A 72045-nucleotide genomic window follows, 5' to 3' on the forward strand; every position below is an offset into this window, starting at 1 on the left:
CAGATGCAGTTGGTTTTGGTTTGGTTTTCAGTTTGCCAGTAACACCCCCTACTGGCAGTTTTATAGCAGTTGCTGCTAAATGCTAAATGGTTGAAACGTCCAGTTTCTGCCACTCCAAGTAAAATCAACAATTGCACATCATTGCATCTTGTATTAAAAAAAAGTATTTTGATAATTTCCCCTTTTACATAATTAACATTGTTATTTAACATCCAGTTTAACATCCATTCAAAAGAATACATTTGGAGCACGACCGCTGGTGTAAGCTCAACTGATAGGGTTTGTGGGCACCCATCAGATAACAAAGGTGGGAAACCACTGGGTAAAGCAGTGGTTTTGTGCAAATCTTAAAGGATATGGCTGGTGATTTTCTATATTTTTCTTACTGTCAACAAATCTCATGTGCAGAGCCAAACCAGAAATGAACTGATCCTACGTACAAGTATCGTGTGTGTAGCCAAATCCTTTACAATGTAGTACAAAGTCAAAAGGTTTTCATGTAGCACAATAAGCTAATAAAGCAATGTAAACAGAACCCTGTTCCCACACAATGTGCCATGGCATCTGCCTTACACGGAACTATTCTCTGGAGACTGAAAACCTGATTGCTGTTATTAATCTTCAAAGTCTTTTCTAATCAAACTAATGTGACCCTACTCTTTGTTGGCGAAGGAACATACCGTTATTTTTGGGGGTATTTTTGCCTTTATTGGACAGTCAATACTGAAGTAACAAGCAGGAAATAAGGAGAGAGAGATGAGTATGACATGCAATAAAGGAACCAGGGACATTGCGGTTACATGTGCGCAGTAACCATTGGCTACCAGTTGCTCCCACTGATGTGCTTTTAATAGCTTTTGACAACAACGGCGGTGTACTGCACAGAGGAATGAGACATATCAGGCTTTGGATACACACAATACTTGTAAGATAGGAGCAATTCATTGTTGGTTTGACATGATATTTGTCGACAAGAAAAATATAGAAAATTGCCAGCCATGTCCTTTCAGGTGAAAATTAACTGCAGCCATATAAAGAAAAGGGGTTCTGTGACTTTTAAAATGAAAACTATATCATTTCTTAGTTTATCAGTCAGAATTTGAATATATGCCTTGCCTACTGGTGCCTCATAAACTAAAGACATAGGACTTATAAGGGAAGATTAACCTTTTGGTGTTTACACATGATGAGAATTAGCTAATAAAGTGCAATAACCATTTAGCATTGTGTTGTGTTCTTAACCCTGGTATAGTATAGTCCTTGTGCCATGTGTTTAATTTTGAAGCTATGCAAGATAATTTGTTCTCTTACCAACACACACACACACTTCAACAAATAATGAGCGATCTCTCCCACCTGTGAGGAGATGACCAGAACCTCTCTCCTATTTACACCATTAATCAGTTAACCACTGTTAATCAGCACAAACTAATAAGTCAGATTGATATCATTGTCTTGTTGTATGACCGTCTAGGAAAGCAAAGTGAGATAAACGATGCATGTAACAGATGGTAGAAATGCAACCAGATAGATCAATGTCACCGTGGACGGACCTACATACTCTGCTCATTCATTTCACTTCGGGGATCATGTAGATGATGCTGTATTGTTTGTAGGAAGCTGTTAGAGACAAAGGAATAACCACAGGTTTAATCCTCAGAGCAACCAAAGCGGAAACTGTCTCCTCAGCTCTGAAAAAACAAAAACAAAAAAAACTTTTTCTCTGCAGATATTTTACGTGATCACATGTCTTTTATTTTAATATCACATGAAACAATATATTTGCTTGCACATCATTCAAAAATGACAAGGTTGTCTTCTTATACAATACTATACTCCACATCCTCGTATATGTATGTATGTATGTATAATCATTGTTCATCACTCTCAGTTGTAAAACAAGTAATATGACATTATGACATATCAATATGAATCGTATTGCTAGTCTATGATGTCATCAATAACATCATTTCCATACAGTGTTAAACATTGTTGAGTTTTTGGTCCATTGCATAATGCCAGCATGCTGCTCCTGGTCTTAAATCTGAGCAAACAGGATGAATCTTTAGTACAGTGTGTTAATTGAGCAGTCTCATAACTCCACATTTACTTATATACTAATTTTTACAGAAACATCCTGCTTGGTGCAGCATCAGTTAAATACACAAAAATCTGTCTCGGAGGCTGTTATGCACAAAGGTTTGCTACAGTTTTTTTATAACTGGAAAACAACTTTTTTATGGTTATTCCAGTTGCAGTTTTCATATAAAACATTACAGAATTTTAAAATCTTCTTTGAGCTGTGGGGTCAGCAGTCTGTCTGTCTTTTTTGGTCTCTCTCTTCTCTCTGGTCCGGTGGGAATCTAAAACATTAAAAACACCACACACATGTTGAAATGACAATACATGCAGGATGCCAAAGAGAATTCATTTCTATGTCAACTTAAGAACAAAAACAATTCTGTGTCTCTGCAAGGAATGGGCCCATTATTCTACATGCAGCTTTGTAAAATAAAATCTTCCTCCTCTTTCCTCTTCTTCCTCTTTACTTTGGCATATTGAAATGCCAGCGGGATGCATTCAGTTCTGCAATTATTATGGTGATTTCTGAAAAGAAAATTAGCTGTATTTTTTTCTTTGGACTCTGTGTTTTTCAGTTGCTTATGTATCTCCTGCGGAGAAAAGGCTCAGATCATCGTCTGTCAAATTATTGCCGTATTTTCTAGCTCACTACATTACGTGTCTGTCCTCCTACTGGCAGATTGGAAATCTGCCCTGAAGCCTTGGAACTAATTACCAAATGCTGTGATAGGAACTTTTATTTCACATATCATATGTGACGTTAATGAAATCATTTTACAGGAACCCGCCTTTATCCTCAGTGTAATATAATAGAGCCGGCTCCATCTGCTTCTTGTTCTCTCTGTCAGTGTCATTATGTGACTGTTTTCTCTGCTACTGTTTTTGACCTTTCTTGTTCTCCGGCTCACTTTTAATCTCTTTCTCCCACTGTAGGGGAACTTTTCTATTGTGACACATTTTAAGATGAATTTTAAGAGAACATGTAGTGTTAGCTTCAGTAATATTAGAGCTGCAACAATTAATCTATTATTTGCCAACTATTTTGATTCATTTTTTAAAAAAGAAAGTTGTGAATATTTTCTTGAGGCCTCTATGATAATAAACGAAATATCTTTCGGTTGTGGATAAAACAAGACATTTGAGGACGTCATCTTGGGCTTTGGTAAACAGTTATCGACATTTTCCCCCATTTTCTGACATTTCATAGACCAAAAAACTAATCAATTAATGGAAAAAATAATCGAGTGATTAATTGATAATGTGTTTTACAGGAGTTATTTTGTTACAAAGAATTAAAATTTAATTTTTTCGTGAAACGAGTTTTTCTTATCCTGCTTTTTGAGAATGAACTTCTTTTCTAAATTATTTTTAGTATTTTTTTTTCACTACTGACGAAAATTGGATATTACTTATTAGTATGTATTAAGCTGAGAAAAAAAAACTTTCTCCTCACTGTGGATGTCTCATGGTGAGGCTGTTGAAAGACAAAGTGAGGGATTAAGACCAAAATTTTCAGCATTTTCAGCATAAAACTCAGATAGTTGAATATTTTAAGTCCATCCAGACCTTGTTGGGAAAATTTTCATCACAATTGGGTCGAGAGGAGCGAAACGCAGTAGTGATGGCAGCTTTATTTTTGTAGCATTTAAGTGATTAAATTATTCCATAAAAAATGTGCCCCCCAGTTTCCATTTTTAGCATATTTTATGTACTAAAAGAAGAAGCCGTTGCCATCAGTGATCAGCCAATTCTTGCTGCATAGTATGTGATAAATATTCCCCCAAAGTTGTGTGGGATGTGTTCAGACTTATGATCTGGGAAAACCAAATGAATAACAGCATCACCGTGACCTCTCCTTCCCTCTCTCCCTTATTCATTTCATTTTTCAGTTGTTCCTTTATTCTCTCCTTTTCTTTGATTCTCTTCCTCCTCTTCCTCTGTGTTTACCTCAGACTTACTATTTACAGCAGTGAGCAGCCCTTCTTCTTGACCTTGGTGGGCTGAGGGCAGAGCACGGCCCGGATGGCCTCGTCAAACACAGTTTTCAGGCCACGCTGGGTCAAAGCTGAGCATTCCAGGTACTTCACTGAGTCTATGCACACACACACACACACACACACACATAATGGTCAACAAACACCAATAAAAATACACATACTTTAGAATCATAGAAACTATAAGTACAGTATGGAAAGGAGGTCGGAGTAAAAAAATCTCCCAATACTGCAATGGTATTTCATTTTATTACTTATAAATTACATATAAATTACTTTTATACAAATTATGACAAGACATGTATCTGCAGGACATAGAACCTGCCATTGAATAGCTGCTGACGCAACAGTTATATGTAAACAAGGAGGTCTAAAAACTTTCATATATTAACCAAGTTTAGCCAAGTGTTAATATACAACAGTAATTATCAGCTGCTCCAACATAAGTGGCTGGTTAGTTAGTTAGTTAGCAAGTTGAAGTTTGAAAAAAAAAGAAATAAGAGAAATGTAATGCAAAATCCTCAAACTTCTGCATCACAAAATCTTAATTTGATGGACGTCATCTACATGAAATCTTTCATGCTACATCTGAAACATATTCTTGGCATAGGTTTTCTGGCTGCATTATTAATACATTATTCATTCCATCTGATTACAGTGGAAGAAATCATGGATTGTAACTGTTTTTTGATGATCTTAAAGTGATATTTATTTATTTTTTGGGCAGTAGAACTAGCTGTAAACAAAAGACTGACATATAAACACATTACGAAGATAGCAAACATTGCCTATTTACACATCCAGAAGACACAATGCAACATTAATTTAAGTCGTCTTTCTGTCCACCTGACCAATATAATCCCCAATAATCTATCTTCTTTTAGCTCCACCAACACCTGAGAAAAATATCTGGCTCTTTAGCTGCTATATCTTCACTTTGTTCACCAGCTATTGTAAACTTTGTTTTGGTCTTGGGCTGGTAGCACTCAGTGTATTTAATAGAGCTTTTTGAAGGACTGTTTTTCTGGAAATAGCGACAGCTGGAAACAAAGTTGATGAGAGTTACATTTTTATTATTTTGGAGTTAACCAAAACAGTAAAAACCAAAACAATGAACATGAAAGATGATAAAAATGCTCCATGGAGCTGAATGGAACCGCAGAGTTGATATAAAAGTATTGATTAGTGCAGTATTAAAGTCTGAAAACTAATTACAAACCGGGGACGAATTAACAACTACACGTTCAAATTCATATTTTGGAAGTTGGTCGCAAGGGTTAATGCTTTCTTTTCTCTCAAAGTTGATGTCATCAAAAATTTATCAGGAATGTTTTTCGACTGAATAACAAACCATAAACTACCTTCATCTGTCAGAAACAATGATTGTTTCTCTCAGTGAACTCAATATACTAACACAGTAAATGCAGTAAAACACAAACCAGCTGTGTTTTAAGCCCTCAAACTTCCATACAACATCTGAGAGGACCCCATGAGTGTGACTGACCTATTTCTTTGGCCAGTGCTAGGCCTTGAGGATAGGTGATTGGTGCCAGTTTCTTCTCCTTCAGCTTCTCGATGGTGTCCTTCTCGTCCCTCAGATCCAGCTTGGTGCCCACCAGGATGATTGGGGTTGAGGGGCAGTGGTGACGAACCTCTGGGTACCACTGACAGAAGACAGAGTAAAGACAAACAAAATGAGCAGAAAGACACAAAGACAGGAAAATGAATGCGCGTGAGAGAGATGAAGAAAAAGACAGGGGGTGAAGGGAGGTGAGAGGAGAAAGTTTGAAGCTAGAAGGTAAGAAACGGTGAGAGGAGCAGAGGAACCAGGCAGTCTGGTTTGTTTAAATTTCATGATAGAAGTCTTAGAACGCAAACTACATACTATAGGTACAGTATGGGAAATGAGAATATATGGTAAGGTGTAGGCTCTGTATTTGCTCAAGCAATCCAGGTTTCATCCCCAACTTGAAGACAGTTTCATAACCTGATTGAAGTTTTCATTTTCAGAGCTGTCCTCCACTCTCTGGCTCCTTCTTCTTTTACAATTTCTCTTAAAACTCTCTCTCTCTCACACTCAGGCACGTACGCTCTCCTCTCCCTCTGATCTCTCATTTGCTCGTGCCTTCTCACCTCATATCTTCTTGAACCTCTTCAAACATCCCCCTCTTGCTCTATCGCTCAAACTCATTTCACTCTTTGCCTCTTTTATCCTCTTTCTATCCATTTTCCTTAGCGAGGAAATGAGAGATGCTATCTGCTATAAGAATTAAGTACATTCTGTTAGAAAGCCTGCAGGCCAGTGATAGTTCTTGTTTTTGACTGGCAAATCCAACCTGCTTAGTGAAGAGTTCTGATTAAAAGCCTGCCATTTGACATTTTGGGATTATGGGTGTTACCTGATGAATCATGCTACCGCTTCTTTGGGTGAATTCTTTTTTGAATCTCTTACCATGTATGGCTAAAAAAAGCCACTGTGTAATACAAATGAATGGATTCCTTTAGTCTCCTTCTCCCTCTCCAAACTTTATCTGTGCCTCTGAAGTTTTATTAAAATTAATTTCATTTTGACATGCTATCTTGGTCACAGCCAAGAGGGAGGTTCTCTGGTGGAAGTTTCTAAACTTGACCTATCAAGTGAATATTTCCTGAATTTGGTATGTTCTTTTCAGCAGCTTCACTACAGAGCTGTAGACCTGAGAGTTAAGTCATTTTCACAAAAATGAGGCCTTGAGTCATGACTTCCTGAAGATTTCATTTAACCTGAGACCAATAAGATCAAGTTTTGATCTTCTCAGAACAATAAAAAATGACATACAGTCTCAGGCAAGCCTTGAATAGCATCACAATTTGAATAATTAATTACAGTATTAGCCTTTGCATTTAAAGCACTCAGTCTTCACTATGTAATAACACTGTTGACACAGATGTTTTGTCATTTTAATGACCAGCTGTCAGGGTTTTTAAAGACCTACATTTTGACTTCCAATTGCTTACAAAGTATTTGAAATTTGACTCAGACTTGATCTTCATTGACTTGAGACATGACTCGGACATGTCTTCAGTGACTTGAGAGTTGCACAGAAAGACGTCAGATTTGCCTTGGATTTGTCTTAAGTTACTTAAGACTTGAATTTATTTTCATTACTTTAAATTGGATTTTCTGGATTGACTTGAGACTTGACATGAGACCTTCTCTGAAACACTTCAGATTTGACTTTGACGTGAGACTTGAGCTAAACCTGACTTCAAATAATCTTGAATGACTTCAGATATGACTTGGACTAGATAATCACATTAAACTTGTGTGCAATAATCCACTGTTAGTAGTCAGTGCTGATCACATGGTAGGCCGGTGTTGTAGCCAATGATAAAAGCCAGGCAGAGTCCTTTGTGTAATTCTTTGACGTCTTTAGTGTTTATCGTGTTTTTTATGTCATCCAACAGTGTCACAATCACAAAACCAAAGATCTCATTTCCTTTTAATTGCATGAAACAATTGTTAACCCCACACTAATCTTTCAGCATTGATTGTGAGTCTTGTAATGGTGCACAGAGTGAACACTATGTGATCGGTGATGGACGGACACTGTGTGAACAGGATGCTGGTAAATCAATACTCCACTCTGTCATTATGGTTTGATTTGCTTGACATTTAGCTGCTCTAGTGCCTTGTCAATGGTTGTTAACCTGTAGACACAAAAATTGAGCTTTCTGAGACTGATGATGGGTGGAGTGAGAGAAACAGGTTTCTTGGGTGCCAGCTGTGTAAAGAGTCTTAAAACAGAGGTCTAGAATCGTGAAGAAGTTTGCTATGGCAAAAATTAAAATTACCATCCATACAAATTTTAAGAATTCTCTAAAAATATACTCTGCTTTGAATGATGGTTTGTGTCTGACATGGTATTTCCTAAAAAAATGTTCAGTTAGCTAATCGAAAATTCTTAAAAAATACGTCTCCTCCTTCTCTCTCATTGAAAAATACAGAATCTATGAATATGAAAATTCAATTCAATTCAATTTTTAGTTTTATTTGTATAGCACCAAATCATAACAAAAGTTATCTCAGGACACTTTTCACATAAAGCAGGTCTAGACTGTATGCTTCAAATACTGTTCATTTCAAAAGTTTAACTGCTGGAAACAAGATATCTCGTCCCTCCCTGAAAGGTCCATTCTCAGTGCATGTTTCCACATCACACTTGTGCAAGCTGTATACTCGGCTACAAAAGGCTCCAAACTAGTTGTGACGTCACAAAACACGCTTGTAGGTGCCTGTCTTTACACTGAGATTTAAAGGGGCGATGTGGAGTTTTGTTATAAATAAAGTTTTTTTTTTAATTCAGTGTTACTCACCAAAATGCAGTGAGCTCAAACAAATGTGTTGAATGCATTTCCTTCCTCATAAAACATTTGCAAAGCAGATCTTTTAATATTTTTAAATCCTGCTTTGTTTGCAGACTGTAAGTTTACTAGCTAACAGTCTTAGCTTACAGTTGTCTTCTTCTCTGCCTTTGTTGGTGCATTGCTGCATTCCTTGTTGCATTATAGCCACCTGTAGATCACTGGAATAGTGTCAAACCTTTCGTGTCACCCACAAGACATTAGTGGAAAATCACTGTCCAGTGAAATTTGGTGATTTTGAGTTTTTCTTTACAGGGTGAGAAAGTTATCCTACTTCTAATGCTAAAAAACATTTAAACTCCTGTTGGATTATCTGAAAAATGTATCGCCCAAAAACCAAAAAGACACGTTTTTAGCACATGAGTGTTGCCGAGATGGTTTTCACAGGACAGCTAGTGTGGTTATTATTTGTATTTTATTTGTGATGTTTAACCAAATACAGCTTTGTTTTCTTGGTATGAAATTATCACTTTTACTGTACTTTCTTCTATTGAAATTTCATTTCATAGAATTTATATTTTCACCTCGTCATCACCTGATTGTCCTTTTTAATTTCCCTCCATACCAACTAATCACCACGTTTATTGTACTGCTCCATTCCCTTATAACTATGATGACTTACATGGCATTCAAACAAGAACAAAGCAGAGGTCAATCATACTAAAATTAATCTAATCAATATTCTTGAGGTTACTTCATTTGTTATATGGGCGTTCTTACAGGTACTGGATATTTTTAAGGTTGAAGAGCAGTGAGTGCTTTTGAGAGAGGTCACACTCTAAAAGCTCTTTCAGAGGTTCTGCTTATGTTTCGGTACTCCTCCTTGCGTCATTTTAGCACAGGAGATGGAGAAAAAATGAAACTAATATAACATAGAGAGCACTTCAGTTTTATCTCTCAATAGTCTTCATACGATCTGGTGTTCTTTTGATTGAAAGACGGAATGATTTAACCCCCAAGACCCTGAATAAAAGTAATGGATAGTAGGAAAATCAAAATAAATCTGACATTCATGGAATTAAAATGCATTTCATATGCTGCACTTACTTACTGGATATTTGCATTTTGGTATTTGTCTCCACTTTGGAATGTATTACAAGTCTGTGCAGAGCCCTACTGATTGCAGAGACATAATGTACTATATTAGTTCTCTACTTATTGTGCATCCATGGATTTAGACCATACTTTGGTCCTTGGGTTAGGGCAATGGTCCCTACCTTTTTGGCTTGTGAGCCCTTTAAAATAAAGCAAAGTCTGCTTGCAACTCATTGCCACTGGTTGTCAATGTGCTGTGAGCAGTTTTCTTAGTTTTACTCAGATCATTTTTGGAGGCATGACCAGGTTAAATTAGACTATAGAAAACTCCAAATAATAATAAGTACAAACTTTTAAGCTCAAACTTTAAAATAAATTTGGTGTAGCAGAAAACGGTTTATTGAAAGATTTATCTTTGTGGAGGTCCCGACCCCCCGGTTGGGAACTACTGTGTAAGGATAAGTGTGGTTAGGCTGCACCTGTAGTTATTAAGTATCAATCATATTTCAATAAACCAGCAAACATAACATTCTTATCCACCACAAGATATAAAAGGCAAACCTTTCCTTAAACTGACAACTGCGATTTTGTATGTGACTTCAAATTCTCCAAGTCTAATCAAATTATGCATTTGAATACAGCAACTCAACTATAAGTTATTATTTGGAGGTGGATTGTTAAATTGTCTTGGGAGTTTGTGTAAAGTAAACCAGATTCAGCAGTTGAAGCAGTAGCAGTCAAATGCACCAAATGGAAAAGCCTTTTTAAAACAGTCATAGCTCTCAACAGCACTGTTGTGCAACAGTAACAAGACTGTCAACTTTTCATTTCTCACTTTGAATGATCTATCACAGCTCTCTTCAAATTGATGAGGCTCTGTGGACAGTGACATGGGGGAAATGTAAAAAGTGATCATTTGACATTTCAATTGAGACACAGACAATTAGATTCTGGGCTCTAAAAGATAATTGAAATCATCTTTTATAACAGGGCAACTCTATCAAAAATCGTTGGTGAAGACTTTTATGTGCCATTAGAAATCCATCAAAAGTTTCAGTTTGCATTAAAAGCATCTATAATATATACATATAGCCCACAAGAACTAAAATAGAATATATGAAATTGTACATCTCTAAATGGACAGTTTGCTCAATCTAAAGTGAATCACAGTGTGGTGATGGTGACACATTGTTTCCTCCCCCTCGTTCTTCACCACTCAGACTAAAGATAGACAGTGATGAGGAAGATCACAGAAGACACATAATCGATCTCAAGCATGTGGTCCATTTTACACAGGAACAATTCTCCTGTCTCTGACTATTTCTTGCTCTTTCTCCTCTCTTTTTTTTCTTACATACAGATGCAAACCTTCCCCTCATCTGTTTGATTCAGCCAAGTGTAGCAGAGGAGGCAGCAATTAAATCATTTGATTTTTTTCTATTGATAAGATAAGATACGTTTTAGTGTTATGTCTACTTGATTTAATATGAGAAAATATATATAAGTGGAAGGCTATTTATTCAGGTAACCTAAAGGATATAAAGGTCCAGATAATAAGATACCATTTATGAGACTCACCTTAGCTCTGACGTTCTCGTACGATGCCGGACTCACCAGGGAGAAACAGATCAGAAAAACATCCTGGATGGACAAAGATAGACAAAGAAAAGATGTGTGAGAAAGTTAAGACTACCAGAAATACAGGAGTAGAGAGATTAGATGGCACATTAGACCACACAAAGCCATGTTTTACAAGTGTATGTATTTTAATATACAGTATGCATGTTATATTATACTTGCAATGGGATGATCATGCATACACCTAACTTCTTGACTTATTTTATCACTAAAGGCATTATAACCTTTGCCTATTGTGGAGAAACATGGTTTTCTTAACCCTTACATACTGTTCAGGTCAAATTTGACCCATTGTTACATTTGAGAGCAATAAAAAACACAACCCAAACACCATTATTTTAGCCTGAAGTTATCCAGAATAAACAAAAATGGAAATGTTTGTTGCTTGTTTTTTATTTTAGTGTAGCTGATGCACATTTTTGTACATAGAGGGTGATCCAGGTTAAATTTTACCTGTAAATCACTATTCAAAAATTTTGCATTCTTATATCTCACATAGCCTTAATACAGTGCGATTGTGGTTGTTTTCTTCATAAACAAACAGCGTAATACCTAAAGAATTGACTCTCTCTGCTCTCTGAAAACTTAATGAAAGATTAATCACATATTTATTAAGGACTGATAAGGTATATGAATGAAAAAGATTTGTGCTTCAGAAGTTTGGTGTAGAGACTAACTATGAGAGGATACTGTGAAAGTTCAGCATAGGAACAGCATAATGCAGTAGCTTTTTTTGGCCACTTGGGGGCAGCAGGAACAAGCAAAACTATAGATGAAACGTTGGCAAACAGTTGCTTACAGTGTTTACACATCCAGCTGACATGGAACAATGTTAGCATTCATATGAAGTCATGTTGAGGTCCACCTGGCAAATGTAAGTCAAAAAGTCACTCTGCTTTTAGCTCTGTTTTGGTCTCAACTCCTGAGGGAAATATGTGTCTCTTTAGCCACTAAATGCTCCACTAGCTAGTTGCTAACTTTATCTGAATGCAGTTTGGTGCTGAGCAGGTAGTATACAGTTTTTTACAGCTGAAAACAGCTGCCTGCTGTGGCTGAAAACCAGGTTTGTCACCTCGAGCGATCCCTTTCACATCACACATAGCAATTTAGTTCATTTTTTATATAAAAATATGTATTATAGCTGCTGGAGACAGTGTATTAAGCCTATATTATTGAGGCAGGTAGTAATTATTCATTTCACAAGGCATCAACATGTTAAGCCCTGTATTTATCTGTTTGTATTTCTCAATTACATCATAGCTTAAACACATTCCACGTGTGTTTTGAACCAACCAAACATTATGTTGTATTACATTCATTTGTTTTACTACATTAGCTTTTTGCTTTAATTCTGTTTTCGGGATTAAGAGAGAAACAGAGAAACTTCTCCTGACAATATTGAATAATACAATAATTATATGCAAATAACTGAATAGTAGACTGGAGATGTTTTGCTCTTTTGTCTGACTGATATTTGTGCTTAACAACAAAAGTGTAATATGAAGCTTTCATCTAGACATTATGATAATTTTTCCTGTCTGATGTTTGTCAGGTGTTGCTGGTTCCAGATTGTTTGTAAAAGTGAAGGAAAGTGTAACAAAGTCTGGTAGTCTTCACACATTTGACAGCTTCCTTAATAACCAGTCCATGTCTTTCTCTTTTATTTTCCTGTTTTTTAATTTAATGGGATAGCTCATTCAGACAGCAGTGATGTATATGGATCTAGCAGTTGCAATCTCAACTCTCCCGGGTTTCACAGCAGGAGATAAAGTGGATTTTTATCTTTTTTAATGAACTGTGTGAGTGTGTGTGTGATTGTATACCGTCTGTGGGTACGACAGTGGGCGGAGCCTGTCGTAGTCTTCCTGTCCAGCTGTATCCCAGAGGCCCAGGTTGACTGGCTTGCTGTCCACCATCACATTAGCTGAGTAGTTGTCAAATCTGCGAGGAGCGCAGAAGGTCAGCGATCAATCAGTCAGTCACTGAGTCAGTCTTTAATTTAACTGATTATTTAAGCAATCAATCATTTGATTTGTAAATGCCATAGAAATGCCGTCACACCAAGGTAGGGTTGTGAAACATGAGTCATCTACTGGCGTGTGATGTGAAGACAGTGTTTAATATACATATATCTGAAGGGAGGCTCTTTTTTTAGAGAAGCCATGGAAAATAAGCTTATTAGAGAATTATAAATTATGATAATGATAAAATGTATTTACTTATATACATTTATTTATATACTATTTTTCAAAACAGATACATGGTGCTTTGCAGTCAGACAAATATAATGTTTAATATAGTAAGTAGCTCTATTTTTTGCCCATTTAATGAGACAATTACACTGTACAGACACTTTTTCTTTGTTGTGTTTGTTTGCCAAAAAATGTACAGAATTTTTGGCCTCTGTTGGTAAAACACATCTGTGTTTGAGGAAATAGGTGTTAAATAAGTCTGAACAGTAGAGATCATTATATTGATATATTGATTGAAGCAGCACTGCCCCCCTGTGGTCTGTCTGAAACACTATAGTCTCATTTAGCAGCTTTTTGTGTTACTTTCCTAAACTTTTCTCTGGATCTACATTTTGTACATTTTGCCTCTACACATAAGACAACAATTGACAGATAACTTCAGCTAAAGAGCACACAGTGCATTTCATTCAGTTCAATTCAAAATACTTGAATTGTTCTTCAAGAGAAAATATATAAATACATTTTTAAAATAATCTCATATATAAAAACCTAAATACAATATTTACAAAATATAAAAATACAAAATCTAAAACCTTGAGTGTATGTAAAGTCAGAGGTGCGGATTGTACCAACTTTTGTCATCTTGTAGAAGATTTCAGTTTTCTCTTATGTAACGTTGATGAAGACACTCTGTTTAAGCAACATCCTGCTTCACTGTCATGCTATTCGAGGCTTTTAACAAATTCACATAGATGTTATCATATCCGTGTTCTGGCCTTTAGAGTTGATTTTTAGCTTTTACTGTTTACATTTAAAGCATTTTCTGGGTTAATGACTAGTTACATTTCTGGCTCCCCACAGGCCAGAGTGCAGAGTGGTTTATTTGTCTATTTAATTCTCATTTGTCTTATCATATAGTATTATTTTTAATTTTATTAAAAACTATATTTTATGTATTTATTTTTGCACTTTTATTGCCTGATTCCATTGTTACCACTTGTAGTCCTGAAATGTTTTAATCATTCATGTGTAAAGCATCTTGTAACTTTCTAAGTTTATTATTTTCATTGTTAATATCTAACATAAGATTAGTGCCTTGCTCATGGGTGCTGTAACATTAAGAGTTAGGGGAAAGAAGTGTGTTTATCATTTACCTTCTTCTCTATTTACGTGCAAGGTTTTAATCAGGTGAGCTTTTAGGAAGAAGGATTTTCCTAACCTGTAGGTTGCTGCCAGCCCAAACGTGTTGGTGTTAACACCATCAGATATCTGCAGACATACTGCTGTGTGTTTGTCATCGTTACTGTGTGCAGCTGAGTGTCTAACATGTGTCCATGCATGTGCACAGTTGTATATTGCAATCAATGCAATATGCAATATATGCAGCAACATGTTTCTTTACCTCTTCCATGCAATTTATGTTTTTCATGTACCTTTAGAAAGAGAGAGAGAGCGAGAGAGCATGTGTGTCTGTGTGCGTCATACTCACACAGTAGGAATGTACTCCCCGGGGAAGGCATTGGTTGTGTAGCTGATGAGAAGACATGTTTTCCCCACAGCTCTAAATCACACAAGTAAAAACACATACAGCAAGGAATTATGAAAAGGCAACAATGTGTTAGGCTATAAGACTAGAAGAAGTGAGAGAAAGACTGAGGATGGGTGGGACTGTCGGGAGAGAAAGAGTGGTATGAGCTAAATCCAAATTACATAATAACAGAATGCAGTACATTTTCAAAGTGTACTGAGTTTGGAGTTAGTGTTCAAGAAATTATAATACTTTGTTTCGTACCAACAGGAAACAGGATGAGACAAGCGCCGGCAGATATCAATCAGGCGGGGACTTAAGCATCCATCTAGCAGTTAAACTTTACAAAGAAAGATAATCGTTTTTCACCATTTTACACAATTTATTTTCCAGCCGTGAGCAGCTCGTCCATTTTCCTTGCACATTGCATAGATGAGCAATACTGCACATCAGCGCGCTCAAATATCAATAGGTTGTTTTGTAGAATGACATCTTTGAGTCACTCTTCCTGTGCAAACCCACTACATTCTCAAAGCCTGCTCATCTATCAAGCAAACTTTACTTCTATAGCACCTTTCATAAAGGTTAATGCAGTTCAGAAAGGTTTACAGAGGACTGACAAGCCGCTAATAAAATCAGACAAACTGTTTAAAACTAATGCACACAAGAAAATAAAAAAATATGAAAATGTAGAACACCACTAACAATAGATTTAAAATAAGAACTAGATAGAACAGATAAAAGAACATTATAAATAGTTAGGAGGGGGAAAAAACATTTTAAAACCTTAATACAATAACATAAATGATGTCCATAAAATATTCAAATCAAAAGCCAGGCTGCAGAGGTAAGTTTAAAGATATCACACAATTCCAGCAGCTCGGAGCCTAAAAAATAAAAGCTGCCTCACCAAAGATCCTTGCCCTGAACAACTAAAAGACTCGTGCCAGAGGACCTGAGGGGTTGTACTGTTTAATATTGCAAGCATGGAAGACAAGTAGGTTGGTGAAAGACCATGAAGTGCTTTTAAAATAAGTACATTTTAAAATCAACATAAGGACTTTAAAGATACAGTGTGAAGAATGGACTTGGGACACAACTGTTAAAAAGAGAGTTGAAAGACTGATCATACATATATAAAATCACAAAATACTGTTAAATATTTGAGAAAACCTTAGATGCAATAACATGTTCATTACAGGAGCACAGCGAGCGGTGAAACGGCACTGTCTCGGCACTGTCTCTTGCGTGCAGGAGATGATCAAACATGTATCGACTAGCCCGGCTCTTATGTTGTTCCAGAGCTTAGCTGTCAGCGTTTCAACAACAACAACGCCAAGACTCGTGCCCTGTCTTCTTAATAAGACGGGCAGATAACGCAGATAATGTCGTAGGCTTGATTGGGAACATGTTGTCAGTGGGTTGCTTCAGCCTTGTTGCTTTAATCAAACAAAAGTAGATTGAGAAATAACATCCTGACTGAAAGGTGATGTGCGGCTACCGTAAGGCTTCAAAACACCACTTGTGGTTTTTGAGGTCTTTGAGGACAGTGTGCAGGTGCAGGTTCTACTTTACATCGTATAGTATGAAGCCTTCATTTATTGTGTACCTCATATGTACATTTTACTCTTCTGCTCACATAATGGTTGTAAGGCAAGCCCTAGCAAATCCAAAGAAAATCCAAGCTAAACATACACAATCACTGCTTCAACTCAGCACAAACTTATCTTAAAAGTCCTAAAATCCTATCTTCTCAATCCGCTTCTTACAATAAGCAATTCTGTCTTCTATCTGCCATCTCCTACTGGTTCAAAGTTGGTTTAGTCTTGATGGAAAAAGGTGATGTCAAATTTCCACTCATCAACATTCAACAGTAGGGGAAGGATGGGAAGACGTGTTGTTCACTTGTGTTGCCAAGGAGACACCATTGACAATCAAATCTGATTAAACCGCACCCATTTAAACTCATATTAGTAACTACGGATGTTTTATTTTTAACTTTAACTTTGATCGTCTCTCCCTTAGTCACAAACATTTGGTTTTAAAGACAATACTACAAAAGAATACTACTTTCTAGAGCTGTCATCTCGCAGTCTTTTCAGATGTTTGTTTAGTTGTCATAGAGCGTGGGGTGTCAACATGCAGTAGTTTGAGGAGTATTTTTTTTGTTGCCAAAGCTTAGAGTTTTTAGGCAAATAAAATATCTGCCACTTACAGTTTTTGCTGTTCTTTGTGGTGCTTACAACATTCAAAAAAACTACACTTGAAAAACAAGTCTAAAAAAAGTCTATTAAAACTAAAATATCAGTGATATGATCCACATTTTTCAAATTTTTAAAGTAAAAGACAGTTGAGTAATGATATTTTCAGATGCTTGGATGTGTCCAAAATCACTCCCTGTTTGCCACATTTAAGTGTCTGAATTCTCAGTGTCTAATGTATCATGTATGAACATTATACTGAACACAATTAGTATCCATAGCACGTTTCAATCCTTCGTCTTTGATTTTAGATGTGAAAATTACAGTTATGTGGCTCTACAATTTTCATTGATGCCACAAAATAATGGTGATTCATGAGTGTCACAAATCTTAACATACTCCTTATTATATAGTGAACTATTGAATGTTAAGGGAATGATATCAGACACAGCATATGAGCACAAAAAAAAAAAAAAAAGTATTTCAGTAGCAGCTAGCTCTGTTCACTGCAAACTATGTGCTGATAAAACTAAACTGTCTGCATTGCTAGATACCACTAGAGATAAAAACCACTGGAGAAACTTTCTCATCATTCTCATCAATCATTCTCTGAGTGGACTTACTGAAGAGATGTAAAAAAAAAATCTATTGGAAAATCTAAATAGTCTTTTTTTTTTATTTTTCCAAACTACACTGAAAACTGATTCAGGGTCTAAGAAGGCTCTGATCATAGAAGACGGCATGTTAAGATGGCCGGCACAGAAACGAGGTAACTCAATAGATTAGCAGCCCAGCTGTCAAGTAAGAAAAGCCACAAGTGTGTGCGTGCTGTGGTTGCAAAGTCAAAAGGGAACTGATCTGTTTCAGAGGCATTGCTCAGTGTTGAAAACAGGAACCAGCCAAACTGAGCGATCAAGAAAAAAAACTTCTACCTCTGAACTCACTCTGTCTCTTTGTTCTTAATCTGCTTTTCCATCAACTTTTCTGTCCCCTGCTGACACCATCCTACATAATCTCATTTCAGCTTGGCAAACTCTTCAAAGAAGATTCATTCTCGCTCTGTCTCTGTTTCTGTCCCTTCACTCTTGATCCCCGTTCTCCATCTCCTGTTCTGTATCTCACTCTTCTTTCCTCAACTGAGACTTTCTGTCTTTTCTCCCTGTCTCACTCTTTTTTTGTGTTAGCCTGTTAATTTTGTCCATTTATCTTTCACAACAGCATACTTCTTCTCTAATTTCTTCCATCTTTGTTCGAGACACCCCTGTCTCCTTTCAGTTGGTCCAGTCCAAAAAGCAGAAGCCACAGTAAATGTTAAAATAGCCTCCGCTATATAGGTCAAAAAGGTCTCAATCCAAACTCAGACAGATACCAAATTGAAATATGTACATCATATTTACATCTATTCATCTACAACTTGTTTGTTTCCAAAGCAGAGGATCTGTGAGGATGAAATATGTTTTCTTCTTCATTAAATTTTTTTATTGTGTTTTAAATGTAATATTTTCCCTGTATGTACATTTAAAAGACCAGTGTGTCGGATCTAGTTGCTTCAGTGAGGTTGCAGCTTGCAACCACATGAATACACCTCCCCTCCCCCTCTCTTGCAAGCATGTAGCAGAATGTTCAGTAGCCGTGAAACTTGTGAAAAACACGAAAAGCCCTCTCTAGAGTCAGTATTTGATTTGTTCATTCTGGGCTACTGTAGAAACATGGTGGTGCAACATGGTGTGGACCTGCTCCCTATGTAGATATAAAGGGCTCATTCTAAGGTAACAAAAACACAACAATTCCTATTTTCAGGTGATTAAACACCAATTAAAACATACTAATAAACTCCATTTCTGCCAAATCCGTTCTGCTAGATGCCACTAAGTTCTACACACTGCACCTTTAAGTAGCTTTTTGAATCTGTGAATCAGAAACTTTGAAAATGTGGACAAGTTTAAAAGACCCACCCTGTGTAGTTATCATTTATTTATGTTTTCTCATCTATCTTTCTCTTTCTCTTTCTTTCTTTTGGTGACCATAACCGACCTGGGGGGTGGGGATGTGTGGTGTCTGGTTTGTTGTACTACAGACAGAAGAAGACCCATCTCTGTAGACTTGCTCTACTTTATGTCTTTCTTTTGTATTATATTGTTAAGCATGTAGATATGTCTGATATAGAAAGGTGCTGTAACACTTTTAAAAATAATCTCATTCTAATGTGTCTAAAAGTAGCACATATGTATATATATTCTGTATCAGCTTGTTCCGGCAGTGAACAAGCAATGTAATGCACCGTTTCATCAAATGGAAATATTTTATGCATATTTGGAAACTTGGGGTCACCACTAGACTTTGAAATAGACTTTTGTTGGCTGTACAGCTTGAGTTTGTAATGACTGAAACACAGGTGGACCTCTGCTTTTAAAGTTATGTATTTTTTTGTAATTTCCAATGAACCAAACTGTTATTGAAACAATCCATCGATCCATCCAACAGGCCAAACGCTACAACCATAACAGGGCCATAAATTTACAGCATGTTAACTTATACACAGCAGATAGATTCTAAAATATGACTTCCCCACAACTTTAGACCAACTTCCTCTTCTCTTTCTCTGTTAATAGAGGCTATATGTCTTTTTTGACATTTGGTTTAGTCACAAGCATAGACAAAGAGACACGTGTTCACATGTCACACAAACAGTGCAGCTGTTGAGAGTCTTTTTAAAGACTATCTCAACAAGGTCCACCTGCGTAGATTTCACCTTCTGTGAAACTGGTGGAGCCCCAAAATCAACAGTGGAAAGGCCAAGAGGCTTCTACATACAGCAAAGAATGTTTGCATGAGTTGCAGCACAATGCCAGGTTAGCTTCAACCAGAGCTGATCAAAAACTGAAAAAAATCATGATAGAAATTACTCATAGCGCTACCAGCTTCAACTGACAGCTTCTCAGTTCTCATGAGGCCAATGTAGTCTGTCAGAGGTGCTAAAAAGTTCTTGTCAGTGTTTCTAAACCAGGCAAATCAATGCTTTTCAGAGCGAGTGTCCAGGGGAAAACAGGTGTGAAACTGGGCAGAACTCTTCTGCTCTCCCCGAATTCTTTTCTCTACATTCCTCACAATATTTCCTCCTTTTTTGTGTTTGAATTCAGAGAAAAAAATGAGAGGAATATGATTGAAATCTGGGTCAAGTACTGGACAACAGCCATGTAAGATCTCATACTGTGATAAAATAGAACTCATGTTTTTGACATAAGAAGTCAAGCATGCAACATGCTCGGCATTCAAGTGGTTGAACTTATGAGAAACGTTTGCTAGCCAGCTGAAAACAACTAGTGCTGTCGCCTCACTTTTCAAAAAATGGTTTGATTGTTGCACTACTTTTTTGTTGTTTGCGGTATTTCGTATACATTTCCAGTCCTTTCTTACTTTAATTTAAAAAATGTTTTAAAAAACTTGTACCACGGCTCTTTTGAATCACTGTCCCCTAATGCTTGATTGTCTTGCCTCCTTTGTAAGTTGCTTTGAATAAAAGCATCTGTCAAATGAAAAAATGTAAATGTAAAAATACATTTATTTAAAAATGATGAAAAACATCAGGATATGTCACAACTTGTGAACTTTACAGGATACAGCGCAGTCTATACTTTTTTGGACATTGACAGGTTTTCTCTTGTTTTGGTTCTGTAGTCCAACGTCTTTGATTTCCAATGAAAAACTGAAAGTGCTAACTTTGAGCTTTAGGAGTTTGTAGTCAGCACTTTCCACTCATAGTCGCTGTTTAATTTCAAATCCAATGTGTTGGAGCACAACGCCAAAAGATGAACAATGTCTCACCATCCAAATACAGAGTCTACATTAACCTCTCCTCAACTTTTATAAATCACAGCACACAACTCAACACACACAAGGAAACACCACCAACCAACCTGCAACCTGTAAATGTTTAATTTTCTGTTTACTGATCTCTAACAGACATGGCTACTTCCGCTTCAGTTTTCCTCATTATGACAACCAGACTCTTGCCCTACCTTCAAGGATGAGAAGTATGTGCAACTTATTCCTACTGATGTGGGAGACAACACATTGTCCAAACTTGTTCTGAGGTAATTTATTTCAGCCTTTAGACCCAACAAAGCCACCAGGATTTCTAGTACTAAAGAGTACAGTAATAGTCAAATGCAAGAAAAGTGTGTCTTCCTGTTTTTTTTTCTCCTTTTTTTTGTCCTAAGAAACTCTTTTTTAGCACATCTTCTATTTTAAACCACAGTAAGGAGTCTGTGCTCTGAAGCTTGTGGCGTTGTAGCATTTTCCTGCATGTTGTGGCCTGTGTCATACAGCACACTCACCCTGAATCAGCGCTGTCAAACACACACCTAAAGATGTACACGTAACACTGAAATAACTACCTTTCAACAAGTTTACGAGTACAGCAGCCTTAATGTTTTTTCGACTAAAATCGTATCACACTTCACTGCGGAAGTTGATCAAACAGTTACTCAAGACCGGCACCGCCATATGAAAATTTGTGATACTCATCAAATAACCTTAAATTCTGAGCCTGTAAGGTCAAATATCACCCGAACGCATCAGCTTAGTTAACACTTCATGATTTAATAAGAAGGCAGCTTAAGTTTTAACAAGGTAGGTAAAGTAAAATAATCCGTACCCATCTCCAACGACCACACATTTGATTGCCTGCATCTTGTTCCTCTCAGCCTCGTCTGTGCTCTTCAGCCTCACAGAAAGACTACAGGAAATTGTTACACACCTCCCTCACCCCCCCCCCTTCCCCCTCTTAGCTGCCTCGTTTTCTTTTCTCTTCTCTCATTTTTTGCTTCTTCCTGTTTTGCTGTTTAGTCTTTTCTTCTACACAACAGAACTTGTGCAAGAAAGTAAAAATGTTTTTAAAAAAAAAAAAACAATATAAATGAGTTGAATGCTGTGGAAAAAGACTTTTGCAATACGTAATAGCTGTGAAATGGCTGTTTTGAAAGAGGGAAAGTGTTGCAGTAATAATAACTGAGCTTTATTTAAACTTCCCCCTTTGCAACCTTTGCAATCATGCATGCATATGCACCACACATGCACACACACACACACACACACACCCATACACCCACACACACACACACACACACACAGAAACACACATAGAGAAAGAGAGAAAGAGATCTGTTGTTTAGTTTAATTCTAGTTTTTAAGTAGTTTAATGAGTCTGTAGAGGGATTAAAAAATGAAAAGTAACAGAAAATAACATTTTTAAATACTAATACAAAAACTCATCTACACATTTTTATACAATAGTAATGACAATAATTGTGATATTTCTTCATAACCACTAGATGGCCTTTCTGCATCATTTTTGTGATTATCATGTCCAGACCGCTCAGTGAGAATCGCTGTACATCCAACATTAGTTTAACACTGTTACAGTTTTGTCTTTTGTCACATAATAATGCTCCAATAATGACTTGCTTATAAATTGTATTTTCAATGTACTTGATAAGCAGATGCTAAAAATGATTTTCAGTGACATCATGATGAGAAGAAGGTTGTTATCAGTTACAGTTCAGGATGCTGTGTGCAGTTCTGCACACAGCAGAAGTGACTTGGCTGACTTGACAGTTTCACCTGTCAAGTCAGCCCGAATTACTCCACAACAATAAGACAAGAAGAAAAGTGATGATGTTTTCAAAATATGTGTCCAATTTGACGTTCAATAAAGTGGAAATGTGTTTGATTATTCTCAGGTAACACCAAATGATAGGATGCAGGATGAGTGTCAGGGATTTAATGAACACCTCACCGTCTGATGATATTCCCGGCTTTCAAAACTCACACAATGACCCGTCTTTTGCAACCTAATGTTGATGTCAAACTAAATTTCAAAACACTCTTCATCATCGTCACTAAGAGTTTCATCCACAGAAAGAGGATGTTACTGTCGCTCTAGCAACAGTAAAATAAGGCTACATTCAAGCCAAACAAACATGTCGGCTGTGTTTAATAGAAGTCACCGTTGGAGCACTTGTTCAGTTACATCCTAAGACTTCAAAAAAAGTTTGACCCTCTTCGACTGCCTCACTACATTTGTCAATATTAATCCAATCGATAAGGTTTAACTCTGACGGGGGACCTTGTCATTCGTGGTGGCTCTGTGCTGACATTGTGATGGATGAGGAAGAGGTGTGGTTAATAGAATACATCGACTTCATTCATCTCTTACTGCACTATGTGCTGAGGTAGCCTGCATATCTGGACGTATCCACTGTATAAACATTACTGTTTTTTGTTGTTGTTGTTTTTTTTTTTTTTTTCTGTTTCTTGGATATCAATGACTGATTGCCAAATGGGTAAGAATTATTTTCCTCCCTCTCTTCCTTTTGTTTATTGCTATTTTAGGAGTAACTCTAAAACATTCTTTGGCATGTTATGTTTAGTTTAAGAGCTAAGTTGCAGGAGTAGGCATTATGGGACAACATTTCCACCTGAGGTGTGCTATTTACCTGCATGAATTGAATTTTAATTCATTTTTTACAAATAATGAGGTAATTTACTTTCCTGTCATTGTTAATGTATTGGGTGTTTCTTGTGCTGCAGCCTTAATTAGTAACTCATCACATCAATTCCTCTACCTCTAAGTGGTTATGACCGAAAGCTAACACAATTCTCACATTGCTATATTTCTACAGCTATGATAAAACAAACACATAAAAAAAATATTAAATAATTCTTTCTAGTGTGACCTATCAGTGCACCCTCAGAACAGCTGGTTAGTGAATATTTGGTGTACCGCTTATCAGATGGATGCTGTGTGGTGAGACGATACACGGAATGCTCACTGCAAGCTGAAATAGGGAAGAGTCAGTCACACTCTGTTTGATAAGAATCACAAGGCCACGCTTCACCGAGGATAATATAGAAAACGGAACTTGCTATTTCTGGTTCGCCGTCTAAACATTCCACCTTTAAATTCGTGGTATCAAGTTTGCTTCGCTCCACGGATATTTTGTAGATTTAGACCAGGATCCACGTTATGTGAAGGGGGGTGTTCGATGACATGCCTGTCAGCTCGTTGCACAAGACGTTTAAAGGAAGGGTGGAGAAGTGGAAGTCCTGATTAGATCATTAACACCAAGCAACCAAGAGATCTCGCAGGAGAGTGTTGACAGTTGTTATTTTCTAACTTTAATATCCTACAGTGGTGGATTTTTGGTTTTCACTCAATAACCGAGTGAAACACAAGCTGCTCTCCTTCACGCTCCAAAGCACACACTTTCATGTCTATTTTAACCGGTAGAAAAAAACATTCATGCTGTACTTATCATGCAGTCAGCTATGCTGATGAGAAATTCATTTATATTCCTTCTGCTTTTTCTCTCTCTCTGCTGGCTGAAGTTCAAATTGGTCTACTAAATTTGCTTAAAACTCTTCTCCCATGCACAAGTATTGAAGCTGATTATTCCTGTAAGACACATCTGACTCACCTTGCAAAAAATGTTCTCAAATCAGTATGCAGCAGCCAAATAAAGCAACCAAAAGTTTAATATATTCTGGCAGTTTGATGTTTTTTAAGCCAATCAAAAGAGTCTCAGAAGGTAAATGACTCTGAATACCTTCTTAGTATGTGGATGTCATTTGTACAAGCTGTCTAGTAGCACATAAACACATCAGACCTGCAATATTTTCAAATTAACAGCGATAAATGGTGAGTTGAACCACAAGATACAGTTTAAGTGCAAATTCAATCGCACAGGTATCACTATGCTGACGTACCACTTATCCTATTGAACAGATATACTGACCATTGCGGCAGTTAACAAAAAGTAGTGCCACTTGCCTTATCTAAATATTGAAATAATATGTTCTGTTTCCAAGTACAGAAGAGCTTTGCATTGCAGAGTTTGCCAGCTTTCCAGAGAGTACTGTCTACAACTGGGAACACATTTTTCAGCCTAGGAGCTGTGTCCATGATATTTAAAGCTACCTTAAATACAAACAATTTTTCATTTAGAAAATCAGAAAGGTGAGTCAGAATTCTGTGTGTAAAACGTGAATTTTAAAGGGGAAAAGGGTCAAAATTCAGAAGAAAAACTGAGAACTCAGAATTTTCAGTCTAATTATGTCGATTTCTGCATTTTTCACAAACTTTCTGTTGATACTTTTATATTAATCTGAAATCTCCTTCTTCACAGGGTTCATACTTGTCTGTAAAATGACTATTTTACCAGAATCACTGAACCCATTAATGTAATGGGTTGCATGTGTGAAAGTGACACACTCTGGCTATGACTAATATCAAACTGAGGAATCTCTGGTTGACCGAGATAATAATCTGAAAGACACCTAGAACCTCAAAGCTCAAGCACGCATGGTTGTTGAAGACCACCTTATCTGTTATCTAGAAACCTACAAACACAGTTTCTTAATCCTGATGCTATGATTTAAGCCTTTCCTTACTATGACTGTACAGTTTTTATGATTCATACATCCCCTTCTGTGAGTCTACAAACTTCTCTTATGTGGGTGTGACTGGGGATGATGGTTGAGTGGAAATATCCTGTAAAAGTCCTCCACTGAGCTTCGATGTCTGTGTTTGAATATGCATCTACACATATGCATGCTCATGTCTGTGCTATATTCATGTTTTTCAAGAAATGTATTTATGGTAATATTTTGTGGTCATCTTTCATGAGAAAACCACAACACTTGCCTTACAGAGAAACCTCTCTTCCCTTTTTTAATTATTTAGTACAATAATGTTTGGATTATTCAAATTGTACACTGTAAGAACAAATCTATCTGTGGATAGATAAGATACCATGCTGAAATCACCAACTGGGGCTGTAAAACATAAAAAATTTGCACATTCTTTTGGTTTACAAAATGTAACATTTCAAATCTAAAGAAACATGGTCATTCAAAATCCGCCTCCTTACTCAAATGATGCGTTTCCACATTAAGTTTGTGCTGTCAAGTGAGGAAATTTGAACGACAGACTCTTAGTCGAAGTTGGAACGTGAATTCCTGAGAATTGCTTGTTCCCATTTCTGCAGTTTCCCCGGATTTCACAGCGGATGAGAAGATGGAGATTGAGAGCATTAAGATGTACAAGAAAGACCTTCTGGATGATATCCAGGTACGCCCAAAAAGTGTTTGTGTATCCGATATAGAGTATTTTGCATTAATCTACATCTCAAATGTATCATTGCTATTTAATTCTAATAAATTTAGACTGACACATACATGTTGTCCTACATTTAGTATTCCACATACAAGTATTAACAAGCTTTCTCTCTTTCTATCCCATCCAGAAGCTAAAGATGGAGATAGACAATGTCATGGCAGGAATACTCAGCTTTGAGTCTGCAGAGGAAAGGTGAGTGTCAGTCTGGAAAAACCTTACGAATCAATTTTCCTTTTTTTTAAAACTCTGTTTTTAGAACTCTCACTAAATCCTCCCACTGTACTTTTCAGTATCACTCATTCATGTTTCAGTTTTACTGTATCGTTCCAACAATTTGCAACTATGTCTAGGCTTCTGTTTCACATATGTTTGGTTCCTAAATTCTCTTCTGAGGCAAGATTTCATCATGTTGGTTAAAATAACATGGTGCTCATGTGTTACTGTCCACTACAGTGGTAAAGACGACTTAACTTTACACCTTGGTATGGTGTTTCAGCTTTTTATAAAAACTGATAAGAGAAACTAGTAGAAGCGAGGCTTCTCTCTCTCTCTGTTTGTGCTCTATCTTTGCTTCTGAACATCTGCCTGATAGAATTTCGGTATTAAAATCTTTTTAATACTGACACTTTTTGCTTAATGTTGCTTTTCTTGCAGCAAATCCACAGAGAAGACTAAACAGTTCTCCAGTGGGAAGAAGAAATTCAACATGGACCCCAAAAAGGTGAGCTCAGCAGTGTGTGGGACGCAATGAACATGTTTTAGCTACAATATCTTCATCAGCACAGTGCTTGATATGAAATGACGTCTTGCTATTCTTGAAGGGTTTTAAAAAAAACCTTTTACAGCTTTAGCGTGTGACTTTCTCAGCAGAGCACGCTCAGTAAACAGCTCTTGCTCGCTTTTTATGTGGACTTCCTCTCTTAACTTAACCACAGTGGAGCTGCTCTGCTCTGACACTGACGCAGGCCTGCGGTTTTCATTAACAGGTCAAACTGGTCACTGTTGTCAGAGCAACAAATGCAAAGTATAAGCATAACCTTTTATTTATTTATTTTTTTCGCTTACTGGAAGAGGTCTACTCCGAACTGTGGTTGGTATTACAAGCAACCTGAACTTTCGACAGTTTAAAGGTTAACTGCAGGCCTTTTGTCTGTTTAGTTTGTTCACTTGAGATGGTTGCAAGACTAGAATACATTTAAATTCAGACATTCAGACTTCATTAATATGCCTTTAAATCAATATGAAAGCCCTGACATGTCAGCCCATTCGATAATGTGAAAGAGCTGCAGGAGGGAAGTGGTAGAATTCAGTGTTTCATTAGGTTTTTTTCATTTTCATTGCAAATGTATTTTAAATCCTTTTCCTCCCAGCATTGTGATGGAGAAGAAAGAGGAATAGAAACTGGTTTTAAGGAATTAGGATTACAGAAGCTCGGTATTACAAATGGGAGATGAGATCATTGTGAAACTAAACACATCTACCCACAGCACATTGGGCAATGTGTATGTGTGTTAGTGCATGTGTGTGAACATAAGCTCATGGTTTCACCTGCCAAGTATCATATCATCATCTGAAAACGCTACTTACCTGCGTCTGTTAGGCTGTAGGTGTGATAAAAACAAACCCTGAACGGAAATAGAAAATAATGCAGAAATACAAATATATAATTGCGATACATGATCTATTTTGTGTGTTTGTGTGCAGGGTATCAATTACCTAGTGGAGAATAAGCTGCTGGATGGAGGTGCCCAGTCCATCGCTGAGTTCCTCTACAAGGAGGAAGGACTCAATAAGACAGCCATCGGAGAATTCCTCGGGGAAAGGTGAGAAAGCGGAGAGAGGTGGACAGACTGGAGGAAAAAGAGAATGAGGATGGAGGACAAGGAGGTTAAGAGGCACTGACTTAGAGAGGGTGAGGAAGAGGGGGAACAGGGTGAGGAGCAGAAAGTGTGAAGAAGGAAGACAAGAAAAAGGACACGGGATTTGGGGTGTGAGAATAAGGGAGAGAAAAAGGGGAGAAGAAGGGGAAATATTAAGTGGATAATGGAGGAAAAAGGGGAAGTTGATGATGGGAGGAAGTAGAAGCTGCAGATGTAGGGCTGTATGGAAGAAGGGAAGATGGGGGATGAAACAAAACAGCCAAGAGAGGAGGACCATGGATGAAAAATGAGAGGGAGAAGTAAGAGGAAAGGGGAGGGGAGAAAAAAAAAGCAGCAGGAGAAGGAGAGAGGAATTGTAAAGGCATGTTCCAACAGGGAAAGTAAATACCTTCGTCTGGTTTCATGTGTCTTCTTTCCTCTCCGGCCCACAGAGAAGAGCTCCACCTCCAGACCCTGAAGGCCTTTGTGGAGCTGCACGAGTTCTCCGACCTCAACCTGGTGCAGGCCCTCAGGTCAGCTCCTTTATCTTCACCCCTTACACATCTAGGAGACTCTCATTCATCATCATCATGATCAACAGGAACATTTACATACATGTAGATGTTGTCAGTAGCAACTTACAATAAGTGCATCAATAAAATAACTAGTTTATATTCCTGCAGACTGCAGCATCCGAATGCCATAAATTATATTTAGGTATTACAAAGTGTATACTTGTGCTTACTCGTGTTTTAGAGGTTGTTTACACTTGGTTTTAAAATGCGTTTCGGTGATCTGAACACAAGCGGACAACCGAGACACATCGCCTGTGTCTATCATGCATCTCCAAGGGGTATCACCCGTGCATAGATTTGCACCAGATTTGTTTCACACAGGCTAGCTGAGAAAACAAAAATGTTTCAAGAGCTAATATACTCTTTTGCACTGTCACTAAAATAACCACCACATCCTGCATTACTTGCTTGTCAGGGTGTATTGTGACACATTAGCATTTATGTTACAAAAGATATACGGTCAAATGCATCTCACACCACCTCAGCAAGTGGTTTGAGTGATCAGATCACAATGTATCTTGGTGGTCGTTTACATTCGTATTTAGTGCTGTCCACTTGTGATCCGATCAACTGAGACGCATTTTAAAACCAAGTGTAAACAGGGTCATAGAGTCAGTTGGATTATTAAAATTGTTATTATTATTATTATTTATAAAAATATTGGATTGGAAATTAAGAATTATTCAGCAGTTATAAATGAAACATTTTGGAATAGTACATTTTCAAGACAAACATAGCTTGCCTGTGATGTCTTTAATGTTCACACTTTTAGATGTGAAATGGAATGACATTGATATTGTCAGGAGCAAAACACAATCTAACACCAGGAACACAAGTTTATTTTTAACACCTGTCGTTTCACCGCACTTTTCTGTGATTTGTTAATCAGTGCATCTTGGTTATTTTTAGCAGGATTTTCTGTAGCAAACACACAAAACAATCAATAACATTTATAAATCACTGAAAAGTCTTCAAATACTGTAATCACCCAAATGTAACTACATCACAAGCCACAAACTTCCTTGAATTTCTTAACAGGGCGTTGAGAGGGGCAAGTTAGCAAAGATATGCTGGAAACCACATCAGTGGAAAGCAACATGCATCAGTGTTAAACGGCATTTGTGACTAATATGAAGAGTAGTGGTGTAAGATACCACAGTATAAAAATTATCCATTGCAAGTAAAACGTACTGCATTTTAAATTGTATTGTTAGGGAACTCAACAGTTGTGTAATGTGATGTGACCAGTTATCTTAGCTCAAACTAGCCTAGAAACTATCAGATTTCTCAAAGAACTTCAGCACAAAGTTAAGAGGTTGTGATATGTATGCATGCACTGTGGTGTCTGCCTTACAAGGAACTGCTCTCCGGAGACTGAAAACATGTTTGTTGTTATTAGCCTTTGAAGATGTATCTGAACAAGCTAACGTGAACAAACCCTTTGTGGTGAAGAAACATGTCCCCCAGTGCAGCAGTGTGGTGCATTGACGTGTTTTAATAGTGTTTGCACAACAGTGGAGGTCTAAAGCACAGAGGCAATAAGGTATATCAGACTTTGGCTGCACCCACAATACATAGTAGTGTCAATTCACTGTTGGTTCTGCTTTGCATAGGAGATTTGTTGACAATAAGAAAAATATAGAAAATCGCCAGCCTTATACTTTAAATCTCCAAAGTAATAGCAACTGTAGCTGTCAATTAAATGCAATGAAACAAAAAGTACAATAATTCCCTCTGAAATATAGTGAAGTAGAAAGAAAATATACCTTATGGAAATACACTGGTGGCATTTAAATTCTTTGAATCCTTGAAATATGCCTTCAACCTTGAGTATGGTGTGACATAAAAAATCCAAGTCCATGCCCTCAAATGGATGGCATGAAATAAATAGCTTTCAATAAATATGAGCTACTACACTGTAAAAATACATCAATGCGTATTGGCACACTTCTTCCTCAAGGTGTCTTGACACACAATGAACCTGAACCAGTGTTGTAAAGTAGAAGTATAAAATACCTCAAACTTGCACATAAGTAGAGTACTTCAGGAATAAATTAATGCAGAGCTGCAACGTTTAGTCAATCAATCGATTAGTTGATCATAAGAAAGTGAATGGGCAACTATTTTGATAATCCACTCGTCATTTTAGCTGTTTTCAACTTCTCAAATGTGATGATTTAATGCTTTTCTTTGTCATACATGATATTAAACTGAATATCTTTGGGTTTCGGACTGTTGGTCAGACAAAACAATACATCTGAAGACATCACCTTTGACTCTGGGTCATATTTTGCTATTTTCTGACATTTTATAGACCAAACATTTATTGATTAATTGACAGTGAAAGTAATTGGTAGTATCATTAGTTGTATTACACTCCTGGAAGAGAGTTATTGTGAATCACTAACCACTAATGTATTCTAATCACAGTCTAATTCTGTGTCTGTTTGTACGTTTGTGAGAAAATGTTCACATTATCACACATGACTAATGATCTGTGTCATGCACGTCCCACGCGCTCTTCTGATCAGATGTGTGGTACATCTATAGTTCACCTACTGCTCATAAACCTAAGTAAACCCTGTATGTATTGCATGAAGAAGTCTTATGTTGTTGTGGTGTTCATGTGACAGACAGTTTCTGTGGAGTTTCCGTTTGCCCGGAGAAGCCCAGAAGATTGACCGTATGATGGAAGCTTTTGCCACGCGCTACTGCGAATGCAACGCTCATGTCTTTCAGTCAACCGGTGGGTTTCACTAAATATACATCCGTGCGCCACTTCCTGCCAGGACTGACTGTGTGTGAAAATATGTGAGCATGTGTGTTGAAGAGGAAGGGGGGGTTTGACTGACCGCATTATCGCTCCACATTTGTCTCTGACTTTCATTTCTTCTTTTCTTTTTTCTTCTTCACTGACTGTATTTATGTAAACTAAAACAATAAGAATCTATATGGTGAATGTTATTGTGCTTCCTCTTATTTTTTGTGCTTGCATGTGTGTGTGTCTATCTTCCTCTGTAACGCCAGACACGTGCTACATCCTGTCATTTGCCATCATCATGCTGAACACCAGCCTCCACAACCCCAATGTGAAGGACAAAACCACTCTGGATCGATTCATCTCAATGAACAGAGGCATCAACAATGGAGAGGATCTACCTAACGATCTGCTCTCGGTGAGAACCACTGGCCAATCACAGTGTCTGAAAAAGACACCAGGAAGTAATAATCTGAATATTAATGTCAGGCTCTGAAAACAAATCCCACATCTATTTTTTTACCATTGGGAAATTGGGACATTGCAAGACAGTGAGCTCATGACATGTAGTTGGAATAAAAACAGATTATAAAACCTCCCTATTTAGTCCTCTTAAGTGGTCAAAACAGTTTTAAAACATTTTTTTCTTATAGGTTGTAGTGCAAAATGCAATACTCTTAAGTCTCTATCAGGTCTTATACAAAACCGAACAGATGTTTATCTAAATAAAACTAAACTGAAGAATTAAAATGTCATGTCAATGACAGGAACTTTTCCTTACAGATAAAAAATGTGTGTACTTAGTTTGAGTAAAGATTTCCAAACACCTCAGTTGATCACCACCCTCAATCTTCACACAATCAAATGTATGGTTTCTGGTGTAGGATGAGGAAATGATTTAACGAATTAGGTTGACATTATTCTCTCATCAAAAAATCCTATGAAAAGACTAAAACCAACAATGCGTCAGTCCAACTGTCAATACTTTCCGACTTCCCTATCCTGTCTTTGGCACTGAGCCCAAAGCCAGTTCCTTCCTACGAATTAAGCAATCATTAGAAACGGGTCATACTTTCATTTCAGCTCAGTAATTTCCTACAACACCTGGGCACTGCAGTTTTTAGCAAACATCACTCAAACAGGAGTAAACTGTCTTTTTTTGGGGACTACTTTCAGTGGTTGACTAATACAAATTCGGCGCATTAAATAAGTAATTCCAGCTAATGGATAGTGTATCTGGGATCGACTCAAAATAAACTACAGAGTTTTTGTTCTTTGTAGTGATGGAACATGTCACCCAGTGTAACTATATGGCTCATTGATATGTTTTTAATACTTTTTGGACAACAGTAGGGGTCAAAAGCTATATGGATACACAATTCTTTGTTGAATTTGGACTTTTTATGGGATTTGATTACAATTACAATTAAAAGATTACAATTACAAGAAAAACATGGAATATTTCTAGTATTACCATTTATGATAAGCCTGTCAATATTTCCAGGCAGAAATTGAGATTGATCAGATGTAGTGAATATTGCACATTTGTCACATTTTGCCATGTTTATTTATAAATAGTTAATATGGCAAATAATGTTGACAGTTGTTAACTATGACAACATATTGTTATATCTGTATTACACTTCATGTTTTTATAGTAGCATCAGATTTAACATAAGATATTAGATTGTAAAATAACTGGAAAGGTCGAAACTCCAGCAAGAGTTGTCGTATAAAGAATAATTTCATCAGTAGACCAACGTGTTTTGGCCGTCATCCTTACAAAGAACATTGAAATAAGGTGAGTAAGGAAAGAAAAAAAATGTTTAAGAAGAAGATTGTGAAATAACTAAATGCCCAGTTTTAAGTTTTTGATGACTCAAATTCCTTTACAGCAGACTTTTTGCGGTTTTCACCATACACGTAAAGTGTGCGTGTAAGATTTGGAGACTGTGGAGAATTTTACATGTAGAATATAATTATTTAGGGGTATTCAAGTGACTTCCTCCCCTTAAATCTGGTAACTCGGAAAATACCAGTTTCACTTCTGGCTGCATAATTTTTACTTTTCACATCAGCAGTTCTATATTTAAAAAGCGACCACAAAAAGAAATAATACTTTACTGTACATACTGTACATATTACTTTTTGTGGGATCTCAGAGGCTGATAAACAAATGAATAAAAAAGTAACATTTAAAAAAAAAAAATTAAAACAATCCAAAAACAATTGTGTTTTTTGAATTGTTTATACTTGTGCACTTGTGTGCAGCACATTATTTGCTTGATTAAATAAAACTTTAGCTGGAACAGAAACACACAACTGCAACCACGTTCAGGGTGTTCTCAGGCCCAGTTACCACCTACATTTACCAGCATGCTGCAGGAGGTGATGTTATGTCTGGGACTGTGGGCTGGTGTTAGATTATAAATATACAGATTAGTCAACACATCATTGTCCCACTTTCACATGTAACAGCTGATCCAGTATCTCTTAACTGAAGTTGCACAGGGAGACACATGTTGTGATGAGCTTTGGTGTCTCAGTTTTTAGATGTGTTTTATTGTTGTTGTTTTTTTTTTTAACTTTTCAACTGCTCTATGCAGAAACTGTACGACAGTATACGCAGTGAGCCTTTCAAAATACCAGAGGATGATGGGAATGACCTGACTCACACCTTCTTCAACCCTGACAGAGAAGGCTGGCTCCTCAAACTTGGTAAAACTCCTCTCCCAAATAATCTGTTTATATGAATTAGTATAAGTGATCTTGGCTGTTAAACTGATTTAAGTGCCAAAACTCCAGAGTGGTCAATTTATTAAGCTACAAATTCCTAAACTGAACCCAAGAGAGCCAAGAAGAGAGCTGAAGATGTGCTTCATGATACTGTGCTATATTACATCTAACTGCTAAGGTTGAAAAGGGGAAAGTACAGAGGAAGCAATTAGAAGATGACCCAATAATAAAATATACCCTTACGAGTTCGCATGTTAACCACGTCAGTGTTTTAACACTTTTCGTTTCGCACATGTTTCCGTGTCTTCTGAAAACTTAGAACACAGCTAATAACTGTGTGTAAAAAATCTTTATTTTTTTCTCTCTTTCCGTATTTCAGGAGGCCGAGTGAAGACGTGGAAGAGACGATGGTTCATCCTGACTGACAACTGCCTCTACTACTTTGAGTTCACCACTGTAAGGCTTCAACTCTGCTCCTCCTGTATCACTACAACATTTGTCTGAAATTCTTTCAAGCCCACCAATCTTCTGCTTACTTTTTAGCCATGCTATCAGATTGGATGTAGCAATGGCAATGTTGCTCGGTCAGTCCACCACTTTGGTCCAGACAAAAATATCTCAACAAGTACTGGTTGATATCCATGGTGCACAGAGAATGAATTCTCTTTAGTGATCCTCTGACTTTTCCTCTAGGGCCACCATAAGGTTCGCATTTATGGGTATTAGTGAAATGTCCCAATAACAATTGGATAGATTACCCGGAAATTTGATTCAGACATGCATGTCCCCCTTTGGTGATTCCCTGACTTTTTGCTTAGTGCCAGCATCAGGTCAAAATTTGAATTCGTCCGATACTTTGGTTCATGACCAAATACCTGCAAAACTAATGACATTTCCATCAGCCTCAGCTTTACTTTGTGTTTGTATCCAAATACTAGCATGCTAACATGCTAAACTAAGTTGATAAGCTGCTTGACATTAGCGTGTTAGCAAGCATGGCTTTGCCTAAGTAAAGTCTCACACATCCCTGAAGACATTTTCTTCTCTACTTCAAATGACATTTTTTGGTTGCTTGTTAGAATATTTCCTAAATTCTATTATATTTGAGGCAGGATTTCGGAAACCAGTCAGGACCCCAGATACAGGTTCAACATCCTTTAATAATGAATGCGACCTTTCTACCCTTTAACTTCTAACCAACATTTCAATCTTCACCAAGAAGTTGAAGTTGCAAAAACTTAACCAGACTTTAACCATAAAGGTGGCATAATCAGAAAACACTCATGAGTAGTTTTTTTGGGGGTCATATGAGTCTAGTTAGGAGACATTTTGTTGGCGAAAGGACACAGGCAAAACACAAATTACCTTTTTACATTGTATTGTTTTGACATTTAATAGCAAAACCTTGTGTTTTTTAAAATACAAATGTCACAAGTTGTTATATTACACAATTTTCTATCACCTCTGTTTCCCTTCTTTTTGTGACACAAAGGACATGTTTACTCTCTTGATTTATTCTTGCCTTCATAACAAATCATCTGACTCATTCCCTCTCTTTATCTCTTTCTGTCTGTCATCAGGACAAAGAGCCCAGAGGCATCATCCCTCTAGAGAATCTCTGTGTGAGAGAAGTCCCTTATCCTCGCAAACCTGTAAGATACTACCTTTCATGTTTGTTGTCCAACAGAAATGGCTAACTGAATTGAATTGGAGAGTTTTGTGTGGATGTAACATTACTGGATAGATTGATGGTTTTATAGATTGATTAACACGGTGATTCTGGTGTCGTCTAGTACTGTCTGGACCTGTACAACCCAAACAGTCGAGGGCAGAAGATCAAAGCATGTAAAACAGAGACGGATGGCAGGGTGGTGGAGGGGAAACACCAGTCCTACACCATCTGTGCCGCTAGTGCTGAGGAAAGAGACTCCTGGATCGAGGCCATCAGGTCAGACCACAAACACATACACACCCAGTGTATATGCGATTCTGCAAACATCAACACAAGTAGAGGCGTGTACATACCCAGACACATCAGACTGCTTGTTCTACAGATATACACATGCATCTGCACACTGTACTTGTCAGGACTATTAAAGACCAAGTTGATTCCCTAAACAGTTTTACATCAAACCTTACAGAAAAAAACTCAATATAAGATCTTGTGTTGAAGAAAAACAAACCCTTATGTTTTGAAATGTCTGTTGAAAATGTGACCACAGCTAGATTTGGCCAGAAGCTGTGATGTAGTATTGTATTATAGTGTACTATGAAGTGCCATGCTATTTAGGGCATGGAATGAATACGTAGTCACCACTAGCTTGCAGTTAGCTAGCTTGGCTCTTTCTAAAGTTAACAAAATCTGCCTTTGGAGTAACTACACCCGGGCTGTTTCCCCATGTTATCATTCTTTGTGCTATACTAAGCTAAATGGTTAAACATAATAATTGTAATCAAATCAAAGTAAAGAAACTTCATTTTGGAAGATATTTTTAAAGGGGACATATCATGCTTTTGTGATTTTCTGTCATTTATATACAGTTATAATGGCAGATGTCTATTTTAAAAATAGTCAAAGTTCCAAAACTTGAGATTAATGTAAAAATGCTGCCTTTATGTCAAAAGCCAGGGTTTCAGCCTGGTCAACGCTTTGTTTGCAAAGTTACCTCTACCTCCCTTCCGAACTGACGTCAGATCGTTTGCACATGCCCACAAATGGTCACCCATTCCTTAGCTAAGGTTGTTCCATGGGCTGTTTGTGTTGTCCACTCGCATATTTTGGATTGGATTCATGCTTGAACATGTACAGATGTATTTGAGAAGTTTATATTTCAAGTAAAGAACAGGAAAAAGAAGCAAAATCGGACTACTGTTTGTTTACGTAGCCTCCGGAGCTGGAGTTAACCAATCAGGAGGGGGGCCTTATAGAGGTGGGAACTAAAACGACTTGTTTCAGACAGAGGCTAAATTGAGGGGCTGCATAAAGGGCCAGTATAAGATAATTAGGGAGTTTCTTTAACTGTAAATCATGCAAAGATTCCAGTAGATCCAGAGGATAAAAATATAGGAAATGTGCATGATATGTCCTCCTTAAATTTCTCTATCCTTTTCCGAATATTTGGTCATCATGTTTTGATATACAAGAGCACATACATATGCTGCTATCAATGCAATAGCCTCACGATCAAAATTATCTTTTTCACTTCAAACAGAGCGAGTATCACCAAGGATCCGTTCTATGACTTGGTCTCAGTCCGTAAGAAGAAGGTGATAAACCAAGCCCCCCAGGACTGAGCTGTCCAGTGCCCCCTGTGGGCGTTTATTATAGTGCACCACAGTGGGATTCTGTCCTCCTTCAAGTTGTATCTAACATCCTGCAAGACAACAGTGCACGGACACTGAAGGCTGGTCAGAAAAACCCTGACAGTGGCCGTTTGGGCTAAAAGAGAGACTTCTCTTTCCACTTCTCTTTTTACAGACTGAACAAAACTGTGTCTAAGGTGACAAAGTATTGTTGCTCTCACTGTGAACATGCCAAGCCACAATGCAACAAAAGGGCTATAGTGGGAACTGAATTTTTCTTAGTATAAGTTGTGGACCGAGGCATGTGTGGATTTGTATCTTTCAGTTTACAGAATTTTAAAAAGTGTCTGTGTACTTATATAATTTGCCATGAGAAGACTTTTATGTTTTTTGTTGATGTCTTATTCCACAAGATGTAGCGGGATCAGGAAGACAATCAAGCATGTGACGTCTCAGTAGTTCCGTGCATGTTATAAAAAGTCAAGACGCAGATTGTTTTTATGATACTGAAGAGTTCTCAAGAGTCTCAAAAATGGACACGCACAAGTAAAGTTATAGCAAAACACTTTACTTCTGTCCAGTGTGTCATTCAAAGTTCCACCAAGAACTTAATTTCCATTATATAACATGTATGTCTTGATTTCTTGTATCAAAAGAGAGCACTTCATGCTGTACTGCTGTTACAGCAAGGTGCGATCTGAAGGTGCTTGCTTTAATTAAGCAAATTAAGTAAATATGTAAGTTTGTAAATACTGTACAGAAATATTTTCATGTATTCAGCTTTTTTTTTTTTTTTTTTTAAATTTATCTGTTGATATAAAATTTATAGTGCTTACAGAATGACATGACAAATTTACCTTGAAATGCAGAATACTGTCTTGTTCTAATCAGACCAAACCTGCATTTTTTAACATTACACCTACCTTTAAAGCACAGTGCAATAAGTGCAGGGCAATATGCGTTATATCTGCTTTGTAGTGTATATGAATCCAATGTATTATTTGAAATAAAACTTATATTGTGTGTAATTGTAACTACTGTATTTATTTTCTCATTAATTAATTATTTAATAAAAAGGTGTTTGGGTATCTGTTGACATAAGATTGGATCCTGTGTTCAGAGAGCAATTGACAGCTGTGCTGTTTTCGGTTGAATGCGCCTACCGAAACCAGACCACACCTAACCTCACCTCATATTTAGTGTTTTTGTGTTTTTCTCTGTCCACGTGTGGGTATGTTTGGTTCACATCCTTGAATGTGCCTCTTGAACCTGAACCACCTTTGCAGTTTGATGCAATATCACATTTGGAGGTGTAGGAGCTATCTGATTTTGATCTGATTTGATCTTTTTATCAAACTAACACATCCTATGCACAGCTCCTCTTAACTATCATCATGTAAACAGCAGTAAGTGATTACATTTCAGTGTGTAGCAAATCCTAACTCCATATTGGAAACTATCAGTGAGATGCTGTTCACACAACAGTTAGCCTACATTTAATATACACCCAATTTAAGTTAGACATCTTTTCACCTGAAAATGACCAAATCCATGCTAACTTTGTTGCTTCTTACAAAGACAGAGAATTTGTATTAAATGTTTTGGCCAGTATTTGTACTAAAAAGACTATCTCGGGAAGATATCCACTTCAAATCAGATAACTGAAGCTACATATAAGTTTCAGATACACTTTTAAATACATTTTTTCACAGAACTAGAAATGTGGATTTGTTCTCCGTCACTTGAATTGGAAGCACATTTAACAGCCGTGTAGAACAAAAGGAATGATCTCAATCAAAATTCATATGGGCACTTGGGATATTGTTTTGAGACATGCAGCACTTAAAAAAATTGCGAACCTTACTTTAAAAAGCCTTTTCAAAATCACAAAACCTACATTGTTTACATCTTCTTCGTGGCCTCTTATATTGGTGCAATCATACTGTACCTTTAGGGTGCACTACTGCTCCACACTGTTAGTGCCCCTTACAGTTGGCAGAAATATTTTTCATCATGTGCGTACATGTTATCTATGGTGCATATATGTGCTCATGCTAGTAAAACGAGATACAAACAAAATGTAGACATACTAATCAAGACAATGCTCTACCACGCAGCAAGAGGTAACTACACAAGGTAGCATACCATAGCAAACAAACTTCAGTGCTTTAGAACATCCCATTAGAGAAAGTGCTGTTATTGTCTTAAATTTCATTCAATTTTTAGAAAATTACTCAAGTAAAAAAACGTTTTTGAAGGCTCAGACCAAGTTATTGATACTGTTAAAGCGCCAAAATATAGCATCTTGACTGTACGTCCTTTAACGAGGATTTGCGTGACCAACAAATCCTTATTTGATCCTCTTTAAACTGGTGGTCAGCCACCTTTTCTTTTTACTACAATATAAAAGCTTTCTGAAACACAAAACAGATTAAAAGTTCAGTGTAATATTTTCCTGGTGGAGCCATAACATCAGAACTGTGCTAGGACCTTTCCACAAATTGTTGTGAGCAAAACTTCCATCAAATAGCTGCTCTTATAAAGGTAGATTTACAGATTTTATGATGCAATTTTGTCATGTCAAAGGAAAATGTCAGAAAGTCATTCAGGTGTTGCAATATGCATTTTATTTTTATTTTGCATGGTACTTCAGTACAACTCTCTCAGCAAAAAAATATGCGAACAGAAATGCAACCCCCAAACAGTAAAAAGATGTGATCCATAGTGAACCACTGAGGGTTATCTGTCATATACAGTTATGTGTGTCTGTTTTGGTCAAACTTGTATCTCCTATGTGAGAAATCTGTGGAGAATTTGGCTGTTGTTATACAATTCATCTTGAAATTAAGTGAATCTGACCCATAATTCCATTATATATTTGTTTTGAGAACAGGAATAATTAGCAGTGAAAGACAGTTGCAGTGTTTTAGGATAAACATGAAGATATAAGCGTTACAGTTGTGGCCCGCTGTATGTCTATAAATTAGTGTGTGCGAGAACTGTGCCTCTTACTGCTGAAGCTGACTTCCTGTTTCAAAAGTGTTGCTGTTGCACCACATCCCATTTGCAACCCCCCATCCATCACCCTCTCAACTCAACTCTGCGCTCCCTACAGGCCTGTGGTTTCTGTCTGAGGCAGCTGTTAGTGCGTGCAGCACAATCAACACAGCAGATGCATCTCAAATCTTGAAGCACCCCACTAGGTGGAGCCACTGTCAAAGTGATGCCCTATGTTTGACATGACATGGAATTTAAAAGCCGAAACCTTACTCAGAAAATCAATAAAAGGACATTTCTGTTGCAGAAAAATTATATGAAATTAAAAAATTATTATGGAGGTTATTTTCAGACTACAATGAATGAACAATCTAAACATTAAAAAGACCCCCCATGACATCTTTAAAGCTGTTCATTAGCCTATCTGAAACCATTTATTAAGCACAATGAACAAGAGATCCCATGACTTAGTGCATCAAACAGACATTAACATGAATACTTACTCTACAGTAACATTCATTCACAGATAAATAATAAAATGGAAGTGTAACAAAGGTATGCAGTATTGTACGCACATAATGGTCCACAAAACTCCATACCTCCTCACCACAGTGCTGACACAGAGATATAGATTTTTATTCTTTTTTCATAATTTCTCTAGACAAATCTTTTTTGTCTTTTGGAGGGAGAGGATAAATCAAACAAGGCTTATTGATGTCCTGCTTCAGTTTTCCAATGATCAGAGAGGGTCTTACGCTGCTGGTCTGGACTCTTGAAAAGGCAGCCTTAAAAATAAGTCCTGGTGAGGGGAAACCACTCACCCTGTACGTCCCACTACTATTTAGGTGTTTGAAAGGAGTGTATGTCTTTGTAACTTTAGAAAAGTGCTTCCTTTTAAGTATCTTGTACCTTTTTAAGTACCTTTACTTCATGTTTACTGTACTAGAAGGTGCACTAAACAACTTTACATTTAGTGTAAAGCAAAAGGAAGCATTCAACCCTATATCCATGTAGCCTCAAAGAGGTCCAGAGCAAACAAGGTGCAAGTGATCACTAGTAGATATCTCAGTCAACACTCCTGCACCCTATCAGTAAAATAAATACCCCACAACACTTTGATTATTGACTCAGGATTTAAAATTTGGCACCAATCCTATAAAAAAAATCTGCATTTCTCAGTGCCTGAAGGACTGTACATTCATCTGGTCTGTCTGTAAGGCACTGGATAATATACTTACAATATTGCACAATCAGTGGTGACGTTAACTTTAATGAAGTCATGTTGTAAACCTTAAGAATGTCAGATTCTGACTTTTCTGTGGTCAGAAACTTGCAAGTTCACCTCAGGATACTTTACAGGCTTGTTTTGATTGATGTCGTCTCTTGAAACCTGTGAAAATACAGACAGACAAAAATTTTAAAAGAGAATGGTGAGGTGAGGGAAGAGAGACATTACCTGGTTTATCCAATACTTCAAAAATAAACTTTGCTTATTTACTGTAAAATAAGAGAGAGTGAGATTAGAACAGCAGTTCACAGAGATCTGTTTCCTTTTCCATGATGTATCTGAATAATTTCTAAAGGCTTGAAGTGGAAAAATATCCAGTGATTCACCAGGAAAGAAAGCAAAGATTAGAGGGAAACATAAATATAACTTTGTGTATATTTCCTGACCTGTCCTGTTTGGCCCACAGGCTCAGAACTATTGGATTAGATCATGAGTTCATTCTGGATTAAATCTTCATGTATATATAACATACTTACTCTCATTGTCCTGTGCACTGGTAACAGTCTGGCCAGAGTCTGTCCTCTGGCCCAATTTAGATGGCTTCTTATTCTTCCGTTTGGATGGAGATTTCACTATCACCTCAAAGTTGTCCTCGTTCTCGTCAATCGGATTGGTCTCTGTGGGTGAAGGGCTCATACTGCCCACTGGGTTATTAACTGGAAGCTTACTGGACGATTTTCCCCTGAAGAATTTCTGCTTCCGAGTGTGCGACTGCTTCTTTTCCTGCGTGACTCCATTGGGCCTCTTGAAGATTTCGCTCGGGGCTTCTGAGGGCAGCAGATTCGGCCGGTCCATCTTCTCACTGCTGGTCACTCGTGGTCTTCCTGGGTCCATATCCTCAGGCACCTCAGCCAGAACTGACCCCCTCTTAGGTCCTGGCTGCTGCAGAGATCCCGTTGGACGTGGGGTATCCCCAAATGCCAGAGAGTATTTGGGATTATAGTATTTGTGTGCAGGCACCTGGATGTCAGCTTTACGTGAGTCTCCTAAGCTAACCTGGAAGCGGGATGTGGTGGCTGGTAACGGTGGGCGTTTAGGCCCCGTCTTGGAACGTATTGTGGCGGTCACCTTGGCGGGTGGGCTGACGTGGAATTCCTTGTAGAGGTCCATCTTCTCAGAGATGGCGTAAAGCTCACGGAAGTCCCGGTCAAAGAAGTCAACCACCTGTCCTGTCATCACGGTGATCATGTTCCGGTCCATACGAGATGTACACCAGGAGAAACTGGTATAGAGACGATATTAACAACAGTTAGCAACTTCTCTAGATTCTGTGTGTTCTCATTGGTCCATTAAGTTTACAGTAAATATTAAAAACATTGGAAAATAAGATTAACAAGTGCAAGAAGACAGCATCAAACACTACGGCATTCTGTTGACAAGAGTTTCAAGTATAAAGCATTACAAGATAATTCCAGGTTATTACAACTTGGGCCTTGAATGTTTACAATGGACAGTTTGAGTAATAGCTTGGTTACCTTCATTTTCTCTTCCAAATAAGGGAGCTGGCAGTTTCTCTTAAACCTGTATGATCCTTTGACTAATTGTGTTTCAGTTGACAGTTCAGTGTTTCAGTGTTTCATTAAAACACTTACATTAGTGCTCTGATTCAGCTTGTATTGTATTTTGTAAGCCAGTGTGTCCTCAATTTTTTACAGAATTACAGAATTATTCTGATGGGATAAGTTTTTAAAAAAAAAATCAGACAAATCTGGTGAAAACTGGTTCAAAATTGGCGGTGTCATCATTCATTGTCTCTGGGTCAAAAGCATGTGGGGGATGGGCAATCAATGTGCATTGTCTGCCACAGTGTAATTCTTGATACTACCACTAAGAGTCGCCAGAAACATTTATTTCCAAATCCTAGAGGGTCAAAATTTATGTAATTGATGCATGTAATCTATATAACACGTCAACTCAAGTAAAATGCATGCACTGACTGTATGCACAAAAACACAATCAAACCTCACCTGTAGGAGCCAAACATGACTTTGTCCCCGTCTACCAGCATGTACTTATTACAGAGTGAACCAGGCAGTCTGCCGAAGGACAGGCCAAAGCCGGTTCCCTGAAGTGTTCTGGCTCGGATGTTCTGCAGCCACAAAGGGACACAGTTAGACCATGAAAAGGAGAACAATACAGCCAGTGATGTCAAGAGAGTGACATTGTACCAAGGTTGCACACAGCAGATAATGTGACTTTTAAACAATAAAACTTTCAGGACCCCTCCCCTAAAAATCACCAGGATTCAGTGCACCCCCTCTTTCAATAGGCTGCCTATGGAAGGAATTCAGCAGAAGGAAGTCAGCAGTTCAGCAGCATTGCCATGTATATGTGATGGATATCAGTCACAAGATGGTCAGTTAATATTAATTATAACAATACATGTTTGACGATATTATAATTTTGCTTTCGGAATATGCCATCCAGCCTACTACTGTTTCAAACGTCATTCCACAAATACTGACCAATTTAGTGAACGTTACCTTTCAATTCTAGTTCATATAAGATTGAAATTTGCTTGCAGACTACAAAAAAGGTACAATAAATCAGTTAAGAGCTTTTAGCTCTACTGTATATAAACAAGCCTGAATGATCTAATAGGATACCTTAATGTATCAAAATGACAAATTGCTTTCATGCACTTATCTGTTTTAGAAATCTTATATGTGCCATTATTTTCATTTCCATTTTCATGTCAAGCTATTTTTGTTTCAACTTCTTGTACACTCTAATAGAATGGATGGAATAGTATTAAATTCATCTCTAATATCTTGCTTTCTAAAATCCCTCATTTGCTTGTGTTACCATAATCAAATACCGTGCTACCAATAATAATATATTTCCTTCATTTGTCTATCTTATAATCCATTTTCAGCTATATATAAGCCTGTATTTAATGCATGTTTCTTTTCCCCATTACAGCCTGCAATGTGCACTTTGTTTATGCCTGGTCTTTCAGAGTTTGAGAATTTTCCCTGCAAAACTGAAGGTAAAGGTCCTGTCTTACCCGAAGGTGCTGTACACCGATCTGCAGCCTGGAACACATATCCAGGAAGTGCGGCACACCTTTTTCATCCAACAAGATGTAAATGGGCACAGAGCGACGCCAGGCCGCATCCATCAAGTCCTGCAGGATCTGGATGTCTGTGAGCATGTCCATCACTATAGCTATTACCTGCAAGAGAAAAGGTTGAATAGTTCTCCATGTATTTTAAAGGCAACAAGAATCTGTTATATATTTTGGCAGGAACGTGCAGGAGAACAGGTTAGTGCCTGGTGATAACACAGTTTAATGCAAGTTAAACTGCAAGACTTTAAAGCAACAAGTGACTGGATCTTCAACTATTTACTGTGCTAAAACCAATTAAACATGCAGAGCTCCATATAACAATTATCATGTACTCACAACACATCCTAATATATCCAGCATGGACAGTATTTGAAGACACAGAACCCAAAACATGTTAGTTACATTACAATTACAACTCCAATATCTTATTAAGAGAAGACTGAAAATAGACAACAGTCCAATTCTAGTGGGAGAACAAAAACTCTAAATTTCCAGCCAGTGTTATTTCCAAAACACAGAGGATTTTGTATAGCACAGCAAAATATGAACAATTTTGTAAACAAAAAGTGTCAGGACGAGCCCTTACTGGGCTTCACTTCACGCAAGCAATCCTTTTGTAGAGGCCACTATTTTGTACAAATCGTGATCATAGAATTATCTTTCTAATATTTTTGTAAAAAATGAGTTATTCACATGAAACTATTCTTTGACAAGTTATTAACATTTTGTGTAGGTTTATTTTTTTTGTTTTATAAATTATTGGCCCTAAAGTTGGCCCCCTGTGACTGTGGTTAAAGGTGCTAAAAGGAGCTAAAAGATTAAATAATAAGGATTAATAAATGTTTTGAAACATCCAAATTGATTATTTCATCAAAATAATTATGTATGACACTGATACAAACACCAACTGAGTTAAAGTCAGTTCTATCTTGTTTGAACTCAGTGAGAAGGAGATTTTTACCTTGATCTATTATGTTAGTCAGCTGGCTTGCTGAGTTTAATTAGTTAGCACGGTTGTTAGCAATAATTACTGTTATTACTGGCACCTTAAGTTACTCTGACTATTCAACAAATTACATCAATGAAAGCCAAAATGTTAATATGTAAGAATATGAGATGCATTCAGGCTCTGCTCTGCTAGTTCCTGATGCTAACTTGTGTCCTGCAGCAGACACAGTGTTGACAGTGACTACATTCAGAGCTCAGACACTAACAGTGACCTCAGTTCATCAAAAAATAAGTTAAAAAGAACAAACATTTGGGAGCAGAAAAAGACAAGAAAGTCTCTGAAATGAAGAGAAACAGAGCCAGGAGTAAAAAACAAGAAAACAAAGCTGAGCAAAAGAGCAAATATCAGCAAATGAATGAATGAGAAACATTTTTAAATGTTTTTTCTGATTGTCATGAATTTTGTTGTTGGTAAAACTTGATCAACTGTATTATCAGTTCAAATCTGTCACTGAAAACCAAATGTAGTTATGTCTAAAGTTAAAACATGCTGCTAAATTGTGATCTGTGCCCAAAACATTGTAAATGATAACTCCCTTCAGTAGTGTATACATTGATTTTGTGTGTTAAAACAAAAGAAGACTAATCTGCCTACTTTTTTCAACAAAATCAAGGTGAGAGTTAAAAGGTTCTATCCGAAAGTTGAGTGGTCATAAAAACCCCATTTAAAAATTAGATAGGATTTTGATGTTATATATTTAGAGTACATTAAGGGTATCTGTTATTTTGACAAATAAAAGAGAACTCTACTGTATCGGTTTTGCTATCTAGGGTATCAAAACATTGACATCATGCAGATAGAACCGGAAAATCCTAAGACTGATTTCCCTGTTTGGTCAGCATGTAAGGCTGTAAAGCCACAGTGTCTCCTAGACAGCTAACAAAGAAACCAACAGTTGCAGCTAATCTGTCAACTGAAGCATTTTGCCACCCGCTAAGACACTAACCCTGAGGGTGTTACAAGGCCACATTAAAGAGTCTGCTGGCCTTAAAAGAGCGGCCTTACAAACCATTGTATTATCCCTCTGCGGTGTTCCAGTACGGCTGGCAGATCATAAAGACAGAGCTTCACAACAACAAAAGGAGACCGGTTGAGGAATTTTGCACTTAAATCTGTCTCTATCTAAAGAAATGCTCTCACACAGCTTTCGCTTTCTCCACTGTCAAAGCACTGGGATTAGTAGAGGTATGCACTTTGCTTTTACCAAATAAAGGAATTCCTTAGAGCCTGTACTGTAACAGTGTTTGTAGGAAAAACCAAACACTTATACACTGACCTTTGCTGCATTTGGCAGTTAAAACAGTTAAAACAACAACTAAATGCTGGAAATTACTTCTAGATTACAAACATTAGATGGAAGCAATATTGTGAAGTGCAAGGGTCATAACTACAGTGTCCAACTACACAGTATATGTGATAAATTTTGCTCTTATTTTGACTAACAGTCAAGTACCATAAATTGGTGCCTGTCAGGATTAGGTTCAACTGCAGAAAGTGGAAACAAGACAAGTCTAGAGCCCTGCTAGCAGCTCTAGATGCCTCTAACTTGGTTATAACATCCAACAATATAAATGTGTTGGACTGAAGAAACAACATACTAATGGTTTTGCTATTCTGCCTTAGAAGTGTGACTGAGGAGGATACAGTACTGGATTAAAGGCCTTAATGTGGGAACATGGTTCCAATTACAGTGCTTCGCTAGCTTGTGCTACATACCACAACTTCTTGACTTTGTACTACACTGCTACATACTAACAATACATACTGTACATACTACAAAAATACTACAGCGTTTCACCTAGAATTTTTTTTCAGGCCTGGTGGTACGCACCAAAAAAACCCTTGAGAGACGAGGCGCATGGGATGGCATATTCGTGCGGTCAGATCACAAGGAGAGGATGACTTAATAAGCTGCATTTATGCATAAAAATAATCTTGAGCTTACCGTCACCTGCCCCTCTCACTTCTCCCACTTCTGACCCCATATGTATTTTTGCTTGGCTCCAGAGTTTTGGAAAAAAACTTTAATATATTTGGTTATATTTGTTCCTTGTGTTAGAGCTTTTTCTCTTTAGGTGGCGCCATTAGCTAACCTGCATCCCATACACTTGCGTTCTTACTCTGCAGTCGGCACTCACATCGCTTCAAGAGTTTCCCAGGCAATGACACAGGTTGACTCACGTTTCAGAACAGTGCTACACAGAAGCTCCCAAACACAAATTATTATTGATTTCCAAATGAATGGATATTTAGAGTTATTTTTGGCAAGAACATTTTATTTTGGCCCGGTGGGGCCTCTGTACAATTACTAGAAACACTGTACTAGTGCTACATATCAAATAACTTCAATATAAAGTCAAGAAGTTTTGATAACTCACAACAAGCGGAACCTCAAAACTAACATGCTCAAAACTCTTCATGATGAAGGAACGTGTTGCACAGTTCAATGGTATGGCTCACTGACATATTTTTAATAGTCTATGGACAACAACAGAGGTCTACAGCACAGAAGAATAAGATATCAGGCTTTGAATACACACAAAATACTTGTAAGTAAGATCAAGTCATTGTTGGTTTGGCTCTGCACATGAGATTCTTTGACAATAATAAAGATATAGAAAATCGCAAAACTAAATCCTTTAAGTGCTAAGCTAATTTTGTGGCAATCTGGTTAATATAACATATCAAGTTAAGACAGTGGCATGTATAGTGGAGCTAGTGGAAATGTCCAAAATGAATAAGAGAAATCTTCCATACGTGTGAATGTGCTCAGTAAAAATTATGATAATCTGCCCATTCAATTTTGATATATTTGGTTTAGAAGTAAAGGAAACTTTGGTTTAATTGTGCCGCTAGACAAAAGGTCGAGGGGTCACCAAAAACACTGGGTTTCATCATCTGACAATGAGATATTTATATGAAAAGTAATGGCTGTCAACCATCTAAAATCTTTTTTTTTTTTAGTTTTTAGGCTCTGCAGCTACAACTGGGCAAAGTCTATAGATCATCATCAAATCAAATCAAATCATATAATAAATAATCAAAGCCACAATGCATAGACAGGTGTTGAAATGTTACACTAGCCCCATATATCTAACGATCATGTATGATAGAAAAACGAAGGGTAGGCAAACAAATACTATAGGATGGGTCAAAGAGCAGCAATGCTTTCAAACATGTAAGGACATGTTCAGTCTAAGCAGAGGATGGAGGTTTAGCAAAATGTCTGTTATGCCACTGTTCCTGAAAAAGCAAAGTAATGGAAAATGTGTTTCTTTCAATTTGCAACAAATGATCCTCTGTCAGGCAGAAAAAGGCCCCTTGTTTCCAATCAGTGTCTCATTTAGGAAAAAATGCTGACCAGGCCTGAGAGGTTAACAACACAGATACAAGCTGAGACTTGTGGACAGAAGAGTCAGTGTTGTGAAGCCTGGATCGTGATCAAGCAAAATGTGAAAAAAACAAAAAAAACAACTAATGAGAAGAAATCTAATATCTGTGTGCAAAGATGAAAATGTTAGTGTCTGGAGAACTGGTTGCTCTGCATGTATCATCTTGAGCATGTGTGTGTTTGTTAGTCTTTTATTATTTTATGAATAGCTTTACGCATTTCTGATAAGTGGGAACAAAGCATGTAGGCTTAATACATTCCACAGACACACCCAGAGCTAAACTATCTGCTGTATAGATTTAACTTAACATAGGAAGACAGAAAAACTTTTAAACAAGGGGTATAATATGAAATTTCATATAAAAAGAGCAAGGTTTCCAGTTCTAATTCCTGGTTTTATCAAGGAAAATATAAGCTGAGAACTGGACAACAAACCAAAACTAAACATTTAGCTGATGTATATCTGCTGACACTTACTGGAAGGCAGAAACAAACCAGGAAGCATGGTAAATGCATGCACACAGATGTCTGTGCTGTGAATCACTTTCTTTATCAGCAAAGGCTTCTAAATGGGAAAAGACCAGTCAGTTTTTTTCACCATTTGCAATTCTTCTGGAGTGTAGCATGACCTTATTTGTAATAAGAAAGGAAGGAAAGGTTAAAAAAGCAAGCAATCATAATAGAAACTAGAAAACCCATTAAAGTAACAAAAGCAAAACACCAAACAAAGAAACAATGGGGAGACAGAAGGAAATAATAGAAAGAAGACAACTAAAGGGAAATCCGTAGAGTTGCGTAATAGGGCAATTAAAAATCCTGACTGAGTAGTTGACACATGCTCCTGTCGTCCTTCCTGACCTAATTTTAAAAGACATGAATGGCAGGGCAAGCTGAGCGCAGTGTGTCACTGTGAACGGGTGGAACAGATGACTCAGCTGAGCTCCAGCAGTCTATGAGTAAACATTACGACGGGCAACTCAAATACACAGACCCACTCAGGGACCTTTGTTACCCTGAGACGAGGGATTAATCACTAAAACGCTCACTCACCCTGCCTTAAAGTGCCTGTAAAGGAAAATGAGAGATTTCTTCTTTCAAACGCATTAAACATGTTAGAAAATAACCGCTGAAAACATGTGAAAAGACTGAACTATATAGTATTGAATTGTGGAGTTAAGAGCGTTTTCCATTTCTGTGTTCAGGATTTTTTGGGTGGGCCTAAAATGCTGGCTCTATGATGTCGAGGGTTGACTAGCATGGCCCCTCCCCACTGTATAAACACTAGAGCGCACATACTCATAGTTACTATCTTTACACCTGGTAGTGTAAACAAATGGGATTCACTTCAGGTAATCCACTATTACTAGTGAACGGGGCCATTTTACATCAACGTTAGCGCTCAAGAAGTTGTTTTAAACCCAGCTGAAGCATCCGGCTTCAACACCGGCTGTTCAGCTGGGAGGAGGGGTTCAGTCAACGGTCGCCACCCACCACTTCGGCTTCAGCACCGGTTGTACGGTTGGGAGGTTTCCGGCCAGAGGGAAGCATGGGTACCAAAAAGCATGGCGTGAGAGGCAATCACTCCAAGGGTGACGGCCACAATGAAGCCACGTTTCAGCAGAGAAGTAGGGAATGTTAAGTGAACCAAACTCCTTTGAAAAAAACAAGAATTTAACCTACTGATGATTGGCGATGGTTTGCTTGTTAACTAGTCATTTAAGTTACATTTTTACTAAAGCAAGTTCACATTTACCCACAAAATATGTGCCGAATTAAGCAGTATCTCCTAACATTACTTTATTTTTAAATTATCATCCATGTGGCTTGCCTTACACCTACAAACAAGGCCTATTTTAAATTGTGTATTTTTTTTATGGGAGTTTGGTATGAGCATTGTTAACAATTTTGAAACCAAATTTTATATACTTGGCGACTTTTTTAATCATTCAAATTTGGCCCGGTGGTTAATTACACATTTTTCTGTGGTGTGACAAACTCAGAACACATAATTATTATTGCTTTACACGGACTTTAAAAAACTGAATATAGGACTGAAAGGGCAGAATGTGGTAAATAAAAGCAAACGATGCCCCTCCTTAATACAGCAAACTATTTTTTTTTCGACATTAGTGTTCTTCCAACTTTGTGGCAACAATATTGAGAAAGCCCTTTCAAGTTTCAACATGACAATGACCCCATGTACAAAATGAGATTCATAAAAATAGTTCTCCCAGTTTGGTGTGGAGGAATTTTATTGGCCTGCACACAAAGCTGACCTCAACACCACCCAACAGCAACTGGAACATCGACTGAGAGCCAGGCCTCACAGCCCAACATCAGTGTCCGACCTCAGTAATGCTCTCGTGGCTGAACTGGAGCAAAACCAGGCCAACCGAAACCCACCCTGCAACCAGGTTCTAAAATCTAGTGGAAAACCTTACCAGAAGAGTGAAGAATTGATTGACAAAAAAACTAATCTGCAACAATTTTGATAACCAATTATCATATTGAGTATTTTTTAAAGAGATAAAAGTGAATATTTGGTGGTTGTCTTCATCGCCTATAGGGATGTCAACGGTTAACTGTTAATCGGTTAACCACTGAGAATATTTTTGAGCGGTTACATATATCGGTCTATGGGTTAATTTGTATACACACTCCACTAATAGCTTCGATGCTAGCTAGCAGTCTGAGATAAAAAATGAAGCGTGCTAAACAAAACTCAGTATGAGACCATTTCCTCCAGAAAGGCAACAAAGTCAGATGTAAATTGTGTGATGCTACTCTTCACTTTAGTCATACTATTAATCACATTATAGTGTACAACATTAAGAACAAGCATCCGGCTGCCGTGTCTGAGGATAGCACTCAGTCACAGCCAAAGATCACATCACTGCTAGCCGGGGGGAGAGAGTGTGATGCGTACTGGTCCGAGGCCATCACGCAGTTGATGTGCCATATAATTGAAACCGATATGCTGCCAATCAGTGTGGTAGAGGGCGAGGGATTGAAAGAGCTAGTTCAAGCCCGAGTACATTATACCATCAAGAGCTACTGTGATTAAACGCAATGAAGAGCACTTTGATGAGAAGAAGGATGAACTAAAAGTCAAGCTAGCTCTGACCACTGACTGCTGGACATTTCTCACAAACAAAAGCTGCATCACAACTTTTCTTTAAAATTAACAGGTTAGTTATTGGGTATCGATCTATCAAAAGCAAAGTTAACCGAAACTGACATCCCTAGTTGCCTATAAAAGTAAACTGACTGTCTTTGGGTTTTGAACCATTGAACCATGTTATTTGTGATTATTTAAGAGCTGCAACAATTGAGTCATTTTTAAAGACAAAACTGGCAAAATTCTCTTAGGTTAGGTGTGTGTGTGCGTGTGTTAAGGCCTTTTCCACGTTCCACATCCATGGACAGCTGTGGTTTTCAACATGGACCACAGACACGAACATGGTTCCATTCATATTTTTGGGGGGTCCACGGACACAGATGCGTTCCACATGTTTGCACTGGTAAACAGGGTTGCAGCATGATAACTTTCCAGAGTATTACAAACCGCTGTGCATTGTTTTTTTCTGATCAGCCTTTCAATGGAACAATGTGTCACTAAACCGGACTTGCTGGATCGCTTTTCATTTTCTCACCAGCACTGTAAACAACACGCCCACACCAACACAGCTCCTGGTATAGTTTAACACAGGACTGTTTTCAGCAAGGGTGAAATCTTCAGTCAGACACTGGGCTTATTTTAGGCTTATGTTGAACTTTTTGTTAGGACACTTAAAAAAAAATGTCCTGACAGCACTGATGGAGCTCAGGATTAATCCGTAAGGGCTGCTTTATTACAAACAATTCCACCGTATAACACTGGAATCTGTGTGTAACAGCTGACCTCTTTATAAAGAGTCAATGATGCAGATATGTAGCAGAACACGGAACATTAATTACCGTCAGATCCTGACCGACCGATCCGGTGTTAATGAAGTTACCGCTGCTCTACCACGTGCATAAATAAGCACATCACCCTCTCAATTTAAGGCACTTATCCTTTCAGCTGCTGTGTGATACTGCAGATATTTAATAAAGTCAAAGGAAGGAATCTGACACAAAGCCAGCCAGCTGCGGACAACAAACAGAACAAACAGTACTGATGTTTCTGTGGAATCATTCAGTGCAAAATACTAGAGAAGTAAAAGAAGTAAAACACATCAAAGTTGGTTCGTGATTGTGGAGAGCTTTTGAGCATTTGAGGGTTTTACAGTTTTCATTATGGACCAATCTCTGTGCTGAAATATGGAGGACAGACTGAAAGACTGGAAACCGCTCTGCTCACTGTAAACTTCCTGTTATACATCCATGGCCTGTATGCATCTTGTTATGTGCAGCACCGTATTTCTCCCCCTTCCCCCCTGTAGCTCCACTTTAAGTTCCACTAAGTTCCACTCAAAGTAACAGTTTTGAGGAGCAGAAGTATGCAGGGCGTACTTCTGAGGAAGTATGCCTCAAACTACTCAGGGCTGAGGTAATGGACCTACAGGACTGACCTAAAGCTTTGGCACCGTGCTTACAGCTGTTGTGTTCACTGTTGCTATGAACACAAACAAGATGCAGCAGGTTTTCTATGATTAACAGAAAACCTGTGTTGCAATAAAGGGACATTTGAGGAGATACAGTGAATCATGACTTCAAAGAACGTGGGAGGAGGGTAAAGGGGGGGGTGTTTCAATTGGCCCCTGCTTCTGCAGCCAGAGGAAACAGTTGTTAGTTGCAGGAGTTATTTTGTGGCATTTTTCACTATTTTCTGATATTTTAAAGATCAAATAAAGCAACAACATGGTTAACAGTCACAAAGCTTTGTGATATGCAGGTGTCCACATACTTTTGGCCATATAGTGTAGTACAATTGCTACACTAACTAACTGACCTTCCATGTTCGAAGGAGCCACGCTACCCTGAAATTATTTTTAGTAAACTCAGAGGTTTGCAAGCCAAACCAACCTTCATAAATAATGATTACAATAATCAACCATATACTTTTTTCTCTTTGCCATTTATATTTTGATGTATACCTTTGCTAAAAGTGCTTTCTTTGCTCCACACATCAGATTATTACTCCTCAATAGCAGCTCAATGTTTCTAAATAATAATGTAGGTTATTTATGCGGTTAGGAACACTGGCAGTGGCGTTTCCTCACAGTCACATGCTGCATGTGTGTTATAAATGTAATAATGCTGAACTGTACTGAAGGTAATAAAGGTAATAAAGGTAGGTAATAAAAGCACGGCAACTTCCGGTAGAAGGTGTTGAGATAGTAGGTCACACACAAAAAAAACAAAAGTGTTTTCTCTCACTCACTTCAAACCTTCACACATAGACTTGAACTCACTGATACTCTGCAACAGGCAGCCTCACCTCATTTTGTAACACCTTAATAACTGCTGTCACCATACATACACATAATCTAATTTTTTTTTTAGGACATATATATTCTTCATTCAAAGTAGTTCCCAAATCTGTCTCCTAAGCTTCCTGTATCTCAGTTTATACTTCAATCTCAGCACAACTGCTTCCACTTTATGAGGGGTCACTTACATATTAACTGAGATGTGTTTTGTTTTGCTTTTAGGGCAGAAATGTTTTTTTTGCCAAGTTGTCTTTTTATGCAAATAGATATTATGTAGGAGATCATTTATTAGTTTTTTTTTAACTAAAATATAAAGTGGTTTACACAGATAGAATATACCCATAAATAGGCAGAGAAACTTTAAAGCTGCTGTTATTATTATTATTATTATTGCAGTCAACACCCATAATTATGCCCTTATGCCTATGAGTCTGACTTGCCCCCCCTGACCCCACCTTGCTGGCCTCCTGGATGAGTCGTCGCACCACCTCCTTAATGTGAGGTCCGTTGTCTTTGGGTGGGTGGGTGTGGACGGCGACCCGGGTCACCCCTTTGAACAAACCCCCGCTTGGCCAGCCTATGTCCAACGGCGGCACCTCGGTATCCGACATCTGGGGCCAGTAGGTGGAATGGACCCCCGAATCCGCGTCGGTGCTGGCGGCTCCTTGCTCCGACCTGGACGGGGACGCTTTGTCGCTGCTGCTGCTGTTGCTGTCATTACCGGTGTCATACCGTTTAAAAGTGCCCGTCAACAGTTTGATTTCTCTGGCCGATAAAAAGTCTTTCATGTTGTCATCTTTGAGTCTAGTTTTGAATGCACCGTCACCGTTCCTGAGCAGCTCCTCGACGGCGGCGCGCTGCTCCTCGCTGTAGTAAAACTCCGGTTTGGTGTCCGGGACCTTGGCTCCGATGTGGCCGTCTTCCATGCACACGAGCTGGGATTCGGCCATGGTTGCAGTGGTTGTTATCCTCCTGGAGCTCGGAGAGTGTCACTCACACCTGGTGGCGTGTGTTCACTGACACCTATCTATGTGTGACTCTCGTTAGGTGTAAAAAAAAAAGTCATGGGTTGTTTTCTTACCTGACCGGGAGGGGAGGGAGGGAGGGAGGGAGGGAGGGAGGGGGGGGGAGGTGGATCCCTGCGAGGAAACCCATGCTGCCTTCAAGGATAAATGGAATAAAGAGTATACAGCACTAACACGCCCAAAAAACGACTTTCAAAGCCTCGAGTCAATAACTGACAGTCAGTGAATAACATCTGATTCTTCTTTTGTGTTTTGACACTAAATACTAATTAGTTTTTGTCACATTCTTAATGAAACAGCTTAAACTAGCCTAAGTCAAGTTCTCATATTGTGACCATTCTGCCACTCATTGTCATTGTTTTACTGTCGTAACCGAAGCACACATACATTAGCTCTGTATCATTGCCAGATTCCTCAAAAATCAGATTAAATCATGTTTTCAAAAAACGTTCAAAGTTAGGTTATAACTTGTTCTGTAGAAACACTAAGAATTACGAACTTACAGTTGGAACTTAAACGCAGCAAACGCGTGTAAAAAGGGCTCGTTCGTCCATGCAGGCTACACAGTGATCCAGTTGCGGATAGACCTGCCCAGGTAATAAACTGAGCAAACAGTATAATTAGGTGTATGTAGGCCATGACAAGACAGGATGTGTCACATGCTTTCATGGAAGATTTAAGAATCCCCAAGGTTGATTTGACCTTTTAGCTCATTTGTGTTATTTTCAGTAACAAGTAGGTGTGCGTTAAACGGCTTCTTCGCCTCCACGTCGTGCCTTAAAACCGTCGCAGAGCTTATTTTCAGTTTATGTGAAGTGGATTATTCTCACGCAGATATTTTATGTGGAAAGGACAGATGTGAATAACATATATTTTCCTTTTTTAAAAAAATGTATTCTCAAATCTCAGCCTAATAATGCTCATCGGTGTTTTTTAATTGAAAATAAAACAATTTGGAAATAAATACATTTATTTTTGTTACATTAATAACATGTATATTTTAGGTTACAATATATTTACAATCAGATCTATCAGATACAAATAAAGTGAGATAAGTTGATAAAAACAGGTAACCTCAGTACATGATCATGGCACAAGTTTTACTTCAAGTCATTTTGTATAAGCAGATGTCACTTGTTTGATAAATCCAACAAAAACTGCATAACCAACCAATTGCTTCTCAGTTATTTATCATTTTTTGATATAAGTTAACATTGTTTTTTTCTTTGTATGTTTACCATGATGGAAAACTGAAAGCCTTTGTGTGTGTGTGTGTGTGTGTGTGTGTGTGTGTGTGTGTGTGTGTGTGTGTGTGTAAACCAACAATAGTCTTTACGTTTAGTTGATACTTTGTGGTACACTTGGTGGTCTAGGATTTAGTTGCATGAATTAGCATTAGATATTAGCTCATGTAAGATCTGCCGTGATGTGACACATGTTTTTGTTTGTGTTCCTCTTAGATGGGTTTGGTGTAGCTGGAGGGGAACAGGCCTATTTTGCCCCTCAGTTGTCCTTTCCACCAGGCCTGATTCGAGCACTCCAGGACCTTGATGACATCGCCGACGTTGAACTCCAGCTCGTCCGTCTCCTTAGCTTGGAAACTGTAGATAGCTCTGACCTGCAGCGTGGAGGCTTTGCGCTGGTGGAGGAGGAGATGAATGTACAGGGTTAGACACAGACATGGTCTTAGTCCATGAACCAAGTGTTATTGACCTGTACAGGCTGATCAAATAAAGGACTTTTTCAGCTAAGTGTTACAGCTGCAAGATGTTTCAATTTCCCTTTTCTGGTGTGCAGAATTTTTTTTTTAGACAGTTTCATATCTGAATTTAATTTAGCACAATGGGGTGATTCACTGTCTAAAGTAATAAGAAAGGGATGCTCTTTTCTGTTGCTAAACCCTCTCGAGGTGTAGGCTAGGCTAGAGAGGCTCAGTAAATTATCCAAAACCATTATTTAAGATGTATTGTGCCATTTAGTCGCTGTCTGCTAAAAACCTTTTAAATTCAAGTTGGATAGTTTCCAAGTTTTCAGGATTTGAGATGAGAAAATTAGCCACCAGAAGATTTTATGCTCATAAAACCCATTCAAAACCCATTCAAAACCCATCGGATAATGTCAAAAATGTCAAAACATTTCTATCAAACTAAAAAAACAGCTGTTTTCAAGCTGACACTGCTCACAGCAGTTCAAATTTGGCATTAAAGTCATCATAAATATGCACAAAGTAGCCTTCATATGGACAAGGACACACAGTATTTACACACAGAAACTCAGACAGACAGCAGGCACACACCCATCATTGTATGTGTTGTATGTGACAAAAACACACACACACACACACACACACACACACACACACACACACACACACACACACACATACAGTATTGTTAGATACCTGTCGTGGTGCAGGTATAGGTCTGCAGTCGGGACGTCGATGGGTGAGGACAGGACTGGGGAGAGGCGGTAAATGATCTGTGCTCCCTCTATGCTGTGGAGACACACAAACAACCTCACGTTTATTTCATTTAAAATTCTTAATTTTAAATCATTTAATACAATTACACTCTTATACTACAGTGGATGTTCCCATTAAAAGCTCTTTACAATGTATAACACTGAGTGTACATTTCTTATATGGGTTGAGCTCATCACTTACTTTTAGGTTTGCATTACCTGTTGTTTTGGCTCCTGTAGGAATATTGGTACTTGTATGGAGATAGAGTTCTTTTTGTAATGTTCCACCATCTGGTTGAGCGAAGGGAACTTTTTTGACCAGAGGTAATACTGCCCTCTGCTGTCTCGCAGCACCTTGAAGTGCTGAACATCTGCTGGATGTCTGCAGTACAGTAAAAAATAGAGATGAGATAGAGATAGATATTTTTCAAAGTCTTGACATGTCTTTACCCTGTCGATTAATCTTCTCCCATTTCCATCTGAAAATGTGAGATTAAAAAAATATGATACCAGCATTACACTGCCTTCTTCGAAACTCTCCTTTCACCCAACATGATTACTGAAACCACACAGTGGTTACCTCTTTCCTTTTAAGTAAAAGGTTATCATTGTACTTCTAAGCCTCTTAAATATCTTGTCCTTGAATACACACACTCAAAATCCTACTAGCAGACAGACAGCAGGAGACAGGATGTAAATAAGGTGGATAAGAACAGGATGAACGAGGAGGGAGAAAGTGATGGGTCCTCAGACTGAGATTAAATAAATATTAAATACAATGACACTTTATAAGAGATTGAGATCTTGGACAGAGAGAAAGAGAAAACACTGCTGTCCTGTTTAAAGACAAAAAACTGTAAAAATGTTACAGTGATCTACAATATCAACATAAAGTGTTTTGTCAGTTACTAAGACGTTTTGTGTAAGGTTGCATCTCTGGGGCCCCATACAGTGCCAGAATTTAATACTCATACAGGGAGGAATCTGTCTTGAGCAAGAGATGATAACGCTTCCTATCTGACGGAGGCATCTGTAGGCCATGAATGCACAGTTGTACTTTGAGGAAACACCATAACTCTCGACGTTTTAACTATTTTATAAACACTGGTATGAAAAAAATCCATCAAATTCAATAAAATGTTTTAAAGTATCTATGTCAAAAAGGAGCTCATAGCAAAATTTGGCTGCGAGGGTCGGTCTACGTAGTGCTCACTGTGATGTTTATCATAACTGTCTGCACCTGGAGATGTGTAACGAGTCTGGAAGCAGCAGATTAATCCACATTCATAATTTGCATCTTTGATCAGTGAATATGCAAATGTAGGTATTATGAGGAAATAACTCTTGGTTAAAGTGTTACAAGCAGAGATGTTTCTCAGAGAGAGAGAGAGAGAGTGCATCTGCTGGAGGAAGTGGTGCGGTCAAATTGTTCTATATATAAAATGCATAAATTTGAAAGCACAAATACGCAGGCTAATTATGGCTCATTCTAGCCCACTGTGATGAGAGACAGATGGATAGGTCATGCACACCATTTGCAAAATTTTGCGATCTATTTAATCAAGCATTAACATTTAACATTGACAAGGAATTTGATTGATACTCTCAAAAGTTGTCACATTAAGTTAGAAGAACTAGGGCTAAGTGAAGCTAATGCTAGTCATCTTTGGAGATACAGCTCCATATAAAATTTGCCAGTAATATACAGTACTAAACACATATATAGGCTAAATATCAGCAGAAACAGACAGTTGGAAGTAGACGTATTAAATATTGCCAGTTCAACATTCACACAAAAATTGAATGCACCTGACAGAAATGGAGAAACTGCCCGGGGATACATTTTGGCTGCCCCTTATGAGAAAGGCCCCCACAGGCTGTGACATCAGCTTCTCCACAGCGTCACTGCGACTCATGTCCTCCTGATACCAGCTGGAGTCGTTAAGGAGGGAGGCAGGGAAGGACAGATGTTCGGGAGGTTAAAAGTTAGAAAAGGGAGCAACAAAGTCGTGATGGTAATGAAGGAGTTGATCACGAGGTACAGATGAGGGAAGAAGATAAGGATAAGATATTCAGGAAGGAAGAAGTAGGTGAGGATGAGAGCAACAAAAAGAAAGAAACAGATTATTGTCAGGTCATGAAATGTAACATGGAAATGTAGATCAGGAATGACATGAGCAGGTTAAATATGAATGCAAAGACACTGAGGTGTAAAGGGAATGGCATTACTCAATATCTCAGCATGTAATATTACATCAATAGCTGAAACTTCTCTGTGCATCTGCTGAAGGAAGATAATTCATTTATATTTGGAGTGTCATGTCATGGCTCATTGTACAAACTGTTTTCTTATGAAACTACATCTCGTTTCCTTCCGTGTGACGATGACAAAGCCTGTCTATCTCTCTATACTTTCCTCTTTCATTTGATTTTTGGATTTATTTGAGAGTTTACCTGGGCAGATTAATGCTGATGAAGTTTTTGGGTACAAAACCTTCGACTTCATTGAGTTCTGCTTTGTACCAATTCCCAGTAGTCTGCAGGACCTGACACAGTGGGACACATTCACACAAAACATGCTCACGAAATTAAGCCACAAATTAAAACACTTAAAGTACAGTCATTGTTGTGTGTTTGTGTTGCAGAGTGAACTATTCAACAATGTCAAGCTACTGATCCCAGATAGCAAAATTGCCGTGGCCCAGATCTGGCCCACACCACTCCTGTTTCCCAGGTCTGGGCCAATAGCCATGCTAGCAGGATAGATGACAATCAGTTGGTTGGTCGGTTAGTTTACTTTGGTCCAGAATGAAAGATCTATCATTCCAATAACTATTGGATGGGCTGCCATGGAATTTTGTATAGACATTCATGGTTCTCAGATGATGACCAGACAATGTACCGGGTCGGGTACTCAGAGAATGTGCCGACCAGCTGGCAGACATTCTTCAACAGATCCCTGAGCACAGCTGTTGGTCCTGCCTGCCTCAAAGCAACCACGATCATCCCAGTGCCAAAGAAATCAACTGTGTCTCATCTCAATGACTCCTGACCTGTAGCACTCACACCGATCATCGCAAAGTGCTTCGAGAGTCTGGTCCTGAGACAAATGAAATCCCAACTCCCAGAACAACTTGACCCACTGCAATTCACCTAACGCCCCAACTGGACAACTGGTGATAGAATCTCAACTGCCCTCCACCTGACTGTCTTCCATCTAGACAGAAAAGACAGTTACACCACAATGCTGTTCGTAGACTTTAGCTCAGCATTCAACACAATCATCCCACAGAGGCTGGTCGGGAAGCTGAACCTGCTGGGCATGAACACATCACTCTGCAACTGGATCCTAGACTTCCTGACTGACAGGCCTCAGTCAGGAAGCACTGGCACTCCCCGATGCTGTGTGCTCAGTCTTCTGCTGTTCACCCTTATGACCCATGACCCCTGTGCTACACTCTACAGCTCAAACAGTATCATCAAGTTTGTGGATGACACAACAGTGGTGAGGCTCATCGGCAACAACGATGAGTCTGCATACAGAGCTGAGGTCAAACAGCTGGTAGACTGGTGCCACAACAACAATCTGTAAATGTTAACAAAACAAAAGAGATGATTGTTGACTTCAGGAGGAACTCGCTTTGCTATAGAGACCATCAAAAGCATCAAGTTCCTGGGAGTGCAGATCATGGAAGACCTGGACACAAAACACCACCACCATGACCAAGAAAGCCCAGCAGCGCCTCCACTTCCTTCAGAGGCAAAAAAGACCAGTCTCCTCCCTCCCATCCTCACTACCTTCTACAGAGGGACCATAGAGAGCATGCTCTGCGACTGCATCACTGTCTGGTTTGAGAACTGCAGCATTGCCGACCAGAAATCCTTACAGAGGATAGTGAGGACAGCTTAGAGGATCATCGGAACCTCCCTCACACCAATCACAGAACTCTACCACAGATATTGTACCCACCATGCAACTACAGTACCATCATTGCAGATCCCTCCCACCCCTCCTATGGACTATTCATCCGCCTGCCATCCGGCAGAAGCTACCAGAGCATCCGGGCCATGACTACCAGACTCTGCAACAGCTTCTTCCCTCAGGCAGTCATGCTCCTCAGCTCCCTGCTGTCTCCTCTCCACCCTCAGTCCCTCTTTTTTGTACTATACTTCCACTGCAGCTCAACAGGGAAACACTGTCCGAGGAAACACAAAGAGGGAATTTGATGCTCACCTTATGTGAGTAACTCACACTGCTGATATAAGCTTCAGGTAAATTTTTAAATGCATTCTTGCACAAAATGACAATGAAAGTGCATTTAAAGGGGATCTTTTAATAGCCAGTATGGACAGGAGGAATGATTACAGCGAGGAAAACTTCTTTCAATGTTCATATGAGCAGCTGATTGTTGTTGTAAGATCTGGTCAAATTCTCAGTTAGTCCAAAACTTGGTGAATGACTAAATACTTTGAAACCTATCTGCTAGACATCAGCATGTTAGCATTGTCATCGTGCAGACGTTAACATACTGATGTCAACATTAAGGTCAAACCACTGTTCATTTTCACGAAGCATAACTTTAACTGAAGAGGAAGGACAACACTTCTTGAGCAAGAGTGTGAGTTTGTTGTTTAGAGGTGACAACCACCACATTCATAACCAAAAAACACTAAACTCAACATTGCTGCAATGTGGTTGCCAAGATTCAGAACAAATTTTCATAACCCGCAGCAAAAAAAGTATTGAAAAGCACTGCAGGGAGCAACGACAAATGAATGCAAATACTGTTGTTACTCACGCTGCATGAATGCATTGAATGCTCAGTCATCGAGGTGATGCTGATTTACATGAAAATGCGGCTGGTACACTCTGCATTTGAATGTTTTTCATATCGAGAGCTATTTATAACTGCACAGTGTGCAATAGGTTGTTGAGAAAACAAAGACAGAACAATTTATTAACTGGAAGGAGTGTTTGGTGTGTGTGTTACGTATAGTGTGTGTGTGTTTGTGTATCCATGGTCCTTACGTTCAAGCACTGTCCCTTTCTGAAGCTGAGTTCATCATCAGCTGTAGCGACAAAGTCATACTTGGCTGTAGCCTCCATGGAAGAACTACACGAAAGGTTAAGAAAAGGAGATATATGTGTGAGTTTATGAATGTTAAAAGTGAATAATGTTTTAAGATGTTAAAATGATCCATTACTTCACTTGACTAAGTACTTCTGTAACGCTTGTAACACTGTTTTTGTAATTGCCTGCATGAATTCAACCTTGCGCACTAGATTCTTTCCGTTCTCTATTTATTATCTTTTTTTCTATTTTTTAAAACCTTAATTTTTAATTCTTCTAAAGTTTTAATACCTTTCACCAAACCCACAAAACACATTTCATCATAGGCAGCATTTGATACCGAAAAGTATAAATGTAACTGTGGTGAGATGAGAATAAAAGGTCCTTGAATCCTTGAATCTTATATTGTATACCTGTCCTGCATCCAGATTAAATCAGGGCTGAAAGGTTTTAAGAGGTCTATGGTTATATGAAGTAAATGTTAGATATCTTATGTTGTTCCTAAAAACTTATCCTCACATTCCTGATATTTGCAGTGCACAAGCACCACCATATTTCCTCAATTTTTTCTTTCACACGCATGAAAGGAATGGATCTGACAGATAAATCAATAAGCTATCACAAACTTCACATGGACTCAGTGTATTTCATCGGAGGCGCAATTGGATTCAGTATGTTTTACCTTTAGTGTAACAGGAGAAAATTCTGTATTGACAGCTCAGAAAACAGCAGGCCAACAAACCTGAATTCAGAAATGACAACCTGTTGCCATTGAAGAGACAGAAGCATTGTGTTACTCACCATGTATGTGTTGTTCTCTCTGCACAACTGAGATCGTATTGCCTGATATCAGACAGAATTGTCAGTCAACTCAACTTGGCGGAGTGGGCGGATTCAAAGGCACCAGGCAAGAGACTGCACAGTTTACAAAGAGAAGTGACAAACTCCTGCTGCTTGCTCACAGGAAGTACAGTCACACTGCAGCTGCTGCTGAAACACACTTTCTGTTGCTGCTGACCACTTGTACACAGTGACACGAGTGCACATGAAAATAGGCACAGGTGTGAAACCAAAGAGATCACATGCGTGGAAACAATTTGCTGCTGAATTCTTATTTTACTGTTAAATAAACAGTAGTAGTGTGTTAGAAACCCTCATTGCTGCCTAAAGGATACCAAATGTACCCTTTAATTAACATATAACAAAACTTATGTCAAAGACCCAGATCTGAGAATGGTTTGGTCTGGGGATCCAATAACACTGGAGTAACAGTACCCACACCAGCTGAATGGCTTTAGGGATGTCAATGTTGGTCCACCACTTTTAATTTATCAGCAAAAATTGGACATGTAAAAGATTTTGGTCCTGACATTTCATCTAAAACCACCCACGATTCAAAATTTCCACTTGTCCGACACCTCAAGTGAAGAAAGCAACTGAAAATGAAACTCAAAGTATGTGGCCCTTGAGTTAAGTTTTTTTTTTGTCAGACTACTACATCCAAGGTCAAGAATGAACTTTCATACTCAATCTAAAAATATTGAAGGTACCTAGACATTATAAACAACTAACATTAGCAAGCTAATAAGAAATGTATATGCTACATGCTAAACAACATGTAACATCCAGTAGTTGTTAACATATATGATAACATAACTAACATTAGCTGTGCTTTATGGAGCTGAATACTAAAGTTCAGCTGTATAAAAGGAATGCAGCAGAGAGAAAGATTAGAGGATCAGCATTTTCTGTTGGTCAGAAATGTGCTCTGTTGCACCTCTAAACACACATAAAAAGAACAACAAGAACAAAGTGTATAGTCTCTTAAGTGTCAGCTTTGTCAGCTTTTTTTTGTCTTTGTTTCCTCCAACCGTCTCTGTCACCAGCCAGGTGAAGCCGCTTTACCATCAGTACTTCCACCTCCTTGTCTGAAACGGTTTCGCCTGACAGCACCTTGAGAAAGCAGAACACATGAGACAACAGCAGTGTTATAATTTTATTCATATTGTTGTTATATCTTCCTATACACACACACACACACACACACGTTTACCAAACTATGAGTTCTTATGGACAAAGCATGATAATATACATAAACATTCACACTGCTTACCAATGACAACTGTCCTCAATATCAGCTGCCGGACAGATATTTTTTAATTCATCCCCCTCCATTTTCATCTGTCTTGCAACTGCTTTCATAACCCCCATCACCCTCAGGTTGAAGCCACATACAGGTGCAGCAGCAGGTGCAAACCATTTGGCTGGTGTTTGGGCAACATCAGTGCATGGGAGTTCACCTGATTGCCGTTACCACGCCACATGTGGTCCCTCCAATTTTGAAGGTATGACGAAACATATGTGGTTATGATTTGGCCTACATGTGTTTTACCGTGCCATATCTCAGCCACATGTGCCAGTTAACTACCGCTATGGCCAAAAAGTTGATGCTATCAGGGTCATATACTTGTGTAAATTCCTGGGAAATTAACAGACACTTCAAATGTAAACTTCAGCTAAGAGGAGCTCAAAACAGGAAGTTTAGTTTCTTTCAAAGAGATTTCTTTGTAACAATGACATGACAATAATCTTAACAATTCCTCAGTAGGCTCAGTTTGCTTCGGTAGGGGTTATGATGATTTGCAGTTTGTGGGCACGTAAACAACGTCAACCTGTCAGTCTGTTTACTTGTATCTAGGTGAGATGGTGTCTTGATATTTCCCAGGTCGTTCCTGTTGAAAACCTGCCATACATTTAACATGCAGACATGCTAGGTGATACACTGTAGATGCTCTGAGGAATGTTTAAGTGCAAGAGTTTGCACACATATGTGCTGTGGATACTGCTACATATCTCTTGTTTGCTATTTTGATCATACTTCTGTCATGTGTTACAGTAAAATGAAAAACTGTGACAAAGTTGAGCCAAACGCCTGCAGTAGATCATGAAACAGCCTGTGGTAAAATGTCTAAGGCTTGTATCACATGTGAAGGGCTGAGTCTTGCTGTAGTGATTACATTTGCCACACGATGGCAGCAGACTGTAAATTGAAAACTGAAAAAAGGCTGAAAACCAAAGCCGGTGAACATTTCACAGCTGTATAATCTGGTAGATGTTAAATATGAAGTACAGACAACAGGTTCATAATAATATCAGAATTTACCTCAATCACTGAGAGTTAGAAGAGTTAGAAGAGAGTCAGATCAGTGGGTTTTAGCACCAGGACACTGACTGTTCAGTCATTTCAAGGATGTGAGATAATCTGATCACCTTTTAATCCTTGTTTATGGGCAGGTGAAAGCAATGACGCCAGACTCAAATGGCATGAAATGACTTCACCAGTGGGTGCATATAATCTGAAATAAATACAGGACAAAAACAGGAAAATAATGAGAAAGATGCTTGAAAAGCCCATGTTTAAAAAAAAAAAAAATAACTGAGTCACATCAGTTTGGACCATATGGCAATATACTGTATATACTGTGTAAGGACATCTGTCAACCATCAGAGACTCAATACTGTTTATATAGTGATAAATATTCTTTTAAGACATCTGGTTGTATTAACCCATTGTTTCCAAACCAATGCAAAATACTGCTTTATGACAATTGAATTTTAATTATTAATATTGAAATTGCTGGGTTCCATGTGTGGATATTTTATCCTCAACTGATTTTCCAGAACATTTCCAAATACCTGACTCACATACTCATATAATTTATTCATATGTCCTTAACACGGATGACAACCAAAGAGGGTAAATCCCTTAAAAAAGAATGAACAATGTGACATATATTGCATAACATATATTATTGAATACATTTTGACCCCTCATGTGCCAAAATATCTGACTTAAGACAGATTTCCAAACCTCTGTTACTTATATACAAGCTACTTGTGAGTCCATGTCATTTTTGGCTTAAAAGCTTTTATATGTAATCATCTGTCATAAAATAACACTTTCCCACTATGTTTCAGACAGTAGAAAACAAACTATGTGTGTGATCATACCTGAAAGCAAAATGTAGAGAGGAAGATAGTAGAGGAAAAGAAATGCAGCAGCCAGAGAGAAAGACTAGAAGAAGTCAGCTAAGAGAAGGAATAAGAGAACAGGCAGTGAGAAACAGAAAGTGTTGGAAGTGAGAGGATGCAGGGATGCAGCCAGTTGCAATACAAGCAAATACTGCCACCTCTCTGTCTCTCTCCCTCTTTTATACTCACAACCAGTCTCAGTGATCGGCCTGCCATGATTGCTCAGATCCCCGTGTGGTGTTCGGTGGGGATTTGATCCTGTGACAGGGGCTGAAAAGCAAATGTAATTTGAAAAAAAAAAAAAAAAAAAAAGCAAAGCAGCGTCCAAGCAATCAGCATTCCCACCATGAGAGGTTTGATGAATGGACTCCATGTACCCTCATAGATGTCTATGTGTGTGTGTTGCAACGCCAAAAGAATCATTTGCTTCTTAGCTGTTGCCAAGGTGACCTACAGCTTGTACGTGCATCTATTGTTATACAGCCTATTATGCATCATCAGGAAAAACAAAACGGGTACAGGTGTAACTATTCAAATAAGGAAATGCTGCGTGTGTGTGTTTGTTTGTGTATATTGACTGTGTTTAATGGCCTTTGCCCATGAAACATCCCATCTAGCTTCATGACAGAGCTCATAAAACTCTCTTTAAACAGGTGGAAAAGACTCATATAGGGTTCAATGCATTCAGAATTACAGCAATAGGCCCGTTAACTGTGTTTAGTGTGCGTGACTGTGTTTGCGTTTGCTTGTGTGAACACTCTGCGACAGCGGCGAAGCACCGACAGACGCATCTTCAAGGCGTCTAGGGACATCGAACTCTGGAGAGTGAGGGAGCAGAAGTGGAAGAAGGGGAGACAGAGAGCATGTCGAACGTATTTGACAACAGAGATATATGATAAATGTTCTGTGAGCAAACATCATATTTCATTCTGTTTACCTCACCTAACTCTGCACATATCCCTCCTCCCAAACATCTGTCCAAGTCTGGAGAGTCAAGAGGGAGTGAAGCGAAGTGAGGAATGATTTTGGTGTTCTTTGGACGAAAACATGTCTCTGAATATCTAAAAAGACCAAAAAAACATCCCACAAGGTTTTTAAAAAGACCGACACTACATCTAAGCTCTCCAACATTACCTCTAACACTCAAAACAATTGTCAGTATTGTCCCCAGTAGGAAAACACTCACACTCCACAGAAAGAAGAGGCAGATTCTACAAATGCAGAATAAATAACATCTGTCATGAAACACCGTAAACAGTTACAACAATCTAAAGTTCACAGATCTTCAAATCAAAGACATTTGAAAGTGTTGTGCTGGCTGACAGTTTGGATTACTGTGAATTCATCATCCTGTTTTGTTTGTTTGTTTGTTTAAATAAGTGACCCACATACCCCTGAACAGTTATGAATTTGAATAGATTAAGTCCTCAGAAATATCACAGACTCACATAAACAAACAGCTTTGTAAAATTATGCATTAAAAGAAAAAAACCCATTGATTCTGTCACACTCAGGGTGAATTGTAATATGTATCCGTCTCTGCTGCCATCATGAGATCAACGTTTTAATTCGCCCAATACTTCGGTTTATGACCAAAACTAATAACATCACCATCAGTCTCAGCTGTGCTTTGACTTAAGTGCTAATTAGAAAATGCTAGAATGCTAACAAGCTAACGACATTCTCTTAGTCTCTGTTAGCTAAACTAAGAGAATGAACTTAAACATTATACCTGCTTAAAATTAGCAAGTTAGCAATGCAGTGTGATGTTTTGTGATTTTAGGCTTTATGAATAAGTTGAACTTGACTTGACAGCTGAACAGGTTAAAAAAAAAAGTGTATTTCTTCCATCAGATGGAAATCTGATAAATGTCTGCAGACAGTTCAAAGTGACAAAGAGAAGCTGCTAATTAATCATAAGTGGCTAATAAAGCGTATATGGACACCAATTAAATTTTATCCTTATAGGAGATTTTTTTATAGACGTCTCCATTAAATTCTGTTACCATCCAAGTCTGGGAAACTGTCCCTTAACCTTCAGATTTTATCTCACTAAAAATACTTGATCTCCCACTGCAGCTATCTCTAAAGCTTGTCTCAAAGTCTTCAGTATTATTAACCTCTGCGTAGTATGGGGGCACGGTGAAGAGCAGCACTTAAGTAGAGGACTCAAGCATCGACTTGTTGAAGTATCCTCCAGTAAAGACTAGACGACTGTGACCTCCCCCTGAAATGACCCTAAGTGAAACAATCATTTTGCCTCAAAAATCAATAAAACGTCATGTATTAGAGAGCGTCCCTCGCCATTAGGTGTTCTGGCCTTGCTCTGGACATAATGATGGATAAGAGCCTGTCTATCGCTGTCAATGAGTCCATATTTCACCTTTCGTCTGCTGGATTCATCCATCACCGGCTCATATCTATGCATTATATCGCGTAACACTGATGGTGCTTTCGGGGTTTAAACGACTGAAATGAATGGTTGTGCCTGGGCTGTGAGGTGGGGTGAGCTCGCAGAAATTGTCCATCAAGCGAAGTGGACTCAGAGCTTTGACGCTGGAATACTTGAAGAGGTTCTGTCATCAACTTACGTATTAAGTTAAGTATTGTGTGTTTATCCAAATATAGAAAATAACCAGCCATATCATTTAACAATAATAATCTTTATCCTGTGACGGCTCTTTCAACCAGGCGGCAACTAAAGTTTATCCCCCTTCATCATCATATCATCAATCAAACATGTGATTCTGTTGTGTTTATGTTGCCATTTTGTTCTTAAAAGTTCAAATTAGTACCTCAATTTTCATGAAAGTTCACTTTTTTTTAATATAAAATATTTTGGAACTACAGTACATGTTCACTCGATGGGTCAATGAGCATAAAATGCTGCTCACCATGGCAACAAAAGCTCCCATGTGTGTCCTGCTATTGCAAAGAGTGCTGAAATGACCCTCATTTCAATACCATGCATAATCATCTCATCTGGATGACACACAGACAGAGACTGGGTCAGAGTGGGTGGAGGAGGTGTAGATTAAGAGAGGAGATGGAGGAATACACACACACACACACACACACACACACACACACACACAGACATACACATACTGTACATGACCCTGCCAGATCTCAGAGTTGAATAATTCAGCAGAACAGAGGTGTTGCTGAGGGCAGTGGTGTGTGGACAGCGGACTGTCATTCTCACACACCGACTCAAATATTCCATTACTCGCTCTTCCATGTAGCGTACAACAAGATTAAGTTAATTGCCATGATTATATTCAACTGCGTCTGTTTCTTCTTTTTCCAAACAGACCTGAAATCCAGACATCCAGAGCTGAAATAAAAGGTTTTATGAGCTGAGTTAAAGCAGGACAAGTAATCCAATTTTACCTTGTATTGACTTTTAGTGGAATCATATCATGATATTGTAATTACGTTACAAAATTCTGCTCTTCAAGCAAATTAACAGCCTGTTTCAGACAGAGGCTGAACTGAAGGGCTGCATAAAGGGCCGGTATAAGATAAATAAGGTGTTTTTTCAACTGTAAAGCATGCAAAGATATTCCAGTAGAGCCCCAGAATATGTGTATAGATCTGTAAATGTGTCCCCTTTAAATGTAAATTTAATCTGGTCTGCTCTGCCTCTCTATACTTCTTATTTCTCTCATACTTCCTCCCTTCTACCCACAGTTAATTTCTCATCTCTCTGCTGTCAGTTTTACTTTTCACTTTGTGTCAACAGTGAACGGCACCTGTTTGGAAGAGGCAAGCATTTTTTGCCCTGTGCGCAAAACCGCCGAACCTGTATAAATCACAATCTGTTGCACTAGACTGTTTGCCAGTGATTCGTTTGGGTGATTTAAACACTTGTAAGAGTAGCTGCTGATTTAAACAGTGAGAGATAAACAGAAAGAATGACAAGCGGAGAGAGAGGAAGCAGGAGGATAAAAAGGCAATAAAAAGGAAAAATTGGAGAGACGGGGAGGACGGGACAAAAAGAGGATTAGAGAGGCCAATGAGTTCCTTACTCTTTGGTGCATAAAGATAAAATTAGTTGATGATCTCACCGTTTCATAATGTGGGTGTAAACATCTCATCCAGCTATGCGCCGCTAAAGCAACACATGCTCGACAGACCCAGACTTATTTAGAGTCAGTCTGCACTCTTCAGATCATTCAGCAGCCAGACTGAGCACAAACAAACCAACTCATGCTCACTGTTGAATATATAGTTATGTAGGAACACAGGAGATTGAATTGGATGTGTGATGAGAGGGAAATGGGGAAACTACTGTAGCTCTATTACAAACAAGGCCACGTAACAATAAGAAGACACTAAACTGGAACAAAATTGGAACAAATGGGAATATACTGCATAATATAGACAACACAGATAAGTTAGATACAAAGTTGAGGCAGCAGCTTTCTGCTTGAGCAGACCAGAAGAGAGAATGATTATGATGATTAGAGCTGCAACGATTAGTCGATTTTTCACTTTTGGAAGTAATTTGATAATCTAATAACTGTTTTAATCATTATTTAAAGCAAAAGTGGCAAATATTCAGTGGATTCAGCTTTTCAAATGTGAGAATTTGAAGCTTTTCTGTGTCATACATGATAATAAACTGAATATCTACGGATTCTGCACTGTTGATCCCACAAAACGAGACACTGAGCAGGTGTAACAGTAGACGTTTCCCTGTTAGCAACTGGTGATGAAGATGACGGTGGTGATAAAAAACAAAATGACTTGGCACATGACATCACTTGGTTTTTTCCAACAGCCAATGTTGTGTCGAGTC

The 72045-nt window shown here is 38.3% G+C and overlaps 4 protein-coding genes across 6 annotated transcripts; 1 reads left to right on the forward strand and 3 right to left on the reverse strand.

Annotated features, from left to right (window-relative positions):
- Positions 1 to 1732: 1732 nt before the first annotated feature.
- On the reverse strand, positions 1733 to 21817 carry rac2 (Rac family small GTPase 2). Of its 2 annotated transcripts, XM_044339561.1 has the most exons (7): positions 21732 to 21817; positions 14835 to 14906; positions 12977 to 13094; positions 11094 to 11156; positions 5581 to 5740; positions 4041 to 4174; positions 1733 to 2363 (listed from the first exon to the last, which is right to left on the reverse strand). In XM_044339561.1, exons 1-6 carry the CDS (start codon positions 21764 to 21766, stop codon positions 4044 to 4046), a joined length of 579 nt encoding a protein of 192 aa, XP_044195496.1. In that variant the 5' UTR covers positions 21767 to 21817; the 3' UTR covers positions 1733 to 2363; positions 4041 to 4043. The 2 variants fall into 2 exon arrangements, with proteins under 2 accessions (XP_044195496.1, XP_044195502.1); XM_044339567.1 differs by lacking the exon at positions 1733 to 2363 and having other exon boundaries at positions 4114 to 4174; positions 5577 to 5740.
- cyth4b (cytohesin 4b) lies at positions 11939 to 38274 on the forward strand. 2 transcript variants are annotated; one of them, XM_044339557.1, is made up of 13 exons: positions 11939 to 12027; positions 26122 to 26204; positions 26380 to 26444; positions 26907 to 26973; positions 27957 to 28075; positions 28564 to 28644; positions 31320 to 31432; positions 31714 to 31862; positions 34051 to 34162; positions 34560 to 34636; positions 35761 to 35832; positions 35974 to 36128; positions 37393 to 38274. In XM_044339557.1, the coding sequence occupies exons 2-13, from the start codon at positions 26151 to 26153 to the stop codon at positions 37472 to 37474; spliced, it is 1146 nt and encodes a 381-aa protein (XP_044195492.1). In that variant the 5' UTR covers positions 11939 to 12027; positions 26122 to 26150; the 3' UTR covers positions 37475 to 38274. The 2 variants fall into 2 exon arrangements, with proteins under 2 accessions (XP_044195492.1, XP_044195491.1); XM_044339556.1 differs by lacking the exon at positions 11939 to 12027 and adding an exon at positions 23286 to 23418.
- A 1819-nt stretch (positions 38275 to 40093) lies between these two features.
- On the reverse strand, positions 40094 to 55734 carry LOC122972457 (protein FAM83F-like). The gene is made up of 5 exons (XM_044339580.1): positions 55108 to 55734; positions 44776 to 44943; positions 43736 to 43857; positions 42245 to 42990; positions 40094 to 41870 (listed from the first exon to the last, which is right to left on the reverse strand). Exons 1-5 carry the CDS (start codon positions 55600 to 55602, stop codon positions 41824 to 41826), a joined length of 1578 nt encoding a protein of 525 aa, XP_044195515.1. The 5' UTR covers positions 55603 to 55734; the 3' UTR covers positions 40094 to 41823.
- A 960-nt stretch (positions 55735 to 56694) lies between these two features.
- LOC122978090 (GRB2-related adaptor protein 2-like) lies at positions 56695 to 64103 on the reverse strand. The gene is made up of 7 exons (XM_044345593.1): positions 64011 to 64103; positions 63167 to 63251; positions 60592 to 60683; positions 59947 to 60069; positions 58357 to 58519; positions 58079 to 58171; positions 56695 to 57316 (listed from the first exon to the last, which is right to left on the reverse strand). The coding sequence occupies exons 2-7, from the start codon at positions 63242 to 63244 to the stop codon at positions 57134 to 57136; spliced, it is 732 nt and encodes a 243-aa protein (XP_044201528.1). The 5' UTR covers positions 63245 to 63251; positions 64011 to 64103; the 3' UTR covers positions 56695 to 57133.
- Between the last annotated feature and the right edge of the window lie 7942 nt (positions 64104 to 72045).

Source organism: Thunnus albacares, chromosome 3 (genome assembly GCF_914725855.1).
Source record: "Thunnus albacares chromosome 3, fThuAlb1.1, whole genome shotgun sequence".
Lineage (NCBI taxonomy): Eukaryota > Metazoa > Chordata > Actinopteri > Scombriformes > Scombridae > Thunnus > Thunnus albacares.

Bases quoted from the DNA above. Each gene is read 5' to 3' on its own strand.
- LOC122972457 (XM_044339580.1), bottom strand. From the start codon at position 55,602: ATGGCCGAATCCCAGCTCGTGTGCATGGAAGACGGCCACATCGGAGCC. The intron at 43,858-44,775 runs GTAAGACAGGAC...TTGTGGCTGCAG, and splicing joins TCGGTGTACAGCACCTTCGG to AACATCCGAGCCAGAACACT. The intron at 42,991-43,735 runs GTGAGGTTTGAT...TCTCTATACCAG, and splicing joins GTCATGTTTGGCTCCTACAG to TTTCTCCTGGTGTACATCTC.
- cyth4b (XM_044339556.1), top strand. The intron at 34,163-34,559 runs GTAAAACTCCTC...TCCGTATTTCAG, and splicing joins AGGCTGGCTCCTCAAACTTG to GAGGCCGAGTGAAGACGTGG. The intron at 36,129-37,392 runs GTCAGACCACAA...CACTTCAAACAG, and splicing joins TCCTGGATCGAGGCCATCAG to AGCGAGTATCACCAAGGATC.
- LOC122978090 (XM_044345593.1), bottom strand. From the start codon at position 63,244: ATGGAGGCTACAGCCAAGTATGACTTTGTCGCTACAGCTGATGATGAA. The intron at 60,684-63,166 runs GTAAGGACCATG...CCACTGTGTCAG, and splicing joins GAAAGGGACAGTGCTTGAAC to GTCCTGCAGACTACTGGGAA. The intron at 58,172-58,356 runs GTAATGCAAACC...GTGTCTCCACAG, and splicing joins TACAGGAGCCAAAACAACAG to CATAGAGGGAGCACAGATCA.
- rac2 (XM_044339561.1), bottom strand. From the start codon at position 21,766: ATGCAGGCAATCAAATGTGTGGTCGTTGGAGATGG. The intron at 13,095-14,834 runs GTGAGTATGACG...CGCTCCTCGCAG, and splicing joins GGGGAGTACATTCCTACTGT to ATTTGACAACTACTCAGCTA. The intron at 4,175-5,580 runs GTCAGTCACACT...GTGTGTGCATAG, and splicing joins AGCACTGGCCAAAGAAATAG to ACTCAGTGAAGTACCTGGAA.